The sequence below is a fragment of the Papaver somniferum genome, chromosome 4 (assembly GCF_003573695.1).
Source record: "Papaver somniferum cultivar HN1 chromosome 4, ASM357369v1, whole genome shotgun sequence".
NCBI lineage: Eukaryota > Viridiplantae > Streptophyta > Magnoliopsida > Ranunculales > Papaveraceae > Papaver > Papaver somniferum.
The window spans coordinates 143,924,310-143,996,398 of record NC_039361.1 but is presented as its reverse complement, the minus strand read 5'-3'; the positions used below and the strand labels follow the sequence as shown (position 1 = coordinate 143,996,398).

The following is a 72,089-nucleotide window of genomic DNA, read 5'->3' as shown; positions in this document are numbered from 1 at the left end:
ACAGCAACTGTTTATGATGCATCTCAGTATCCGTCTATCGAATTAAGCTGATATTTTAGTATGTTTCACAGCATAATAAGGGTGGGTTGCTGTTAAATTTTCAAGAAAAGATGATCATTATAGGTACCTAAAAATGTAACAGGATTGGCACTGAATTTAGTATGTTGATAGTGAAATCAGTCAACTTGTAATGATTGATTCTCTTCGATTAACCTTTAGAATGTGTTGAGTTTTTAGTATGTTGTTCTAACCTGGGTGATAATACCACTGTATAAATCTCATAAGAATCGGACCATGTTTGGTTGTTCTAAGTCTTGTTTGATGTATGTGTTAGCTTGAAGACGTTTGGGAGGTTGCATTCTAAATTGTTGTGCCTTTCCATAAAGGGATAATTTTGGCATGAGATGATTTTGTAGAATATGAAAATTAGATTTATATCTATAAAGAATTATGCCATTGTACAGTGTTCTTACTTTAGTTTATTAGTGGATACAAGTCAGTTGACATGCTTTACTGGATAGGATCACTTTCTTTTTGGTGTTTGGGTTGATAATGGATTTGTTAGTCAAAGTGGAAATCTTCTTGCAGCATAGCATTAATTTGCAACTGCTCTTCTTGTATCTCCACGATTGTCTCTTTTGATCATTTTAAACCCATGTTTGCAACTGTCTAAGTCCTTGGATCGTACTGATATGTTTTATTTTTTTATTCGGGATTCTTCGTTAGTTGTAAGATTTTGGTACATACGCGTCTCTTGAAAATTCTATCTACATGGCTATCTCTTCTAAACTACTAGCTATGGGTTTTTTTTTAGACCCAGTGAATAGCTATTGACTGGCGATAATACTAGTCGAAATATTGATATTAAGAACCTGCATTTTTATGCATCCACTTCGTTTGGTGTGAGCATGATTAAATGGAAATTTGATCATCACTTGATAAATGTTATGAAAGTTGAGCTATATTGCTCGTCTTCAATGTGATAATTGATGCGACGACCAATGGGTATCACTTGAAAACACTTCATTTTAGTTCAATAAATGGTTTGGTTAGAAATGGTATGGGTGACCAAGTGAGTTTGACTTGGTTACTTTAATTTTCTTGTCAAATAAATTAAAATTATCTTTGTGAGTTCAACTTCCTCTATAATCTGAACTATGGACGTTGTAGGTGCTGGTCACATTTATTAATTGGCAAGCAAGTGGCTTGTTAGAGTGAGATCTGTATTATAGAGTTGAGACGTGTATATGTTCTTTGAGGCACTTTTTGTTCTTTATACTCGCAAAATGATATGCGAGTTTGTGGATATTGATGGTATGGTTTCTTTGAAATAAGACCGTTGGCGGTGAAATAAGCTAGGGATAGTTGTTGCTATGCAGCTCATACTATCCATGCTATCTAATTCCAAAAATAGTAATTGCTGCAGTGGGGATAGTTACTGCTATGAATAGCAGTTCATACTATCCAAGCATGAGATGATTGCTACTAAAATAAAGTAGTTCATATCATCTAAGAGATAGTTGTTGCCACTGTGGACAATTCATACTATCTAAATGAATTGATGAACTACGGTCGTGCTTGATCCCTTCGAGCAACGGGGAGGGTACGTAGGCAGCCGCTATGCGGTCCAGCACAACTCCACAAGGTTGTTCATATCATCTGAAAGGGGTTGGTTGCTGCTTCGCAGTCCACACCATCTATTCGAAGATGATTGCAACTATGACATCGGCAATTGGCCGTTTAAAGTAATGGAAGTGGCAACTGGCCATGGAAATCTTAGAGGTGGAAACTGGCAATGGAAATCTTGGAAGTGGCAACTGGCCATGGAAACATTGGAGGTGGCAACTGGCCATGGAAACATTGGAGGTGGCAACTGGCCATGGAAATCTTGGAAGTGGCAACTGTCCATGGAAATCTTAGGAAGTATATATCATTGGCAATTGTCCAATGATGGCTGGTAACTAGAACTACCTTAATTTTGGCAACTGGCCGTTTGTGAATTTTGGGAAATTGGCCCTGCGGATTTTGGCAATTGGGCTGTGTTAAATTTGGCAACTGGCTGTCTTTAAGTTTGGCAATTAGCCATCCGTTACTTTGGCAACTGGCAGACCCCTATTTTTTGGAAACTCGAATCCTTATCGGATTTTTCTGAGTATTATGGTATGGGACATATTCTCAGGGAATCCGAGAAATTTCAAAGTTCGGTTCTCGAGTGGCGGCTCAGGGTTTGGCCTTGCTAAATGGGTTGAACCGGGGTTTGGCCTTGCTAAATGGGTTGAACCCCAATCCTTTTAGGAGGGAAATTTCCGATCTGTCACATTACAACTCTTGAACCTCATCTCAGAATCCTACATGCACCAAAATTATGTCAAACTTTGAATATACAAGTTGTTCCAATTGAGTAAAGAATCAAATGAATATTTACGAAGGCTAGTGAACAGATGAGGGAAACTCTACGTAGAAATTGGTAAGCTACCATAAGCATATGCGATACTTGGATTCAAAAATAACTTGGAGAAAATTGACCCCATCTTCGTAAGAATGTTGGAGAACATACTGATAGAGGACCCCTCCTTCATCAGTCTCACTTCATTTAATATCACTTCAGTATCACCCTCCTTATCTACTTGAGATCCAGAGGATCCCTCTACCAAGAGGTACACCTCTCCTCCATTATCTTTGTACAATGGAGTCTGTAACGCTCGTGAACGTGTCCCTCGGTTTCTCAATTCATTGGGAGAATGCGACTACAATCACGTGTTACGTATCAAAGAGTACTCAAAATCTCTCACATGAAGGGCGTATACTTGATATAACAACCTTGTTCTTAATAATATTGCTAACTGGTGCTAGATAGTTTGCGTTTTTTATAAGGATTTATTTGTCTCTGAAAAAATCACCCAGTCAGACCTAAGGAGAATATTTCATAACTCAATCTCTAGATTGTCACGACTCGAATGTGACCTCACCACAACTTGTATACCTCTGCATCAACCGGGTGTCACCAATATATCTGCCTAATTATATTTTTTTTCCGATTCTTTTGCACAAAGCTTCTTTTTACGGCCTCATAATAACCTCATTTTTTGTGTTGGCTTTGTATTTTAATTATCTTCAAGATAATGAGAAGAACTTATGCATTTTAACGAGTTGAACTTGGTATTTGGCTTTCCTTCACTTGTAAAACTTGACTTCCTATGTTTATTTCATGACGCAATCAACTCATTTCTTCTTTTAGTTGAATTAACTTTAAAAAAACTAATAAGAAAACATGAATTAGAATACCAAACGAGTGCAAATAATGCACCTATCATTGGTGATTAGTAATTCTAATGAAATATAAATATACTAATTCACTTAACATTTGGTAACCGCGAAGGATTTCAAATCATATTTTCTTCTTGTTGTCTTTTTTTATTATTTTCTTTATTAATCAACCAATCCCCTAAATATTTATTTTTATTCTTGCTTTTCTAATCCGAATGATATCTCAATTGCACAATTTTATGTGGGAAAGATGTTACTACCGTTATTACTAATTAGTATTAATGGGAAATATCTTGAGAGGAATCCTCTCCAGTTCAGTTTTCTTTGGAAGTTGAACTATGGGCTTGCACTTATTTTAACATTATTTCATACATAAGAAGGTGCAAACAAGTTTATGGGCATCCGGAAAAACCTTGTTTACTGTATTCATCAATGTAATATCCTTAATTGTTTTCATTAGATGCAAAGCTAGTTGTGGAGGCAGTCAATGGAAACTACTAGAAAGTAGCTTGGGAAAACCAAACATTAATTTTAGATATTACTACTAGATTAATAAATTAGTCTCTACGTACTTGCAAGCTCATTAAGAGAAACTGTAATAAGCCTACGAACAAACTAGCAAGGCATGTAAGAGTCTTTAAAATTTTGAAGGTTTGGAACAATCATCTTTTAAGTTTTATTGCTAGTACAATATCGTAGGATGTAAATATTGCCGGTATAAATTTTTGAGTAATAAAAATATATTAGTTTGAAACAAATTAAAAACTATGTTTTATTAGGTTTAAAAAATTTTAAAATTAAAAAAAGTTATTTTGCGAGAACAAATTCTCATAAAGCCTTTTTTTTTTCCTGTAAGGTATAGAGGCACCTTCCAGAAAATGCGGATGAAGAGTAACTTTAGGCCACAGTTTTTGACATGTGAATTTTCGTGTGAAGGTACATAAGACCTGACCTAAAAACTCACAATCTTTTAACTAAACATAAATAGGAGGTGTCTACATCGCATATAACTAACAGGTACAGCTGATATTGCAGTTGTGTACCCATTGCTATTTAGGTTATACTGAATGGTTGGAACGAGTCCTGTAGAATTTGGAAAAATTGACCATCTGGTAGACCACATGGATGGGCAGAGTCATTTTCTCACAGTAGGAGAATAACCTATTATTGATAATTAAACAGATCGTCCCAGTCATGGCCAATCTGTTCAATTATTACCGGTAACAACAATATTCCAATAGTAAAAAAAAATGACTATATTTTCACGCCTATGAATTGCACCCACTTTCAAACAATCAACGCACACCAAAATTCATTCTTCTCAAAAAATAAAATTATACTAAAATTTCTTGGTACTCAAGTTTTGTCCAATTTTTGAGTTTGGTCTAACATTTGTCCAGCTTGGTGTTTGGTACCTAGAAAAAACGTTGACTCGGGTTGACTTGGTTAGAATTTGACTTCCGCCTAATAATTATTATAAAAATTAAATTAATTCTAATTACTACTCTGATTTACTTGTTTACCCTTTCACTTTAGCAAAAACGTCTCCCCGACTCCCCAATTCATTTTCTACTTCACTTCTTTCGCCTCCAAAAGTTCCACAACTCTGCATAACCAGATATAGGATTAATTCACAACACAGATGGAATTCTTCTCCCCTCTCTTATCTATATCTCTTCTACTGCCATCTCGGTTCTTTAGAATATACTCTATTTTATTTTCAGAGACGAATTGGATTTAGTTAGCAGAATTTGCGTTGTCCTTAGTTAGGGTTTCGATGTTTTGAGAAATTGAGGTTTTGAATGAAAAATTAAATTAGGGTTTCGATTCATCTTTGGGTATCAGTTCTGGATCATGACGGAATCGTTCCAATCGGGGTTTCAAGTAAGGGTTTCAATTAGAAATTTTGATTAAATAATAAGAAATCAGAAATGTTGTTGCATGGATATAGATGTCGTTGTTGAATAATTTTATGGAATTGAATACTTCTCGGTTAGAACTTGAATACCCAACTTGAATGATTTTGTTAAAGTGTGTGTTGAGTTAATATGAAATCGGCAAGGATCGAAAATGGATGGACTAAATGAAGTTTTAGGACTAGATATGGATTTGACTAAAGTTGTTGTTGTTGAAGATATTGAAATCAAGGAAAGAAGATAACAGGTCTTGTGGGCGCTGGATTTGGAAGACGGAGTTACTTGAAGAGAATGGGGTTTTGCAGCTATTGCAGAAGGTTGGGGGCGGAGCTGCGGAGGAAGAAGAGTTAGGTTTTAGGTTAATTGGTATCTTACATCCAAGCCGTAGATTAAATGTTTTTCTTTTCATCCCTTGGATCTTAGACCCACTTCACGGGTACACTTGTGAATTTAGTATTTTACTATATTTTTATTTTATAAAATTAATTAAAGTCTGGTTATAAACAGTCAACTCCGGTCAACGTCATTTCCAAGTACCAAACACCAAGCTGGAAAAATGTTAGACCAAACTCAAAACCTGGACAAAACCTGAGTACCAAAAACAAAATAACCCTTTAACTAAAGATAAATAGGAGGTGTCTACATCGCATATAACTAACAGGTACCGCTAATATTGCAGTTGTGTACCCATTGCTATTTAGGTTATTACTGAATGGTTGGAACGAGTCCTGTAGAATTTGGAAAAATTGACCATCTGGTAGACCACATGGATGGGCAGAGTCATTTTCTCACACTAGGAGAATAACCTATCATTGATAATTAAACAGATCGTCCCAGTCATGGCCAATCTGTTCAATTATTACCGGTAACAACAATATTCCAATAGTAAAAAAAAATGACTATATTTTCACGCCTATGAATTACACCCACTTTCAAACAATCAACGCACACCAAAATTCATTCTTTTCAAAAAATAAAATTATACTAAAATTTATTTTAGTTCTTTAAATTCCTCAATTGAAATTTCTCAAATTTCTGAAGCCAAACTTGAAGTTTCCATGGATATAGTTTTTAAATTTTGAAAATAGTAAAAGGTAAGAAGAGTGCAAGTTTTAAAAGTTAACCCAAGAAATTTATTGCTACCAGGTAAAGAAGAGCTCAATTTTCGAAAGTTAATACCCAATGTTAGAAAAACCAAGAAAAGACTGTTCAAGAGCACATTGGATGAAAGTTAACTAGGAGGCCAAAGATTATCCGAGATTTTTTTGAAGTCTTTATTTAAGTTTTTAATGTCTAAGTTTATATCTTTTAAAAAATGAGGCAGTACTATTAATTTATTCGAAAATTTTAGAACTTAACGATTAGACTTTTATTTTTAATTAATCGGTACTTTTTACATTTAAACTTACATTTAATTAACTGGTTATATTTGATAACACCTATATTTTGAAAATTACCAACGATTATATAACGACTATGTTTTCTCTTATATAAAACTATGCAATGCTAAAAAGTGTTTTTTAAAACACAACCTATAAAAAGCATTCTCAACCCGCAACATCAAAATGTATTGAAAAACCAAAGGAAAAAAATAATGTGTATACAAGCAGAAGAGGTTTGCCTGTTATGTTATGTAGATAATCATATTCTGATGCAATGCCCTTGGATGTTTTTATAAGTGTCCGTAAGTAGGTTGTTCAGGCATCAAAATGGTTAATGAATTACAATTGGAAAAGATTGGGTATTTGCAACATCAATATAAGCAATTGTCTTGAAGAAGCACAACTGCTAGATGATGCTACGAAGGCTCTAGATGATGAAAAGGTAGTCATACTGTACAAAAACTTAAGACTTAAAGCTAAATTGAAGAAATTACAGTGTGGCCACTGTGGATAAGAAGATCACTAAAAACACATTGTCCGCAAAGAATTATTGGACGCTCAAACCCTTAATTTCAATGGTTATATGCAAATCCATACTTTTACGGAAAAGACGTATATGGAAAGAATTTCTCAAAATTTCCTATGTGTTTTATATTGGAGTGGAATGATTAAGTGTACATACTGATTAACTGTGATTTACGTTTCAGTTTAGTGTTATGTTGTGTTATGTTTAATCAGTGAAAATGTCCCTGTATTTGCACTATCAGATAGTATCATAACTTATTTAAACCTTTCATATTGCAAAGCAAAATATATTAATTAGAGCAACTATATTGGATTAAAGGAAACTAAAAATATATACGGTACTTTTTTAACATATGACTAATTTATCATTCAATTAAAACTTAATTATATAACTCGTTAATTAACTTCCTCCTTTAGTGCCCGAGTGGTGGAGCATCTGGTAAGCAAAAGTGAAAAGAATAGGGTACCATGTACTCCACTAACTTTTTCATTCGGCAACCTGTAGGGATAAAACCTAATAAAGTCACAATTAGATCAAAGCAAAGACCCTTGTAGAAGATTGTATATAAAGTTTTATTGTTTATCTTCCACAATCACCATGTTTAGCCCAAAGGTGGTGAACCTAATTGTGCAGAAGAGTTCTTAGACAATCTGGAAAAAAAAATGAATATCCAAGATCGATCTAGTCGTATCCAAATTCTAACAAGTATAAAACTTGTGATCTATCTTTCAAGATACAAATTCAACAAAAATAATTATTCTTTTTATACTCAAATAGTAAGGACTTAAATTATCTAGATTGATTACGTGTTACCTACGTTATTCATATTATAAAGATCAACAATACAATGCGGAAAAGGAAAAACTGAAAAAAAAAAGGGGGGGGGGGGTCTAACAACCACACCCAATATTTCGCTTAGCAATCTGTATGGAGAAACTCCAATATACTTTCAAGATAATCAACTAGACATTTAGACTCAATCTTAAGAAAAGTATATCAAAGAGTTATATCTCAATTTCTCAATTCAATCCGTAATCAAACAAATAGGAATTTGCGAGCCCGATTGAATATAAGAAATAACTTGGACGGTATCAAAAATCAATATCCAAGTGTCAATCATTTTAATCAACAACCAAAGGTTAGATTCACGATTGATTGAACTTACACACAACCTGTGATATTTCAATTATATAACCAAATATAATGCGAAAAAGAAATAACACAGACACCAGAAATTTTGTTAACGAGGAAACCGCAAATGCAAAAAAAACCCGGGACCTAGTCTAGATTTGAACGCCACACTGTATTAATCCGCCACAGACACTAGCATACTCCAAGTTAACTTCGGACTGGAATGTAGTTGATCCCTAACCAATCTCACACTGATCAAGGTACAATCGCGTTCCTTACGTCTCTAGAAACATGCCTGATTCTGCGAAATTGATTCCCTTAGATGATCTCACCCACAACTAAGAGTTGCTATGACCCAAAGTCGAAAACTTGATAAACCAATCTGTCTCACACAGAAAAGTCTATTGAATAGATAAATTTGTCTCCCACATATAAACCTATGAGTTTTCTTCCGTCATTTGATAAATCAAGGTGAACATGAACCAATTGATATACCGGACTTATATTCCCGAAGAACAGCCTAGAAATATCAATCACCTCACAATGATCTTAATCGTATGGTAGCGAAACAAAATATTGTGGAATCACAAACGATGAAACGAAGATGTTTGTGACTACTTTTTATCTTGCCTACCGGAGATTAAATCTCGAGCAAATCTTAGAGAAGATAGTACTCAATCACGATAGAAAACAACAAGATCAGAACAGGCAACTACAGAGAAAATAGTTGGGTCTGGATTCACAATTCCAATGAAGTCTTCAAGTCATTAACCTAGAGGATTTTGGAAAAAACCTAAGGTTAAAGGAGAATCGACTCTTGTCGCAACTAGTATCACACAGGAGGCGTGGGGATTATGTTTCCCAGTTGCTAGAGTTCTCCTTTATATAATCTTCAAATCAGGCTTTGCAATCAATGTTACATTGGTACCAAAGCATTCGATATTCATCATTAGATGAAAACCTGATTAGACTCAAGCTAATATCTTTCAACTGTTAGATCGAACTTAGCTTGTTACACACAAATCAAAAGTGACTTCATTTAGATATGAGTAACCGTACCTATAGGTGTACACCTTTGTTGGCTCAACAATAGTTAACCGAAGTTAGCCTTGTGAACACTTTCATATCAACCATATTCATCTTAACCATAACTAGTTCAAATGACTCAAATGAAACTAGTTATAGAGTTGTTCAATTGTTTATATTCTCATAGAAGTATACAAGACACAATTCAAGCAAAATCGATTTTGATTCACTCGAATCAAGTCATGAACATTATAGCCAGGGTTTGTAAAAGATTGCATTCCTTATTATATAAATGTATTAGTTCATGAACAAACTGATTTTAAAACTTAACTTACTCAGGTATGCAAACGGGTACGCACCCTAAGTACCCGGACTAAGTTTGGGTTCGCCAATATGAAAACGGGTACGAATACCACCAAACTATGCAGAAATTCCCGGATTTGAACCTCACGCCAGTACGCGTACTGGTATGCGTACAAAGGTCCCGGACTTTCACTAAACCAACCAGTACGCATACGGGTATGCATACCATGGTTCCCGGACTTGGACTACATATATGCAAGTACGCATACTATGCGTATATCCAGTTGATATAAACTCTCATTTCAACCATTGAAACATTCTCGGAAGACGACAATAGCTGTCTCACACAAACTATTAGCTTCAAAGCAAATTTCAAGTGATTGAGTGATCAATACGAAACATTCCGAGTCTACATGAAATTACTGTATCACACAAATCAAGTAAGATGTTACAAGGATATTTTCACATGATCACCTTTTGACTTTCGTCAAGAATATAAGATGAACTTGGTTAAAGAGAAAGCTTACCTACACATATTTCGAGAAATATGTAAGCGAGTTAAACTCAATTCGAAATATCAAATGTGCATAATTGAAGTCTATATAGCTATACGACTTTTGTCTCAAATAAGAGATAAAGTAGATAGACTTTTGAGTGATATATGAGTTCAAGTCTCCACATACCTTTTGTTTATGAAGTTTCACAAGCTCCCATTAGTAGTTCTTCGTCTTCAATCGATGAACGCCGTGAAGTCTAATGCTCAACTACACTTTCTATCATAATTCAAGACTTAGCTATAAGTAGACTAGAAATCAAGACTTATAGTTTTGGAAATTAAACTTAACAAACAAGCTTGAGATATCAACACTTGCGAGTTCGACCGAGCAGTGCTCTAACAATCTCCCCCTTTGTCAACTTTAATCACAAAACTATCAGTACGTATGAATTATAAAATAAATAAACGTTGTAGCTTCTCATCCAAATGCTTGACTTCCATGGTTCTTCAACATTACTCGAAATCTTCATCACTTCCAACTACTCCAGTGATTCTGAATGTGTTCAACTCAGCATCATAGTTGTTGAAGATCCGTAGATATAACAATGAGAAAATAATTGCTCTCAATCATTGTTATACAGTGTCATGGTATATCTTTGGAAATTAACAAATCACATGAAACATGAATTTGTATCCAAAATACTCAATTAAATTAACCACAATAGTACCCATGATTAATTTAATCGGGAATGCTCACATAAGAAAACTTATGGAGCCGCACAATACTTACACAAAGAAAGTTCGTTGTGTAAGAAAGTTCGATTAATTTAATCGGAAATGATCCCCGGCAACAACGCCAAAAAAATTGATGTAGTTTTGCATAGTGGTAAATAAAGTTCGTTCAAACGCTTGTAAAGATTTGATTTCAGACTTAATAATAAAAAAATATACAGAAAATGTCACAATATCGAGAGATACTGAGACTCAGGATTCCACCAAACTCATAATGTAAGGTTCAAATATTAATTATTTTAATAATTATAGCTCAATAAATAAAGACATGGACTCTTATTTTTGCCAAGGTAGATTCTCAAAATATTAGTTGTAAATCCTAAGTATGGGACATCAAAACATCTAAGCAAGCATGACCCATCAAATGAGATGACAACTAATTAATCAAAATCATAATTCAATTTTAATTAGTGCAAAAGTCATATATATAAGAATTAAATATAATTACCCATGTATGACATTAGGGTTCCTACGTCGTCCCAGTGATGGGTTAGCTCCTCATAGTTGTTAGAGCATAGCTCGGTTGAACCCACCAAGCGTTGGTATGTCAAGTTTGGTTGTCATATTTTAGTGAATCAAAACTCATGTTCAGAGTCGCTTGATTATGTACTAGATTCAACTTCGTATAGGTTAGCTTGAAAGTATTAGAATAATGAGACTTTACAAGTATTGCGAAGACTTGAAGATGTGAAGAAGCAAGGAGCTATAACGACAACATCATCCATCCACTTGAGGTTAGTGATATTTGACTTGAACTGTTTCATTCCTTAACGTATCTTTCAAGTCGTGCATATTGAAAACAAAACTGTGAAGCATGTTGAACTCTAGATAGACATAGTATTAAGGAATACAATACGAGGTTTATTGCTTAACCATTAAACTTTGTAGATAAGACATCGCCATAATCATTTGAATGCTATTGTGATTATGTATGGGTATGAGGTGAGGATTTCATCCTAGGGAACAATGTTTACATGTGTTCTAAGGAAGTAAGTTCATGAACTTGGTTTGTGAATCGAAAAGGAAATTTCCAGGTGTTATTGGTATTGTTATTCATTGCATATCTTTTGAACAACCAATATGTGTGATTAATATAACCGTTCATGACTTGATTGTGTTCTTGGTAAAACTATTCAAAAGGCCTGACTTATGTATTGGTATGACTTTTATTAGTGAAAGCGATCTTAAGTAATCACCTGAGATGGTATGATCGAGTTTATGTCTGACCAAATCTGGGTAAAGGGGAACCGATCCTAGTAAGAGGTGCAGTACATCACAAAGGGGAATAGATCCTTGTATGAGGTGCAGCAGGTTTATAGCAGAAAGGGGAACCGTTCCTATGGACATGTGCGACACGTTTTTAGGCAAAAGGGAACCGATCCTATGGACATGTGAAACACATATAAGTTAGATACCATATATATGTGGGGAACCGATCCTAGTACCTAGTCAACCGAATTTTGGAAAGCTAGTGTAACTATGCACAGTACCCACATGGAGGTAGAACCAAAACTTGTTTTGGTAGAACCGTTACATCCAAGATATGTGATTGAATGTTATTTGATCAATCACATAGTTCTTGAAAGTCAGATGAACCAATTCTAAACTTGTTTGGAAGTGTGGAAAATCGGTTTCAAGGTTGTAAGTATGAAAGAGGACTTACAAAGTAAGGATGTCGACATACTTTGAATACGTGTTGTGAATGTTTATATTTAATTATTCAAATTTATTCCTTAATATCTAAGGAAAGAGAATCCAAGGATCGAAACATAATTAAGTTAAGAGTCTTTTAATTAAGGTTATTAATTTCATTTGTAGGAAAATAAGAATTAGTAATGTGCATTTACTAATTAGAGATTTTCTGAAAGATTTCGATCATTATTTTTGGACAGAGCATTTCCAGGAATTGTGGAAACCGAATTTGTGCTTTAATGAATATCTTGAGAATATTTTCGGTTTTGGAAATTCCTTGGTGTCCAATCTTCCTAGTCTACAAATACTTGAAGTTTGCATTTCTAGCAAACTAATCCTTCGTAACAACAAACTACCTCTTGTTGTGCTGCTACTGGTTAAGCCGCCTATTCGGAGAGGAGAGTAACCTAATTAGGAGAAATCTCTTACGGCCGCTCGGTTTAAAATCTTCTTTGGGATTGAGAAGCTCTATTAGTACCGTTGGTGGGAAACTAGATAATTGCGGTTTATCTTTTGTTTTTCGATTGATTTGATTCACTAACGGTGGTTGAAATTTGATTGCACCTAGTTTGTTTATGCTTGAGGATCTTCTCTTATGATATAAGATTCACTCAAACTAGTTCATAGTTTCAACAGGGATCTTCAGAGTGTTTGTAGTTATAAAGATGATCTTGTGATAATCCATTGTTAACAGACTCCGTTCTGTGCGTTATTGATCACAAGAGATTCAAGTGATTGTGTGTAGGTGTTTATTGAAGATCTAAGAAGATTTGAAGACAAAGAAAATATTGAAGATTTCTGATTTGGGGTTCATAATCTTTGGTGTGCACAATACTTGTTTCGGTAAAAAGAGAATCCAATTAATAATCGGTTTTATCCTTGTGATAGAATTGGATTGATTAATTGAGTAGATCGACATCAACACAATTCTTTGGATTAAGAGTGTTGATCGCAAAATCTTAACGATTGCTTTGGTAATTGAACATAAGATAAATCTAAGGACTTGACGAAGGAGTTTTTGTTAAGATAAACAGGAGAGCTTTTGTCCGACTCATATCACTTGGTTGAAGAGAGTTGATACCATAATATGTTGTTCCTTTACTGTTTGGAATACGAACCAAAGGAATTGTTCCAAGTACGTGACTTATTTATAAGTTGGAGGCGTGGGAATACAGACGGAACTAGGTGAACTATAGGTTTAATTAGTAGCTTGGTCTCAACTATACGAATTTAGTTGTACTTTTGTGTAGACGCTTAATCCTGAGAGTATTCAATTATGGAAAAGGTCCCGGGGTTTTTCTGCATTTTCGGTTTCCTCGTTAACAAAATCTTGCTGTGTCATTTACTTTTATTTTCCGCATTATAATTGTTTTATTATAATTAAAGTAAATCACAAAAACGTTAATTCCTATTTACTTGATAAGTGAATCCTATTGTGTTTGGTTAAGTCCGAACCTTTTTATCAAGTAAACATACTTCGTTGTTGTATTGTATCGATCTCGTATCCATAGATGATCACACGAAGTGTAAACCGATTAGTTGCATTATCTCTGAAAAAGCGGGGGTCTAACAACACCACCCAATATTTTGCTTAGCAATTTGTATGGACAAACTCGAATATACTTTTAAGAGAATCAACAAGACTCAATCAATTAAAAGTACATCAGCGAGTTTATATCTCTCTCTTGATTTGATTTGATTTACTCAAGTAAGACTGCGAGTTCTAATCAAATACAAGGAATAACTTGGATGGTACCAAAGAGCAATATCCAAGGATCAATCAATGACAATCAACCAAAGGTTGGATTACTCTATTTGATGATCTAACGCACAACCTGTATTATTTCAATTATAAAGATAAAACAATATAATACGGAAATTGAAATAACACAGACACCAGAAATTTTGTTAACGAGGAAACCGCAAATGCAGAAAAACCCCGGGACCTAGTCCAGATTGAACACACATTGTATTTAGCGACTACAGACACTAGCCTACTCCAAGCTAACTTCGGACTGGACTGTAGTTCAACCCCAATAAATCTCCCACTGATCCAAGGTACAGTTATGCTCCTACGCCTCTGATCCCAGAAGGATACTGCGCACTTGATTCCCTTAGATGATCTCACGCACAACTAAGAGTTGCTACGATCCAAAATCGCAGGCTTTGACAATAAAAAAATCTGTCTCACACAGACAAGTCTATCAAAGGATCAATCTTTCTCCCACAGATAAACCCTAAAGGTTTTGTTCCGTCTTTTGATAATAATCAAGGTGAACAGGAACCAATTGATAATCTGGTCTTATATTCCCGAAGAACGGCCTAGATTAATCAATCACCTCACAACAACAATCTTAATTGTATGGTAGCGAAACAAGATGTTGTGGAATCACAAACGATGAGACGAAGACGTTTGTGATTAATTTTTATATCTTGCCTATCGGATATATAAATCTCAAGCCAATCAATCTGATTGTATTCGTACGATAGAATATGCAAGATCAGATCACACAACTACGATAAAAGTAGTATCGGTCTGGCTTCACAATCCCAATGAAGTCTTTAAGTCGTCAACCCGGTTTGAGAAAATAAAACCCGAGGTTAAAGGAGAATCGACTCTTGTATGAAAACTAGTATCACACGTAAGGTGTGGGGATTAATTTTGCACAATATTAGATGTCTCCTTTATATAGTCTTTCAAATCAAGGTTTTTCCTTGGTCACAAAGCAAACAATATCCACCGTTAGATGAAAACTTGATTTAGATTCAAGCTAATATTTCTCAACCGTTAGATCAAAAACTTAGCTTGTTACACATATTTGACAATGGACACTTCTAGGTTTTTTAACCGTACCCAAAGGTATGCACTTGTTGGTTCAACAATAGTTAACCAAAAGGTTACCCATATGAGCATTTCATATCAACCATGTTCTTCTTCACCATAACTAGTTCAAATGACTCAAATGAAATAGTTAGAGAGTTGTTCAATTGCAAGGAAATATTATGTACTACACAAGACACAATTGAAGCAAAGATGATTTGATTCACTCGAATCGGTTCATGAACTGTTATAGCCACGGTTTTCAAACTGCATTCCTTAGTCTTTATAAGTTTAAGTTCAGAAATTATCTTCAGATATATAACATTTCTCAAGTTCGCAGACTAGGTCCGCAGACTTAAGCAACCGGTAGAGTTTACAAACTCCAGCAGAAAATCTCGGCAAAGACCTTCCGCCGGTTCCCGGACTAGGTTCGCAGACTGTGTTCGTGGACGCAACTAGTTCGTCAACTCCAGCAGAATTTCTCGGGATGAGAAATTCGGCAGTTCGTGGACTTGGCTCACGCCATTTTACGGTTTCTCTTGGTCAACAAAGTTCGCAAACTTTGATTCGAGGAATATGACTTATACATAAATGCGTTTCCAAAATAATGTTTATGTACACCATTAGTTATGTAATCTAAACTCTCATTTCAATCATTGAAACATTCTTAGAGGACGTTATATAGTTGTTACACCATTTCTCGTCAAAGAAATTTTCAAAGTGATTGAAACATATCATGACTTTCGTCACTAGGTAAAGATAAACTTGATCGAAGCGAAAAGCTTACCAACACATATTTCGAGATATAGGTAGGCGAGGCATACTTGGCTCGAAATACAAAATGTGTATAATCCAAGTCTATATATATAGCATACGACTTCTTGTCTAAAAGAATAGGAGATAGAGTAGACATACTTTTGAGTGACAGATAAGTTCAAGTCTGCACATACTTTTTTGTCGAGAAGTTCCACCGGTTCCTTGAGTAGTTCTTCTTCTTATATGATGAATCGCCATGAAGTCCTTGAGCTAAACTACACTTTCTATCATATTCCGAGACTTATCTACAATAGACTAGAAATCAAGACTTATAGTTTTGATCACTAACATTGACAAACATGCTTGAGATAGCAACGCATGCGAGTTCGACCGAGCAATGCTCTAACATTCTCGACTCAGTCCATAGACAATCACTTTTGGAGAAAGGACTTATAGGTAGGAAAAGTTTTAGATTGAGGTATATTTGGGTACCCTCGTCTTTTCAATTGGTATCAGAGCAGGCAAACACGAAAAGATCTAACAATCTGTGTTTGGTGCAATCCAACGTATAAGAGTGAATCCAAAGGATGGTTCAATTAACGTATGTCAAGATAATGAGAACAAGATCTCAAGGAAAACCAATGGAAATTGGTCTCGCAAGTCTTTTCAAAAATCAAAGAAAAAGTCTATGACTAATAATTGGTTGCGAATCAGGATCCTGATCAAAAAAGGATGAGTCTGAAACTCAAGAAACATGTTTTGGATCCGAGTCCAATTCCTAGTGAAAAATCTTCTTTTACAGAATGTGAAAAGAGATTAGAATCACTAGCATACCCAAGCTCTGAATTTCGTAAAATATTGGTGAGGTTTTACAAACATATCGACACATATTCATAGAAAGGTAAAACCATTGACAACCTAGATGATGTCATAGAACTTATTGTTCGATTAAATGTAAGAGTCTGTGAAGGAATGCGAGAAACACTAAGTCTTCAAAATAATCTGACAGATTATATGGAAAAAAAAATTGTCCTTATGCAATGAAGTTCATCAAAAGACTACTAAGTGTGAAATTCTCAATCGATCGCTAGAACATTCACAGATAAGGAATAAGATCCTTATTGAACAACTTCTTACAGTAACATATCGAGAGGTATATCTAAATGGGTGTTTAGAAAAACATTTCCAACAAGGAATGGATACCTTAAGAGGAAATATAGAATCTCGTGAACAAGAAGGTATTTGATGAGGAAGTTCCTCATCCTAATGCTCAAATCGCATTAGAATGTGTATCCTTACAATGCCCAATCTTCGGATATAATGAAGCACATATACCTGGGCAATCAAAATCCTACAAATATCTCTTATTCAATATAGAGAGAATACACAATCTACCTTAAGTGTACTTTAATCATTCTTATGTGTAGAAAGGTTGTCTTACAACAACTTGTGTAAAAAGGATTTGTGTAGTTGTGTGAAGTATCTCTTGATACCGTTTTTGGAGATAATCTCTCTGGAGGATGCTGTGTTTCTGTAACACATTAGATGCGAAAATATTTTCAAATCTTGTTAGAATTATTTATTTAAGGCTGATATCTATGTTTGGAATGTGTTAAAGGTATTTCAAGTATATGTACTCAATGTGTTTGAGAACTTATACAAAAGGATGTATTCTCAAACCAGATCTCAAGCAAAAATTCTGAAAGCCTTGAGTGGAATGACTTCTAAGGAAATTGTTCATCTTGATAAGACCTTCAAGAAATCTGGTTGTGAAAATATCGAAAATGAAAAAGAAGATGTGACTTATCTACTTGTCCAAAATAACTTGGATGCTAAGGTTGATATTATCAATCTACGTCAAGTCCTCCTCAGTACCATTGAAACTCATCATAGACAGGCAGCATTACTAAGAACTGTTATCCGTAACCAAAAGAAACTGATTAAACTTGGAATCGGTAATAGGGAGTATGCTCGGAATATTAATCGAAAGGTTAATGGTTTAACATGTGAACATAACCAAGGTACTGTGTGCAGAATCCGAGATATCAGTCGAGATGCTGTTGATGAAGATCCTGAAAAATTTGAGGAAATTGAAGATGATCTTTGGAAACACCTCTCTAGAGGATGCAAAAGAGAAATATACATCAATTATTGATTTCTTTCAATGATTGTATTGATCTATTATGAATAAAAACTATTATGAATAAAATTATTTGATTTATAATTTTTCTTGTGATAGTTTTTGGTTTACATAGCCTGTGCTTGAATGATTTTATATCATTGCTATGTATGTTTATGGGATGTTTGATTTCAGTTTTATTACCTTGATATTCGATCTCATAATGTTGTGAACCCTTGTGGTTTGGGTGACTTTTTGATTTAGCAGGATTAAGTTCTAGCCCATGTTGGTAGGCTTTATCAAAGAATCATGAGGGGTTCTGGTAGAAACAATATGTGAAAAGTCACAATATGTTGAATCAGTTTTGGTTTAGCATAAAAGCATATGTGTTTCGACAGTTTTCAACTTTTGCTTGCAATTGTTAAAACAGATTTTCAACCTTTCTCTGGTGAAGGTTGATTGTTGTTATTCTTTTGTTTTTGCATAAGGATGGAAACATAATGATATTTCGATATCAATTCTCCCTGGACGAAGATGCAAACTTATTGGATAAGTGGATGCGAAATTTAAGGTAACGAGTTTGTTAGTTAATTGTTTTCCTGTTTAAGAAAATCCTGAGTTTATTTCATATATATTTATTGTTTTTGCTTAACAAAATTTCGGTACAATTGATGTTTATTCCATTATGTGTGTATGGATGTATGTGTATTCAATTTGTTTCGGTTAAGAAAAACTATTGTTATCTTGCTTTATTGTGTGCTATCAATTGTTTAGGCTTACAAAATTTCGGTGCAACTCTATGTTGTTTCAATTGCTTCCAGTTGAGGTGAATAATTATGCAAGTTGATTTATTTGGTTTGTATGAATTATTTATGGCTTAACAAAAGAAAATGTTTAGGGATGAGTTGTTTAGTCCAATTCGATTCTGGATAAGAGAAACTAAGTTAATTCTGATCTTAGTTAGACTTATCGAAGTGAGGTTTCGGTTATTCAAGTCTAATCGAATGCCTTAACAAGAAATGCTAGTTAACTTATTAACGTAGTACTTGTCTTGTTTAAAATTGAAAGGTCTAAGTTTATGGATAATTAGAACCTGATGAGAAAATAGAGTTATCTTTATTTTGGTCTTATCGAATGAGCGATTGTTTTTGTACAATCAGTTTAGCAAAGAACTAAGGTTCTTGGTTGATTTTTGGTTTTCTAAACTAAAATGGAAAAATTGTTTCGGACAATTGTTTCCTTGGTAACATATCAAAATAAAACTACTTGTAGTTTCGGTTTGATATTGGTTATCAGAACATGGTATGTGGAACCCTCGTGCTTAACTCTACAGGTTGCAAGTCTATTGATATTTGTAAGATTCTTTTCGTGTTGTCCTTTATTTTTTCGTTTCTTTGTCATTTTGTGACAAAAAGGGGGAGAAATATATGGAGTAAACCAGTGATACTGGCATTGATTTTATATTGATTGGTATCACTAAGGAAAAGAACATTGGTGCTTAAACGTTTATCTAAATAAAAAAGTGAAAGCACAGACTAAGGGGGAGTAACATATCATATTAAGTGGTATAACAAAGACGCGCGGATTGAAAATCTACCTATCTTTCTTAGGGGGGGTATTAGCTTTGTTATCATAATGTCAACAACGGCATTTTTGAGGATTAAACGTATGCAAATTACTATGTTGTTGAATTCGGGAATCAAGCGTATGTGTAATGAATTCTTGTAATTTGTTTATCCATATGATGTAAGAGTTTTTTTCATTAAAATTGACAAAGGGGGAGATTGTTAGAGCATAGCTCGGTTGAACCCACCAAGCGTTGGTATGTCAAGTTTAGTTGTCATATTTTAGTGAATCAAAACTCATGTTAAGAGTCGCTTGATTATGTCCTAGAGTCAACTTCGTATAGGTTAGCTTGAAAGTATTAGGATAATGAGACTTTACAAGTATTGCGAAGACTTGAATATGTGAGGAAGCAAGGAGCTACAACGACAACATCATCCTTCCACTTGAGGTTAGTGATATTTGACTTGAACTGTTTCATTCCCTAACTTATCTTTCAAGTCGTGCTTATTGAAAACAAAACTGCGAAGCATGTTTGAACTCTAGATAGACATAGTATTAAGGAATACAATACAAGGTTTATTACTTAACCATTAAACTTTGTAGATAAGACATCACCATAATAATTTGAATGCTCTTGTGATTATGTATGGGTATGAGGTGAGGATTTCATCCTAGGGAACAATATTTACATATGTTCCAAGGAATTAAATTCATGAACTTGGTTTGTGAATCGAAAAAGAAATCGCCAGGTGTTATTGGTATTGTTATTCATTGCATATCTTTTGAATAACCAATACGTGTGATTAGTATAAATGTTCATGACTTGTTTGTGTTCTTGTAAAACTATTCACAAAGGCGTGACTTATGTATTGGTATGACTTTTATTAGTGTAACCGATCTTAAGTAATCATCTGAGATGATATGATCGAGTTTGTGATTTTATGTCTGACCAAATCTGGGTAAAGGGGAACCGATCCTAGTAAGAGGTGCAGTACATCACAAAGGGGAATGGATCCTTGTATGAGGTGCAGCAGGTTTATATCAGAAAGGGGAACCGATCCTATGGACATGTGCAACATGTTTTTAGGCAAAAGGGAACCGATCCTATGAACATGTGCAACACATATAAGTTAGATAACATATATATGTGGGGAGCCGATCCTAGTACCTAGTCAACCGAATTTTGGGAATCTAGTGTGATTATGCACAATACTCACATGGAGGTAGAACCAAAACTTGTTTTGGTAGAACCGTTACACCCATGATTTGTGATTGAATGTTATTTGATCAATCACATAGTTCTTGAAAGTCGAAGGATGACGACATACTTTAAACACGTGCTGTGAATGTTTATATTTAATTGTTCAAAGTTATTCCTTAATAGCTAAGGGAAGAGAATATCAGGATCAAAACATAAATAAGTTAAGAATCTTTTAATTAAGGTTACTAATTTCATTTTTAGGAAAATAAGAATTAGTAATGTGCATTTATTAATTAGATATTTTCTGAGATAATTCGATCATTATTTTTGGACAGAGCATTTCCAGGAATTATGGAAACCGAATTTGTGGTCTAATGAATATCTTGAGAATATTTTCGGTTTTGGAAATTCCTTGGTGTCCAAACTTCCTAGTCTATAAATACTTGAAGTTTGCATTTCTAGCAAACTAATCCTTCATAACAGCAAACTACCTCTTGTTGTGCTGTTACTGATGAAGCCGCCTATTTGAATAGGAGAGTAACCTAATTAGGCGAAATCTCTTACGGCCGCTTGGGTTGAAGTCTTCTTTGGGATTGAGAAGCTCTATTAGTACCATTGGTGGGAAACTAGATAATTGCGGTTTATCTTTTGTTCGATTGATTTGATTGACTAACAGTGGTTGAACTTTGATTGCACCTAGTTTATTTATGCTTGATGATCTTCTCTTCTGATTTAAGATTCACTCAAACTAGTTCAGATTTTCGACATGGATCTTTAGACTGTTTGTAGTTATAAAGACGATCTTGTGATAATCCAATGTTAACGGACTCCGTTCTGTGCGTGATTGATCACAAGAGATTCAAGTGATTGTGTGCAGGTGATTATTGAAGATCTAAAAAGATTTGAAGACAAATAAGATATTGAAGATTTCTGATTTTGGGTTCATAATCTTTGGTGTGCACAATATTTGTTTCAGTAAAAAGAGGATCCAATTAATAATCGGTTTTATCCTTGTGATAGAATTGGATTGATTAATTGAGGAAAATATTCATAAGGTCCTGGAGTTTTTTTGCATTTGCGGTTTCCTCGTTAACAAAATCTTGTTGTGTCGTTTACTTTTATTTTCCGCATTATAATTGTTTTATTATAATTAAAGTAAATCACACAAACGTTAATTCCTATTTACTTGATAAGTGAATCCTATTGTGTTTGGTTAACTCCGAACCTTTTTATTAAGTAAACATACTTCGTTGTTGTATTGTATGGATCTCTTATCCATAGACGATCACACGAAGTGTGAACCGATTAGTTGCATTGTATCGACTTAGTCCATAGACAATCACTTTCGGAAAAAGGACTTATAGGTAGGAATTTTTTTAGATTGAGGTATATTTGGGTACCCTCGTCTTTTCAATAGTGACAACACACTCAAAATAATAACTCATGGATGAATAGGTGTTTTATTGAAGAAAAATAATATTACAGCGAATCTGTAACAGATATAATTGTTACAGAATCCACTGTTACAGAAATTGTTGCAAACTGAATATAATTGTTACTAGTGGACTGTTATAGGATTTGAAATTTAAGACTCTAAGAACGGCTGTCCTACACAGCTTTATGTTCTTCAGATTCGTCTTCTTCCTGCTGCTGCTGCAACTCCTCCTGCAACTTGAATTTCGGCTCTGCAGCGTCACAGAAACTTCCCCAAACTCTCGATTACCTTTTCTGCTCAAACCACATGCTATATATACCTCACAGGCCGGCTTAATATCCACGAAATCTCTGCTTTATTTTTGTTCTTTTTCTTTTGGCGGAAGTTATGAATATTTTCCTCTTTTATCTTCACGCGTTCAATTTATTCAAAGATTTCCTATCAAGTCTAACAAGGAGATATCCTTAACGTTTTTACGCATGCTTTCCATTTTTGAACAGAGATAAACCCGACAAAATCTTTCCCTTTTCTATCGAGATATAAGTGGAAATCTCCTTTAATTATTTGAAACAAAATACTCTACTATCTTTGTTTGTTGGTAAACCAAATCTCACAGAATCTGTTTGCCCCCAACTTCCCAGTTTTAATCTCCAAAAATCCCAAGACTTTGTCACTCCATGTTTCATCGTATTTATGTGATATCTTTCCTTTTCCTACGAAACTAAACATGTACCAACCCTGTTATGTCACACAAGATTTATCTGACTTTATTTCCTGCACAACTCTGAGAAAATCTCTCCCAAATCCGTTTCGCTACTGAAATTTTGAATCACATTTTCCCCCCCAAAATGACTTGAAGATGAAGAGGGTGTTGTTATCAATATGACGGGTGCCAATAGCAACCAGTGTAACCCTTATCAATTGGAGTGCCCCTTATCCAGAATGGCGTCCCTTTAGCAACTTTTCTAGGTGCCTTCACAATTTTCTCCCATGGGCGCAAACACCACTTTTCCAGCCAATTTTTGCCGCAAAAACTTATTTCTCCATAAACACCTACAAAAATATAAAATAATCAAATAAGTACAAAATCGAGCACTAACAATACACATAATTGAGATCAAAATAGACACATAAATGCGTCTATCATACATTAACAAATCACATGAAACATGAATTTGTATCCAAAATACTCAATTAAATTAACCACAAGAGAACTCATGATTAATTTAATCGGAAATGCTCACATAAGAGAACTTATGGAGCCGCACAGTACTTACACAAAGATGTGGATCGGGAAAAGACCAATACTGCGGAATACTCAAAGATTCATTCTATTTTGCATCAATATTTGCATAGAGACATGTAATAGACTTAATCTTTGTAGACAAAAGTTCATCCTATCTTTCATCAATATTTGCATAATGACATAATAGGCTTAACTTTTGTTGTCATAAATTCATTTTATCTTTTATCGATATTTGCATAAAGACATATGATAGACTTAACTTTTGAGCAAATATGGGACAATCATAGTTCACGGACGCCAACACACATATCCCATAACAAGTTGCAATATATAAAACCATAAAGATTAATACTGCGAAACATCTTCCAAATAAACTTTAGAATTTAAATAAATAAATCTAAAAACATTGCAAGATGAAAGTCGTTGGACATAGCTATGTGTATGTCATGAACCTTAGTCTCATGATAATTAGACCAGCTGGTTATTTTAGTAGTTCCTTATTAGTTGAGGGGTAGGTTGGGTATTTCTGTTTGAGAGTTGAACTGCAACAATATAAGCTGTGTTTGTTGTATGGAACGGGTATCAATGAATTAATCAAATGAAATGTTCTTTCTCCCAAATATCGTCTGTTTTCTCATCCCCTCCTCTACTTCGTCTCATTCTTCTTCTAACACTCCAATTTATATCTTCTTGTTCAATAATCCCTATCCTTAGAGATCTAGAACTGTTTCTGTGCTAATTTGTAACGTAGATCGTTACAACTGGTATCAGAGCAGGCGATCCCGCCGCGCTCAATAACATGGAATTTGTAGATCTTAAAGCCGATTATCTCCCATAATTCACAGAAGCTGAGTTGTTCTTCATGAGGATGGATTCCTTAGTAGACATTCAGTCTAGAATAGCAGAGATGATGGAGACCAAATGACCTCCTAATATTGTGGATGGATGGATGAGAATCTTATCTTTTGAAATCAAAATAATACTAGCGATGGAACGAAGACTACGTGCTGAAAATTCGGTAGAGAGTCTTGAACTACTCCGATCGGTGGTTAAACAATTGAAGACGATGAAGAAGTATATCATCGACAAAAATGAACCAACTCCTGTTGATTCAGATTCAGTTTGCCCTAATTCTGAATCGCAAGAAGTTGAAACAGTTTCTGCTAGAGTTGAAGACAAGGATGATTCGACCAAGGGTGTGAGTTCACAACTTGAATATGTTTAGAATTGACAGTATAATGGAAATTTCGCAGGAGCTAGTTACTCACATCAAGCCGAACTCTAAGAACTATCTTTATCTTCACCTTGATTTTACTTGTTCTGTAATTGATCGTGGAAAGTGGTTTGATGGGTCAGTTTTGATTGATGATTACAAAGAGAAATTTTTTTATGAGTTGGATTTTAAACATGGGTTTCGAATAGGATTGTTGTTTATGAATTCAATCGCTCTTATATTGTTTCAAAATGGTGTTATTGCTGATGGGGTTAAGATGTTTGGTAAACTGATTCAAATGGATGTTGTGAATTTCAAGAGCAAAATAGTTATCAGTTTTCAGTTGTTAGTAAGAAATCGTCTTACCCTGATTTTAACCTGACTAGTAAAGTAATTGATCGCGAGAAAATATTTGAACTCATTAAAAGACATGGGTACCAGCTCAAATTTCAGTTCATATGTTCATTTGCATTTGTGTTATTCAAGGATAGTGGTAGTCCCCGGCAACGGCGCCAAAAACTTGGTAGGCTTCTAAAAGGTCCTACAAATTATAACCGCAAGTGCACGGTGTCGAAAGTGGCAAATGTGCAAGTACGGGTCGATCCACAGAGATCGGGTGTGTTTCGGAAATGTGTTTTAGCTAATTGGGTTCCTAGATTTGCTTTGGGCTTAGAAGCCCTTTGGAAGTGTTGGGCTTAATGTACTACTGGGTTTGAATACCCTTTGAATGGATTGGGCTTGGTTGGTTTGTTAAACATAAAATGAACTGAGCTTGGGCTCAGTTATATTTAAAATGCAAATGGGCTTGGCTATTTGAACTAGGCCTTTGGTCTTAACTATGGAATGGGCCTTAGTGAATTTGGGCTTTGGTCTTTAACAAATGGGCTTTGGTTAAGCCCACAGATGACTGAATTGGGCTTCAGTTTGAACTTGGGCTCAGTTGGATGGGATCTGAGCTTGGCTGCAGGAACTGGTCTTGGCTTGGCAGGAGAAGTGGAGTGGCAGCACCAGGTAGTAGCTTGGCAGCAGCAACAGCAGGGAAGGCAGCAGCACAAGTGCTGCACAGCAGCTGCAGATGAGTTGCAGCAGCAGCTGCACAAGCAGTGCACAGGAAAGCAATACAGTAGCACTAGAAAGGAATGCAGCAGCAAACAAAGTTGCAGCAGCAGCTGCAGCTGCTCAAGCAGTCAAGAAAATGAAGTAGCAATGCAGCAGCAGAAGCAAGAGCTGCACAGCAAAATGGAGGCAGCAGCAATACTGCACAGCAGAGGCAAGTGCACAGCAAGGCCAAGGAAGGCAGCAGAGGAGCAAATACAACACAGGGCATAAACAAGAAACAAAACAAATGAAAACTAAACAGCAACAAAACAATGAACAAAAGCAAAACAAAACAAGAATGAACCAAGGCCTAAGGCCAAGGGCAGGGATGAATAAGAAACTGAAATGAAGCAAAGCTAAGGCAGGATACAGGCAAACTAAAAGAATGGGAGGAAAATTAGCTTGCTCATTGTTACTAGTGAGCACTAATTTCCCCCAGTGCACAATCAACACTACAACCTAAGCATACAAGGAGAATGGCAAGAACATCAGCTTGCTATGAGCACTGATTTCTTGCCATTGCACAATCAGCACATTGCTTCACAGATACCTAGCCTAGCATTCCTTCAAATGTAACAATACATTAAACACAACAGGAACATTTAACTGACAGTGAACATTTAACAGTAAACAACACTAACAGGAATTGAAAACAAGAAATGATACAGGTTAACACATTAACAGAACTTGGGCATAAGCATAACAGGAATATGAACATAAGCATAACACATTAACAGGAAAATTAACAAACAAAGATTTAAAACATGGAACAATGAACAAGAACAACACAACTGTGAACTGAAATTAAGCAGTGACTGAAAATTGAAAATTGAACTAAAGTTAACAGTTAACAGGACATGAGAGTCCTGGATGTGGGCTAATCCCAACATGAGTCTTTACATCACACCCACAGTCCCAATTTATAGTTACAAGCACAATTAGGGTTCTACACAAAAAATCCCAAATTAACAGTAGACTAGGGTTTGATTTTTTTACCTAATTTGATGTAGCAACATCAAATTAACCTCGACCCATTCTTCTCCTTGGTCTGCTGCACCTTTCCCATGCTCCTATTTCTACTCGAGACTCACCTATTTGACTGATTTCTCACCTAGGGTTTCAGAGAAAAGAGTGGTGAGAAATCAGTGAAATAGAGGGCTAGAGAGAGGGGTATTAGGTGGTTTAGGTAATATGGGTGGTTGTGATGATGGTATGGTTGTGACAGGGGAAGACAGTGGAGGTGGTGGCGATGGCAGTGGAGAAGGTGGCTCTGCACACAGGGTATGGTGGTGAAGCAGGGTGAGGGTGATGGAAGAGTGGCTCGAGAGAATAGGAGAAGGATCTGTTTGGTTGGGTGTAGGTTCTCGGTCGCTAGGGTGTTAGGCGGCTTCATCTAATCTTGATGTTCTGTGACGCTGAGTCATTGGATGCGAAGCTGGTAGGTAGATCGGACGGTGATGCGGAGGCAAGCGATGAGAGACCGTTGGATTATATGATACAACAAAATGAACGGTACTTGATGGAGTTAGGTACTGTAGTGTTAGGCGGGTATATCAAACTTCGATGCGCAGCAAGGGAGCGACCGTTGGATTCTTCTGAGAAATGATCTGATGGCTGAGAACGGAGGCGCTTTTGTGTGTAAAAAATGAGGTTGTGCGCACCATTCTTCGCGGCTTCCTTGCGTAATTTCTCCCGGCTTTTCACTACTTTTCTGCTCTTTTCGCTCCGCGACTCATCCGAACTTTATTTACTACCTAAAAATGCAAAATTAATTAATAAAAATATTTATTCTTGAAAACACTGAAAATACAGAATATGGGATAATATGTAGAATTAATGCACAAAAGATGAGTTAAATGCCAACAAAAAAGGATAAATATATACAATATTTGGCACTCATCAGATAGTCTCAGTGATCATAGGGTTAATATGAGTGCAAAACTATCATAAAGAGGTAGTACAATCAGAATTACTGTTATGCTTCTGTACCTGAGAATAGCTGCAAGTGAGAAGACTCGTGGTGCAGATGAAAATATATTTCATATTCAACTTGGTTTATCTGCTGCTACAAGGGTCCTTTATGATGAATGTTCTCGAAGGTTATTTGATAGTGGTAAAGAATTTGACGTATTTAGAAGTGGGTGTTCAGTATATAGGCTAACTCTGGAGCTTGGGTTCTGTTTTGATTTCTTATTCAAGTATCTGAATGTGTTTTTGTTTGTTAAAAGTGGTGATTGTCGTGATGCTAGCAAGCTGAATTATGAAAGGTCGCAACATGGCAGCATTATCTGGACTGTCTTGAACCGTTTGATACTTCAAGTGACAAGGGTACATGAGGACGGAAATGCACCAGAAAGGTTCAGTCAAGTGCTTGTTAAGGATGAAAATCTTTCTACACAAATGGAAGAGGCTTGTTATGAGTTCATGGGGTAGGAAATACTCTCGGCCAACAACACTATGCTACTAGTGAATATGTTAAACCTTGTATAGCGGAATCTCTGAGTTTTCCTATCAGATATTGAACTATCCTTACTTTGGAGACTTGCAAATGGATTACCTACTGGTATTAATCTCCTCAATGTTAGTTTAATGAAGACAAATATTATCTCGTGAGAGAAAACTGATGTATCGAAAATTCTTATGCGGAGATTAGATGACAACATTGGAATTCTTTCACTAAAAACCGTAGTTATGTTATGTGATGAGTTCTCTACAGGGTGGCCTAGAATTATTCTTCATTGTGAAATGTTATTAACTGCCTCAAATGTGCCAGTAGGTAAATTGTTGAGGCAAAAGTGCCTGAGAGTGCTAATTTCAGAAGAGGATTTGGTTAGACTCCATGACCATTGTCTTAAGGTGACTCTGTTAGTTGTAGAGAGTTTTTGTCTGCTCTTGAAGGTGAGTTTCTTCTTTCCCAATCTCTTTCATACATTTACTATGAATGATAACCATAATACTCAAAAGAAACATATGAAGGAAACTATTGTCCCTGGCTTGTTTGTTTTCAACACCTTTGAGGATGCTAGGAGAACTTTTTGGCTCAAGAGGGGTTATAGAGGAGTGGAATGTTTTGAAAGAAGAAGGGAAATCAAGGGAATGCTTGCAAGTGCTAGTGAAATCAATGGACATGAATGGTTGGAAGAAATGAAATTATTCATCTCACATAATGGCCTGGTGGAATGCTTCTTTGTCATGGTTTTGTCAGACGCCTACAAGAGTGACTATGGGAAGTTGATTTTGAAGCCAAAGTCCTCATCAGTTCAGTTAATTGGAACCAACATGGAACTGACTTATTATACCAATTCTGAATGTGTTGCTGTCTCTAAGAAGATGAAAGTGTGTTATATGTATGCTTATGACCAGGAGGCTATTAAGTCTGCAGTCTTTTATGGAATTATTCGAATGTTTGATTTGGTCTACACAAGTTCAGTGGTGACTCAGGAAAAGAATCCATATCAGTTTTCTCATGACCAATGTTTTGCTAGAAAGGGTTACAAGCAGCTGAAGACTGACAAGGAAGAACTTATCTTCCCAAGAGCAGAGTCACAAGTGACCGTTTTTGTGTTAGTGGAGAAGGCAGGTTTAAGGTTACGTCTTCGCAAACAAGTTCATTGCAGAGAAGTTAACATAAATATGCCTATTTATGCCTCAACAGGGGGTAGAGAAAGTCCTCTTGCGTTGAAGGGTATTCATACATTAATTTGCAATGCAATTTGGAAATCATTATCCATAACTGCGAACAGTGTCGTTACCAGTATCTACCCAACCGTCAGTTTTGAAGATACAGCGCATGTTCAATTTGGAGAAACGATTCCAAGAGGCTCAAGTTTTTCAAGTAATTCTGCAGGGGACTTGGATCAAGTTTATTGCTACAGTTACACGAAGGAATTCATCTTGACACGGGCCTTGTTGTCGAAGCATGCGAGACCATGTTCACATATGTCAGTGCACTGGAGAAAGAGCTGCAGCAGCTGCGCCCTGGGGTTGAACTCACTTCATATCCATGAGGACAAGGATAATTTGAAGGGGTGAACCTTAGTCTCATGAAAATTAGACCAGCTGGTTATTTTAGTAGTTCCTTATTAGTTGAGGGGTAAGTTAGGTATTTCTGTTTGAGAGTTGAACTGCAGCAATTAAGCTGTGTTTGTTGTATGGAACAGGTATCAATGAATTAATCAAATGAAATGTTTTTTCTCCCAAATATTGTCTGTTTTCTCATCCCCTCATCTACTTCGTATCATTTTTCTTCTAACCCTCCAATTTCCTCTCTTCTTCTTCAATAATCTCTATCCTTAGAGATCTAGAACTATTTTTATGCTAATTTGTAACGTAGATCGTTACAGTGTACTCACAATAATTTCAATTCCAAACCCTAGTTATCCTTCTTAAAACACAAGAATAAATTCTCATACGAAGTTTCCTAGACAAAATAAAGACAAGAGCAATTAATCATCATCTTCATTATCGGAGATCATAAAAGTGGCTTAAATCTTATTCATATCTTCCTTGATTTCGGGAAACTTGGTAGCAATCACACAAAGTTGTTCTTGCACACATTTTACCTTAGAATTGATCTTGCACACACCCTTGTGAATTTGATGAAGAAGATTCAAGGTGGTGGGATCGGAAGAACCATCAAGGGTATCTCATCTCTGTCTCTTGCTTGCATTACCCTTCATACGTTTGAAGGTACAAGGACGAACAAGCTTGGGAATTCCAATTGAGTTGCCAATAGGAGCAATGGAATGAGTGTGAAAAATTCGCTCAATCAAACAAGGATTGCCTAACTTCTTGTTGGAAGATGTCATCGAAAGCATTTGAAGAATGATGAATCCACCAATGTCGAGACTTGGAGTACCCAATTCAAGGAAATAGAGTAACTCTGCAAACTCACGACTCCACCGAGAATTCTAAATTGTGGAGGGGAAAAGATTAGATATACCAAGTTTTCCAAACGACATCAAGGCGAAGCTAAGATAATTTGTAGGAAATTTTCTTCAATCCACTCAACACTCTTACCACGAAGACCATTAGAAATGGTTTCATAGGATGGTCTTTCTCCACTTGGTATTGGAAGGCGAAAATTTCCCAAAGGGATTTTAGTAATCTTTGAAATCAACTCTCTATTAACAAGAATCCTTTATCTATTTATCATGGTCTTGAATTCCATATCCTCAGGATCAACATCATGGATGTTAGCATAGAAGATTCTTGTAAGAGTATCAAAACCTTCACCAAGACCATTAAAGATGTTTCCAAGATTAATTTTTTTTAAAACAAACCAAATATTCTTTATGACCACTAACTAAATCCAATTTCTTTTCTAGAATAAAACAACTAGAAGAAATCCTTTCAAATATCTTACTACTAGAATCATTGACAAACCTAATTCTAATAGAATCTTAATTTTGAGGTATAGTCATGCCAGAGGATGAAGAATCCAAAGTTTTTGAAGCTTTCTTTGAGCTCTTGAAATTTCCCATGAGACCGAGAAATTGAGAGTACAAGAAGAAGAAAGAACTTACTTGATTTTCTCCTTGAAAAAGAATAAAACCCTTAGTCACTTTTGAGTCTCCAGAGATGAACTTTCGTGGAGATGATACATGAACCCTAGAAAAGTTCATGCACGCGGACAAGAGAAAGAAGAAGAAAGGTACGCATACCATGCTTCTTATAAACCCAAATATGGGATTGGACCCGTTCATGAACCGCGACCCACAAAAGGAAAGTAGGATTTCTTAAAGCGTTCAACAGCTAAAGTTCGCACACTAACATGATATGTACCGTGCAGTAAGGGAATAGTAGAAAAAACTACACCTCTTTAAATAACATTGGGTAGAAAGAGGAAAAAAAAACTTGTCAAGGAATTTTTCTCAAAGAAAAGAAAAGATTAAAAATAAATTAACCCAAACACACAAAATAATCAAACCGTTACTTGCCCCATCTCAAGTTATATACAAATGAGATAGAGCCAAGCTTGTTACCAAGTGGCAAGATATGCAGAGAGATTCTCATGCAACTTTACGGGATGATATTTGTGAAATGTACCAGAAGTATAATCATAGTAATGATGATATTCAGGGTTAATATAATTTTTTGGAATTTTTTTTTATGACCAAGGAATGAATTTTTCCGACAATTAGAACTTACGCCGAACTCACCAGAAATATTTTTATCAATTTCATATGAGTTGGTAGTAAGCATTGTTCGTACATCACGAATACATGATTTGACAGGTACATAACTTTTATCAGAACGATTCTTTTCCTCAATCGAATAAAATTTTTCTAAGAATTTAAAAACGCTTTCAAAAGCTCTAAATAGATCTTTGTCAATTGATCAATCACGATAGTATTCCTCAAAAAGATTAAGAGATAATCTAGTGAGATTCCATATCTTTGAGCGTTGACCACGTTTCCTCGAACGATTTTTCTTAGAAGAACTTATAATTTTTCCTTTAGATTGTTCCTCATCATCTAAGTTTTCCAAAGTCTTATATGGAGCGATATTATCATGAGAAACCATAGGTCTAATAAATAATAAGCTCTGAACAATCTGTAAGGAATTCTGGCGTGCGTTACAGATGCATAGAGCAAGTTTTCCAAAGAAATTTCCCATAGGGTCAGACTTTAGAGATCATTCAAACACAAACTTATTAGGTTTATAGTGTTTGTCTGCTCTGATACCAATTGAAAAAGCGGGGGTCTAACAACCACACCCAATATTTCGCTTAGCAATTTGTATGGACAAACTCCAATATACTTTCAATAGAATCAACTAGACAGTCAGACTCAATCTTAAGAAAAGTATATCAAAGAGTTATATCTCAATTTCTCAATTCAATTCGCAATCAAACAAATAGGAATTTACGAGCCCGATTGAATATAAGAAATAACTTGGACGGTATCAAAAACCAATATCCAAGTGTCAATCAATTTAATCAACAACCAAAGGTTGGATTCACAATTGATTAAACTTACGCACAACCTGTGATATTTCAATTATATAACCAAATATAATGCGAAAAAGAAATAACACAGACACCATAAATTTTATTAACGAGGAAACCACAAATGCAGAAAAACCCATGGACCTAGTCCAGATTTGAACACCACACCGTATTAAGCCGCTACAGATACTAGCCTACTCCAAGTTAACTTTGGACTAGAATGTAGTTGAGCCCTAACCAATCTCATATTGATCAAGGTACAGTCGCGTTCCTTGCGTGGGCCAAAACTTTGGTTTAGCAACGGTCAAGTGCGGTTTCTCCATAGAGTACAAACCCCCTCTCGAACCTGTTTATCAAACTTCCAAATGAGATTTTTGGGTATGAAGTCATGTAACTGTTTTCCTTGTACCAATAAAACGTCTTAGTACATCACAATTTTTTATTGATGTATTTAAATTTAGGTATGTGAAACAGTCTGGATTATTGCCTTCTCATCAACAATAACCATATCAACGCTGGTAACATCTTTGGTCGAGATGAAGTCAAAACCTTCCCATTTTCTTATAGCACGAACGGTAATGATGCTTGGTTTAGCAGTGGGTTTCTTTATAGAGTACATACCCTCCTCTCGAATTTGCATCAAACTTTCAAATGAGATTTTCGGGTATACCGTCATGTAACTTTTCTCCCTGTACCAATCAACATGTTAGTACATCACAATTTGATCTTGATGTATTTAAATTTAGGTGTATGAAACAATCTGGATTGTTACCTGCTCGTCAACAATAACCATATCGACGCTAGTAAGGTTGTTGGACAACATTAAGTACAACTCTTCCCATTTCCTGGTAACACGAAATGATGCTTGTTTTTCCTTCGTCAAGCGATCATAATCTCTTGAGTGTGTCCTTTGTGACTGAGGATCCTACCTTTTGGATTTTGAAGGTCACATGTGATGCCATTTCTCTATTTGTTTGGGTATCTACGAGTATTAAAAAAACACAGATAACGTATCAAATATTATGATTGATCAAAACAGCATGATATGGAACATTAGCATGTAACAACATGCAAAGATAAGTGGTAAATGAACTTTTCAATTGAGTTTCTTTATTAATATTAATCAAATTTGCAATGAACATGTAGTCCTAAAAATACAAAATTAACTTGATGACTGTGATATTGAGAACCATAATTGAGCGAAACTCAAAAACAACTTGAACCCTTTTTTTTTTCGAAGAAGAAAAAGAACCAACTGATTTTGTTAACGAAACTTGAATTAATTGATAACACTAAAAAAGGGAAATCGAAAAACTGAAACTAAACAGATAAATTGAGAGGTATTTTCATATGTAGAACATGTAGCTAATAGAGAAACCGAAAGTGAAAATCCAATAAAAGAAGGAAAAACGGTTTTTGTTATTCAACTTTGCATGAATCAATATGCAACCACCATAGACAGAAAATATAAACGGAAGTAAAAAAAAATTACATGTTGAATTGGTGAGACTGATGCTATTTTGGGATGTTCAGAGACATTTTATACAGGCAGAAGGAAATTAAAGCCATGACGAACGTTTCTTCTGGTGTAAATTTCAAAAATAAATCAACCTGACTGGAAATATCATAAAGAGTGGAAACCTTAAACCCTTACTGAATTAGAAATTAAAAAATTGATTGACGGAGAATTTCTAGCTATGCTGGTATATGAATGAAAACAATGAATCAATGGATACCAAATTGGAAATATTCGATTTAAAATTTCTTCTGCCGCTAAAAAGATAATGGAAAGATTGAATCGAACATAATAGATTGGAATTTTACTTGGGCGTTACAAAAGCGAATGGGGATCCTTTAATCATTCCTAGGATTTGTGGTCCACAATAATGATGGATTCCTAACTTTTACTATTGATATACAAATTTAAGTCGGGATGAAATGGGCACACAACGGCCATAGCCACTTGATCAACTAAATTTAGATTGAATTGGGAGGGGAAGGCGAGATCACAACCACGAGTTGAGTAAAACAGATGTATCCTGGCTGCTGGGTGACTCAGCAAACATAAATTTAGATTGTCTTGTAAGCATAGATAAATAAAATGACCAACTAGAAATCCCTAAAATTTCGGTGAGCTAAACAGACTTGGGAGCACTTAAAATAAGACTAAACCATAATTTCCGATCAACCAAAAAACCCGATAGTTAACTTTGAGATCACTAATTTTTCTTTTCTAAAACTCCAGCAACAAATATTTGCAGGGATTCAAGATTCTAAGTGTATTTAACGTACATAATTACCTTACAAACATAATATCATATTTTGTCGTCTAAAGCTGGCATAAGATCTTAAAAGATCTGGGTACATTTAAATAAGAATTCATATTTAATATGAATGGACTTGGAATAAGTTGTCCTGTTTAGGGTTTTCTTCGGTTTATCCGAGATATTCATGGCATTGGTTATTTTGAATGGTGTTTGTTCCTTAATATGAGTTAGCCCACATAGTACGTTTATCAAAGACTTGATATCCCAACCAAATTAATTAGCTAAAAATTCTATTTTTTTCATGGTTTTAAATGTAATATTAAAATAAATAAATAAATTAGTTATCAAATTTAGGAAATGTAATTGTTAAACCCAGGAAAGGATTATAAGAAAACTCCGCCCTTTTAAACCTCATAAAACTTAGGTAGAATATACACTTGTCTTTAGATGGAATAAGATTCCACACAAACACGATTATTTAAGGAATAACCCAACCTGCCAAACATGACCTAAGTACCTAGTTAGCTGAGCCTTGAGAAGTCTTAGATTTGTTTCTTAAATTAGATTTAGCAGGAATGCTAAGCAAATGTAAATGGCACAATAAAAATGAGGGTAAACGTAACTTTGAACGTGGAGGGGAGTGAGAGATGAACCATAGCAGGGTGTCGATGATGATTTCGTACTCCAAACGTGTAACATTATTACTGTGGCTGTGGGTACCCCTTGTTATTACCGAATGGTTACTGCATCGATTTACAATATACATGAATCCATCCAAATGAAAAAAAGCAGCAGCAGTGGATTACCAATCTTCATCTTCTTCGTCGTCATCTTATAAAAGTGGAATCGCCTGAAGCTTCTCTCAGTTATCCTTTCACCTTCACCCTTCCTACAGAATATTTTCATTTCCGTCCATCTCTTAATAAAACATACAATCACAATAAAACATAACTGGTAATATATACATATATATAATATAATCTTGGTTGTTCTCACCACGTTCTCAATCCTCAGAATCAAGAACAATAAGATAATCAGCAAAGCTGGATTGCTTACATTGAGGCATTGACTTATTAAACAACGTTTTTTCTTCTTCTTCTTTTTTTAACTGTTTATCTACAGTCTGTAAGTTATATACTATATATGAGTCACATGGCCCAATCTTCTTGTTATTTATATGGATCCTCCTCCTCTATCTTCTCATCATCTTCAAAGTCCAAATATAATATTTTCCAATCTATAAACAATAACACCTCATCACCACCGCATCAACTACCCGGTTTCTTTCCTATTTCTTCTTCAAACTCATCCAAATCATTCATTCCGTTTTCTTTTTCTTCCTCCTCTTTTGGTTCTGGATCAAAACGAAGAAGAAGAAGAAGGAAGGAAATATTGCCACCGATAAATATGGCTGGTTCACCAGGGAAGAACCAGTTCGCGTCATCAGATCATCTCCGGCACGTCGAATCTCTGTCTACTCTTCCATCAGGTGCTGGAAAAATCCCACACTTGAACGCCATCATTCTCAGGGAAGCTCTTGCTTCTGAAGAGAATGATTTGGTTTTCCCTAGTCAGAAATTCTCCAGTCAAGCCCTCGTTTCTTCTCCCGCCCAGGTATAACTAACTCACTGATTTATCAAAATTCAATCACTATGATGAATCATATTAGGGCTTCATGCATTTATCCTGAATTTACTTTGTTGTTTGTTATTAGTATTTGGAGATGTATAGAAAGTCAATTCTGGATCCTTCTGGATTCTGGTCAGAAATTGCTTCTGAATTTTACTGGGAAAAGAAGTGGCCACAACAGCAACAAGTCTACACTGAGAATCTAGATGTCAGGAAAGGTGATATCAAGATCGAGGTAAAGTAACCGTAGACTAATATATATATATGTATATATATATATATATTGTTTTTTTTAATAATTTTTGAAAACTAATGATAGATAAAAGCTCATACTGAATTTGGTGGTCTGTTGCCTGCAAATTGAGCAGTGGTTTAAAGGTGGTATGACCAACATATGCTACAATGCACTAGATCGAAACATAGATGCAGGGAATGGTGATAAAATTGCTATGTACTGGGAGGGTAATGAATTGAATCACGATGGGAGTTTAACCTACACTCAGTTGCTTCACAAAGTTTGCCAAGTAATCATTTATTGCTTTTCTAAAGCAAACCTTTTTTTTTTTGTTAGTTCTTTTGGTTTAGATTCATGGTTGAGTTTTGCTAATTATTTATGTAGCTTGCAAATTATTTGAAAGATATCGGTGTTAGTAAGGGAGATGCAGTTGTCATTTATTTACCAATGCTCATGGAATTGCCTATAGCAATGCTGGCTTGTGCTCGAATTGGTGCCATTCACTCGGTAGCACTCCATATTCACCTTTTCTTTTTGGGTAGTTTCATATCTTTCTTTTCATTTCTGAAGTTAATGAGTAGCTGTTTTCTCTTGTGTTAGGTTGTATTTGCTGGGTTCTCTGCAGACTCGCTGTCCCAAAGAATTGTGGACTGTAAACCAAAAGCTGTGATAACTTGCAATGCTGTTCGAAGGGGGTCTAAGGTCATACAACTCAAAGATATTGTAGATGCTGCACTTGTTGACTCAGCCAAAAACGGCTTCTCTGTAGGTTAGTAATTGCTCAAACCCTATAACTTATAAAGCTTATTGGCATCCCCCTTCTAGTGCTTAAGGTAGTTTTGAATTCTTCAGATAAATGTTTGTCCTAAACTCGTTTTTGCTATTACTATAGTTGAATGATTGAATGAAACATATGTTGTTCTTTGGGGTCTCTGATGTACCCTTCTATTGTTTTTTCTTATACATGATTAGTTTCTTCTATGATGTTCAGGTGTCGTTTTGAATTACGAAAATGAATCAGCCATGAAGAGGGAATGTACAAAATGGACGGAAGGTAGAGATATCTGGTGGCAGGTCAGTTTGTTAATTGGTGAAATAGAATCTAGGTTTTGAGATCTATTTTGGGATATCATCTGGTAAACACACTTGTAAAATTGCATCTAGTCCAATCATATATGGAGTTTTTTCTTCTTCATGTATATGCTTAATGACGGGCTTTCTTGCAGGATACGGTCCCAAAGTATCCGACAACATGCGATGTGGTGTGGGTCGACGCTGAAGACCCAGTTTTCCTGTTGTATACCAGTGGAAGCACAGGAAAGCCCAAGGTGATCTAAGGGGTTGGTAATTTGAAAGTTCTTAATCTTCCATCTGTGTTTAAAACTAACATTGTTACATGCAGGGTGTTTTGCATACAACTGGGGGTTACATGATATACACGGCAACTACCTTCAAGTACGCCTTTGACTACAAGTCATCGGATATATACTGGTATGCAAATATTTGGCAAAAAGTAGTTGATTTTCCTTATTTCAGAACCTAACATTAGAACTTTGAGGTGAGGTATCTCCTACTATTCATCGAGACCTAATAAAATTTCTTGTCCTGATTTCAGGTGTACTGCTGATTGTGGTTGGATTACGGGACACAGCTATGTAACTTATGGTCCTCTGCTAAATGGAGCAACTGTTGTAGTTTTTGAAGGGGTAACTAGCTTAAAAAAATTTCTGCTATTAGTCAAATTACGGAATGATGAACAGTTTTTTGTCATCAATAGTTAATTGACCATAATGAGATAAATGGAAGAACTCAATGCTATGCGTCATGTATATTGGGGTACAAAGTGATGTTCAGTTTCTCAGCCGTAAATATGTCAAATACTGGCTAACCATTGCTTCTGGTCTACGGTCCTTTCAAACTTATTTGAGATTACGATATTTATTTGCTGAGCGAAACAGTTCCAGATGTTGGTGTCTATGTTCTAACTGATTTTTGTGTAAAATCTGCAGGCACCAAATTATCCTAACGCTAGCCGTTGTTGGGACATCGTTGATAAATATAAAGTATCATTATTCTACACTGCACCAACTCTGGTGCGATCCCTCATGCGGGATGGTGATGAGGCAAGTTTCTTTGTTTTTTTACATGCAATTACATGCAATATCAGTGCCAACTTAAATCTTTTCACAAGTGGGTATAAGCATAATTATGGCTTGCTTGGAAATTAATCTTTCAATTTTCCCTCTTGTTCAAAATTCTTGCTGGGGACGTGTTACTTTTACGATTTTACCTCTAACTCTAGGTGAGTTTTTTAGGAGACGTTTTTTTATTTCACTTTATAATATCTATTATCCAATTTTGTTAAAATCTTAGGGTTGGGATAGGGGGATGGGGCTGTCAACTGCCATCTAATTAGTTTCTTATATTCTAGAACATAAATCACATATTTTTTTTAGTTTATATTGTTGATCGTTTACTGATTACAGACATTTTGCATTTGCAGTTTGTTACTCGTTATTCTCGCAAATCGTTGCGAGTCCTTGGAAGCGTTGGAGAGCCTATTAACCCAAGTGCTTGGAGGTATCTAATTTTGATTGCTATCTGATTTGGAACATATCATGTTCTCATAATGTGAAGGATTTAAGTCATTGCTTTGTTTATTAGGTGGTTCTTCAATGTGGTTGGAGATTCAAGATGCCCTATCTCAGATACCTGGTGGCAAACTGAGACTGGGGGCTTCATGGTATCTCTTTTTTTGTTTTGTTTTGTTTATTATACCTCAGTCTTTCACATTTTCCTTCTTACCAACTCATCTACATGATTTTAATGTGCATGCTTCATCCTTTCTGTTCTATGCAGATTACACCCCTACCTGGTGCTTGGCCTCAAAAGCCTGGTTCTGCTACTTTTCCTTTTTTTGGAGTTCTGGTATGTACCAATAACTAACACACTGACTAGCCCTCCTCTATAAAAATTTACTTCGAACTGTAATATAATGGAATGAAAATTGCAGCCTGTAATTGTTGATGAGAAGGGAACTGAGATTGATGGTGAGTGTAGTGGATATCTTTGTGTGAAAAACTCATGGCCAGGGGCATTTCGTACTCTTTATGGGGATCATGATAGATACGAAACAACATACTTTAAGCCATTTCCAGGTTATTATTTTACTGGTGATGGTTGCAGCAGGTAAATATGGGAAATGGTTGAACTGCTTTTTGGTAACTTACACAACATCTGAATAGTTTTAAATTTATATGGACTTGTTTGGTCCTCATTTATAGGGACAAAGATGGCTATCACTGGCTCACTGGAAGAGTTGATGATGTTATCAATGTCAGGTACATTCTGCACTTTTGACTCTTTCTGTAGCGTTCATTGGTATTAGGCCTCGTAAGTAGGATGTGGGTTACGGAGAAGATTACTCTTAGGTGTCTAATTAGGGTGTGGATAAAGTAATTTGATTACCGTCTCTATGGTAATTTACCCGTTTGTTTTGTTCTGATGGTATATCAGTGGGCACCGGATTGGTACAGCGGAAGTTGAATCTGCTTTGGTCTCACACCCCCAATGTGCTGAAGCTGCTGTAGTTGGTGTTGAACATGAGGTTCTCTCTCTCTCTCTCTCTCTCTCTCTCACACACACACAAACACACAATATTTTGTTTTTGTTTTTGCCTCCTACAATTTGTAAAAATGTTGTGTGCATCTAGTGCTGTTCACTACAAATCTAGACTTCAGGGTTTGTGTTTGAAAATTGAGGCCTATACGCTTCTTCTTTGTTGAAAAAGCTTCGAAGCGCACCTTGATTTGTCATAAATATTGCTCCTGATCAACTTTCTGTTGCTATTTGCTAGGTCAAAGGACAGGGTATATACGCCTTCGTCACACTAGTGGAGGGTGTCCCTTACAGTGAGGAACTCAAGAAAAGCCTCACACTAGCAGTTAGAAAACAGGTATGATCCCGTTGAAGAAAGATATATCAGCGCATTGTCCTAAAAAACATGATATTGTTTTGTTGTATGCTTGTGCTTGCTCATGGATGACTGTAACCCATTTTAAGCGCTCTGTATTAGATTGGTGCATTTGCTGCCCCCGATAAGATTCATTGGGCACCTGGACTCCCAAAAACAAGAAGTGGAAAAATTATGAGAAGGATCCTTAGAAAAATTGCTTCGAGGCAGTTGGATGAACTTGGGGATACAAGCACTCTTGCGGATCCATGTGTAGTCGAACAACTTATAGCACTCAGTGATCAGTAATGAATATGAAACACTCAGTTTGATTTTAGGCAGATCGATAGGCACTCTCTTTGATCTTTACTCTGATACTCAGTCCAACCTCAGAAAATCTGTAAGGTTTTATTTTTTCAATGAGCTACGTCAAGTAATTTATTTATAAGGGAAATCTATGTTCTTGTATTTTTGTATCTATAGTTTTTCACAGAATGATGCTCTTATTATTATCTAAACAATTGTCAGAGGATGAAACTTAAAGAAATTAAATTAAGCAGTTGAATTCCGTCGTTGGAGGACTGGTTTTGAATTTTGTATTTGGTTATAAACTTAAAATTATTCTTCATTTGCTTGCCTCCTGTTTCCAGTACTTGATATTACCTTGGGCAGGAGATTCTCAGTTCAAGTGTCCTTACTACTGCAGAGTGCCAGTTGAAGGAAATGTGTGCACAGATAATCTGTCATTATACTCACTGGTGGTATATTAACTATATTATTGGTAAATATTGAATGTTAAGCGTAAATCTGTTCTCTGCAGAACAAGAAGATTAGGATCTCCTGGTCTAGTCTGAGCAATAATGGTTGAGCAAGAGTTCTGTCTCCTTTTTATTTTATTTTATTGCTTTGTCATAGATACCAGTGCAAGCAAGGAATCATCAAGCAGGTATTTTACTCGATTTGCACTCAGTATACAAACATCAAATACAATTGCTGCCATCTTTGTTTTCTTCTTTCTTCTCGAAGTTAGAGATCAATAGCATTGTTTAATATTTTCACGATGAACGCAGATTAAACCAAGAAACCATGGTCAAGTAGTGTAACCAGAGAACTCCAACTGACAGAACCTAACAGGGAGGAAGAGCATTGGAAGGAGGAGTGCGTATTCGAATTGCCCATCTTCGTTAAAGATAGGAATGTGAAAGCCTATGAGCCTCAAGCGGTGTCCATCGGTCCTTACCACTTCTCTAAGCCTCGTTTGAAGCCAATGGAAGTCCACAAAAGAAAAGCACTTTGTCATTTTGTAAAAGAGGGGGAGAGCCCGTTCAGTCCTATAAGCTGGCACTATTAAAAGAGTAAGATATTAATAGAGTCCTTCGTAAGTAAATATTCAAGATTTCCTGCTTTTCTTATCTTTTATTAATTCGATTTTGAATTTTCCATGTGAAGATTTGAGTTCGATTTGAATAAGATAGTGTTTGATTAAATAGTTACTGCTCCTCAGGGAGTCATATGCTCGGCAGCTGCAGAAGGAGTGGGTAGAGGATAATTGATTCGCTGAGCTAATGATCCAGGACAGACTTCATTCTTGAATTTTTGGCTGCTGTGGCAAACTACCATGAAATAAATAGTTATGCTCTTAATAACCCCATGTTTAGCTACCACGGTACGATAGTTAACAATAATTCTGTAATGCATGACTTGTTGCTGGTGGAGAATCAACTGCCTTATGTGGTGAATGGTGACTGATTAGGAAGAATTATAAGTCCTAGTTATTGTTTCTAACCTTCATTGTAAATATGTTTTAGCTCCAATATATATCGCTGCCCAACTATAATGTTATACTTGGCATGTAATTTCTTTTGGCTGTGCACCAGGTAAATCGCGTTTTATCCTGGATGATGTTTGCTCCTAATGAAGGTCCAGGGCTTCACCTGCTAGACATGTATATGAAAGGACTACTTAGAGGAGGCAAACAATTTGAGGAGGAGATGATCGTAAAACGATGTGCATCAGAGCTTTATCACCAGTCTGCTGTCCAATTTAAAAAGGCCTGGAGTTACCAGGGCATCAAATTCGACAAAAACATTGCAACTCCGCAATTTCCCTCCATAATCATCAACGACTACAATGCGTCTACACTTCTGAATTTGTTAGCGTATGAGCTTCGGGTGGGAATCGGAAGAGATATGAACTCGTATAATTACCTCATAGACACTCTTGTAGACTCAGCTGAGGATGTCAGGTTGCTCCAATCCCAAGGCATCACAGTTAGTTCCCTGGGCAGCGACGAGGTTGTGGTAAAGGTGTTGAAGGAGCTTGCCGGGGAAGCTGTTAGTCTTATGTGGTGGTAGGAGAGTATGAAAGTCGCACGCACCAGCACTAAACTTCACATTCAGCATCTAAATCTGTCTTTTAAATTGGATATTTCATGAGAGCATCTCCAACCGATGGTGCAACATCCTACATGGACCCTTTATGTATAGGGTCTGCGCATACAGCAAATATATAGGATTTTAAAAGAATTTCATATGTGGATATATTTTAAAAGAATTTAAAATCTAAAAAAAAAAAGAAAAATTATAATTAAAATCTTAAATATGAAAGCTAAAATCATGGACGTCCGCCAAAATAAAATTCCCTGTTAAAATTCCTAACCAACAAATACACGATAAGATTAAGATTGGATTTTTATCTCCTATAAAAACCCTGGGGTTCTAGAGAGAAACACAAAAATGAAATTGTTTCTTTTAGAAAAAAAAACACAAATAAGTTTGTATGCTTCACTTTCTTGTTTTCTCTCCTGTTCACGTTTAGATTTTGTTTCCTGTTATAAATGTCACCTTCTAATTGGCTGACCACCTCACGCCAAATACTGCGGCACACACTACTAATAGGGATGGAAAATGTGGGTAATGGTTATCATTCCATTAGAGGATAAGAATGTAATTTACATGTTATTTATAGTTTGCCACCTGTTGTGTTAAGTGGCAAAGTCTTGTACTCGGTACTCCTACGCATGTATAGGACTACTATAAATAGGGCTGTACAAGAACCGGTTGGGAGGACCTGGACCGGAGTGGAACCGGAAATACCGAACCGGTACCGGACCGGAACCGGTCTAGCCGGTACAGACACTGGTACTGGAAGTTGAGAACCGGTCTAGACCGGTACAGACACCGGTTTTAGGGGGAGTACCGGTAGGAACCGGCCCATATGTACCGTTTAATTTCAGCCGTTAAGATCCTAACTAGTTTTAATCCTATCCGTCCAATATAGATAACCCTAATACTAATCGCTAACTCTGGTAACTCTCTCACTCTCAGTTTTCTTTCTTCTTCGTTTTTTTTCTCTCTGAAGCAGTGAAGCTATGAAGAGCAGCCTCTTCATCTCTGAGTAACTACGGCTACCCTCACCAATCAATCAGGAAATCACCAATTCACGATCATCATCAAGTGATTCAAGTCTTACTAGTTAGTAGCTATCAATCAATCAGGTAATCTTTTCGATTTCCTTTCTGTTTCAACAAAAGGAAACCCTAGGAATTGTAAACGATTTTAAGTAGCTATCGCTTGACTAATCAACTAACCCTAGTGTTTATACTCACGCAGGTTAAGTGGTGACTGCCAAGGATACCAATTTTTTCTTCGTCTATCAGATTCAATCTAAACCTTTTTGTTTCCAAGGTACTTTACAGTCTTTACTTATTCTTGTTCTTCTAATTGAGCAATCTATCTTATGAGATTAACCTTGTTGATGTAAATGATTTAGGGTTTGACATTGATTGAGAGTTTGAGATCAATTTAGGGTTTGAGAATTCAGATTGATTGAGCAATACATGTTAATATGTTATAATGAATACATAGATTGATTGTACTCTGTACTACTGTGTGAGAAGTGATAACTGATTAACTGTGATTCTATGAATGGTTTTGCAATTAGTTGTATCTTTCTTGTATGAGTATGTATGACAGTATCACTATGTGTATGTCTCACTGGAGGTATTTCCTAACTTGGATTTGTTGATAATATTGAGTCTGTATACTGTATGTTTGCCAAGTACAATAAGTATTGGGGTGTGTATGAGAATATGTAATGTATGGAAATGAATGGACTGAAAATATTCAATCTGCACAAATTCAACTGTAGTTATGAACTTCTTATGTATTTGCTTGCTATTTGTTTTGAACTGGTTGTAAACTTGTAATACACACAGGTTGAGGTTGTCCTATCCAATCAATGGCCTTATTGGAGGGGAAAGTGCAGATTTGTGGCCTAGGATTGCAACTTGCAAGTGCAGGCTGTGCAACCATCCATTATTTCTTGTCGACTTGTCGTAGACAGACTTATATGGTAGTGGAAATGTTGTTTTTACTTTTTGGCAAACTGAACTTATGAACTTATTTTGGATTGTTGTTTTGAAGTTATACAAAATGTTGAACTTAAATATGTATGCAACCTGAACTTATTTTGGATTGTTGAACATTGAACTTATGGAAATGTTGTATTATATTTTGTAATATTTTTCAGGTAAAAAACCCGGTACCGGTCTTGTACCGGACCGGTACCGGAGGACCGGTATAACTCTAGGTACAAGTACAGGTACCGGTCCTCAAAATGAGGTACCGGTCAACACCAAGTACAGGGACCGGTTCCATAAGAAAACCGGACCGTACCGGAGTATGTGCAACCCTAACTATAAATAGTCCTCTAGTGTCTTGTTATTACACCGAGTAAAAAAAATAGTGTCTTATTATTACTCCGGTTTTGGAGCATCAGTTTTATGACTCCTAGAGAAATGAAATTCTCTTTTCTTCCTCTCATTTATTTGATTGCAGTAATAGGGCATACATTTATCTTAACACACCATTAATTAGTGATCCATATTACGTTCAAGTATGGATGCTCAAAGTTGTTGATAATACAAAACGTTATCAGCATGAATTGCTCTACGGGAATCGGCAATGGCTGACGATACGGAAAAGGATAATTCTCTTCAGTCTTTACATATTAAATTCAACTATTATTAAGTAGTTATGTATACGCAATTCTTATTATGTCTAACTTGTTTTCTGTTTTAATTAGAATTTATTAAAGGAGAAGTTAGACATCTTATCATATGCCTCTGTGCTATTGATAGCATAAATAATTATTGTTGGAAAGGAAGAAATATTCAAAATAGGTACGTATTAGCAATGACTCATATTTGTGATATTATTCGGTTTCCGAATTTAACCAAGTATTTGAGTTTTGTACCGTCATTGTTATTTTCTTCTTTAGCCAACCAACGGAAGGTTTCTCCGCGTCCTTTTGAATAGCGTAAAGAATAAAATTACCTTTGTTGGTACAACAATGATTTTTTGGTGTTAACGGTTTTAATATCGGCAGAGCAAGGAATTTTGCATCCTGGGGGATAGCGAAATCTTAATATTCCTTTGCTATAATAATCTCCAGAATTCAAAGTCGTTCCACCTAAAGGGTCGGAATGCGATGAAAAATGGACACTGGGTTAACTTGGTTAGCCAGTCTCTATCAATGGTCCCTGAAGCGGCCTACGATTGATATCGAGACATATTCTTTTAAGGTATAAAGAATGTGTTCATATTTCAACTTTGATAAATTAATATTTCGTCGACCTTAATAGAAGAAATTGGAGATTTGCCGATATTATGCTGGAACCGTATATATTGCATTTTGAATGTTTTCTTACTTGTTTCACCATTGATTTTTGTGGAAAAATAGTTCGGCTTGATTTTATAGAAGATATATGCACTGTATATAATATTGTGGGAGCAATAAGGAGAGTCACACATTTTGCGCCCTTATGTCCCTGCTAGTTTGGCGGCGTGCATAATATGCGCCTATTATATGCATCGACGAGCTTTAAAAAGCTAGTGCTTGATTTGCACTTTGTATATGTTGTTACGACAACAACGAGATGCATATTTTAAATTGCTTTCTTAGATATACAAAAGTCGAGTGATAATGAGTGTCGCATTTATTTAAATGATATTTAGAGTTAATATCATGTCTTCTCGTAGCCTGAGCTATTACCTAAAATCATGAATTTGGTGAATTAAATTTGCAGCAGTGTTATGCAAATAAGCCTATCTTTGGAAAAAAAGGAAAATACACTTGTGGTAGGCATATTTGAATATGGGAACCACAATAGTTCTCGGGTTTAAGAACCTGATGAGCATCGTACCACCAGAAGTGGAACAATACAGGACGGTAGCATAATGATTGGGTGAATAACCATCTTTGATCCTAGAAGAGCTCTGCTATCGATGTGACATAAAATACACGATACGTGCATTTGAAATGTCGTTTATTGTTGTTGATTTCTATCGGTCGTCTTGGCAGGACTGGTACTGATATTGAGATAATGTCTATGGTCACAGAATTCGTTTACAGTTTACTGTTGATTTTACATGACAATGTAAATTCTTAAAATTATCCCAGCTGGACTGTAAACGAGAGAGGAAACCTGATCAGTTACCTCTCCTGGATTGCGTGTTATTATTGTTTTCCGCACCCAGTTACTCCCTTGATAGGTAGAGTAACGCGGAACTGGATATTCTGTTGATGGCACATCCCGCCTAAGGATCAGGGGAAAAATCGTCGACGACATTGGTTAAATCCAATTGTGTCTCATCTAAATTCTCACACCGAGAAATGCCCGAGGTGTTGGAGATCACTCTGTTGCTAGATTTAGCAAGAGTACGCTTTCTTGATTCGGTACAAAATAAAGTCCTTGCAAGGCATGCCATGGAATCGCAACGACTATTTCGTCCAAATGCTTAGAAGCATAGACGAAAAACCTCTTGTACGAGGTATGCCAATCTAATCAGATAACGTCCATATTCTATTTGAGTTGTGAGTTGATATCTCTCCTGATGAGGATCACATCCATGAAAGTTTGCGTCGATATCTCAAGGAGAAGGATATCCGCATGTTCAGATTTGGTACCAATGGATTAGAGTATCCTCTTACTCGAGAGAATGATGTGAGATCGTTATTAACTGATTGTTAACTGGTTGTCGATAATATTCAGAGTAGCTACTGAAATCGTTGTGGATAGATATCCCCTTTGCAAAGGAATTATCGACAAAGTTTATATGATTGGCAGACATGGACATATTGAAGTGTTTTCTCCCTTGTGTACGCTCTTGAAACTTAGTCTTAGCATCAATCACAAATTTGATGCTTATGTGAAAGCGTAGTGAGAAAACTAATTGAGGTCGCTTGTTATGCAGCGCCACCCCTTGAAGTGAGTTTCCGCAGACACTAACCAGGTTGATGGAAGTATAGTCTGGTAGTCATAAATGACTCGACATCTCACCTGGTGGTAACTGTGTATCTATACTCATATAGATTTTAAATGAAACTCTTGTTTGTCATCCGTTGATCTCTATCATCCTAGTAATGCTTTGGGCATTGATGGTGAGCACATTTGATGTTCTTGTGCACTTTGAACTTATTACTCATGTAACCATTGTCATGTTTTTCTGTTTGAGACGTGCTATATTCCACTGCTATTACTACTCTATTACAAGATTTGCAAATTTGATGAGAAAGTTTTCCCACCATTTGGGGGAGGAAAGGCTATCGCCTGAAAAACGGCGTGAAGTATCCCGGTTTGCACAAAGATAAACCAGGATGTATCTCATCTTGATGTTTTCATCACTGTAAGACATGTCGAAGATTTGACATCTTTAGAGATTGCAAATCAAATTGCTTCCTTGAGAGGCTGTAAATGTAGTAGCAAGTGTGTCACTTAGAACACACCTTGAGCGTGGATGACTAGGTAACTTGAAATATTCTGCACCTCTTAAAGAAAGAGTCAGTCACAATCATTGAAAGATAGTGCTCTCAAAGAGACTATCAGTGGAAGATCTAATTTCTCTAAGTATAGTTCTCCTTATAAGAGAATGTCTCTGCAAAGGCTGTGAAACCTCAAAATGAGAGGATTTCCATAAGGCATGCATGCAATAGAGAAATTTGCGATCGTAATCCAATGATTGTTGATGACATAGTCAAAGTATCCACTGATACTACCTTAGGTGTTGTTGGTTTAAACCACTCTCTATGGGAATGTCATTAAAGGTATGATTGGTTAAACCATAAGAGATCAAAGCAGAAGAACAGTTTCTCGCAAAAAATGCATAAATTTGGTATTACAGCCCGAAAACTCGATAATGTGAGCTACTCTTGGCCACAAACGGGTGTTTGCAGTTCCGACATCCGATAATGTAACCCCTAGTGGCTACAGGTGGATGCACGTGCATAGTGAGAAAAGTAAAGTCAACTAATGGCACAAAGTCTTTTACAAGAACCTAAGATGGATTTCTTTGTAACATATTCCATATTATGGATGCAGCTACCTTTATGGTATTTGTCTGGCAGTCTTTAAGGACTCGATGTGCATCTAGTTGATGTGGTTACTGCGGATCTGTATGAAAGACTAGATACAGAAAACTGCATGTAAATTCCTGAAGTTTTTTTCAGTAGAATTACCATGTTATAGCATTTACTCAATAAGGAAGAAAGTGATCAATCGTCTAAGTGAATGCTCATATTACCCATGGATATGTAAACCATTTTATATGCTCATAAACTGTGCATTTACTAGATTTGATATATACAACATCTACTTTATTGGAACTTCTGAAGAGTCCTCCAAAGCACAAAAATGCTTAAAGCAGAAGTTCGAGATGATATTCTCGGTAAAATAATCTGTAGGTTGATTGTAGATGGAAGTCCTTTAAGAATGATCGGTTTACATCTCAACAAAGGAGATGTATCACTCTATGGTTTGTATTACACAATGGATGTGTAAATTAAGGGTACATTAACTGAGGTATGTTATAGGTACCTGATATTGAGTTTGTAGTAACATGTAAGACTGGTTTTACCCAGCACCAATATCGAGACATAGGTCCGAAGAAAATTCCTTCATCTTCGTGGTACCATTAAGCTTGATCTTTCGTATAAAAGATCGCTAGATATCTCCCACAGAGAAAAGCTAATCAGGTTGTTTAAGTTTTGATTTTTGGCAGGTTTGATAAAACAGCTAAACATTTTCCTAGCTAATAGTCTGGTAGTAGAGGATACTTGTTCATCCTCCCATCGATTATGATTGTTCAGACAAAGCTAGTGGAGAATAAAAATTTGATACAACCAGATGATCATTAGAAATTGTACTGAAGAAGATCAGACCGAGTTTCTCAATTAAAGGAAGTCGTTGAAGACATTACAAGATGGTTCGTGATCTCTATGCAGTATGACACAATGATCAACTGAGAAGGCTACTCATCAGGGGAATAAAACCACATAAGACTATGGATATTATGAATGTTGGACATTACGTCGTGTACTCTTTTTCCTTAGTCAAGGTTTTGTCCCACTGGGTTTTCCTTGCCAAGGTTTTAATGAGGCATACAAGTCCACTAATATCCGCAATTCGTCATGTTGTACTCTTTTTCCTTCGTCCTGGTTTTTGTCCCTATGGGTTTTTCCGGGCAAGGTTTTAACGAGGCAACATTGCGGGTATATCATTGTTCTGAGAACTCATGTTTTCTTACGCTCAGGTTTTGTCTCACTGGATTTTCCTGACGAGGTTTTTAATGAGATATCAACTTAGAACAGTGATCACCATCTAAAGAGGTGTATATCCATAGAGTTTCTTGAGATGTGGTATTGGATAATGGCGTTATTATTTTTGGTTCGAGTATTTACCATACACGGTTTCTCCTAACAACATTTTATCAAGGCAACATACGCATGTCCAGCACTATTACCAGGCGACGTTCATCGTACTCTTTTCCCCCAGCTCTCAGGTTTTGCCGCACGCAGTTTTCTTGACATAGACGTTTAGATTTTGTCGCAAATAATTTTACTGATGCAAGGTACCTTAATCGGTGGTCATCCAAGGGAAAGTATTATAAATGTCACCTTCTAATTGGCTGACCACCTCACGCCAAATACTGCCGCACACACTACTAATAAAGGGATGGAAATGTGGATATTGGTTATCATCCCATTAGAGGATAAGAATATAATTTACATGTTATTTATAGTTTGCCACCTGTTGTGTTAAGTGGCAAAACCTTGTACTCCTACGCATGTATAGGACTACTATAAATAGTCCTCTAGTGTCTTGTTATTACTCCGGTTTTGGAGCATCAGTTTTATGACTCCTAGAGAAATGAAATTCTCTTTTTTTCCTCCCATTTATTTGATTGCAGTAATAGGGCATACATTTATCTTAAGACACCATTAATTAGTGATCCATATTACGTTCAAGTATGGATGCACAAAGTTGTTGATAATACAAAATTTTCGTATTTTATTTTATTTTTCCTTTTAATCATTCTCGCTAGCATTATGATAGGGTTTACTATCACTATTGCGCCACGTCAATTGGTTTTTGCTTCACTGTTTGACGATAGAAATGGTGTACCCTACAACTGAGCAAGCCATCTAGAGAGAAAGAAAAGGTAAACTGATAAGAGCGCGGTTGTTGCTCTAACTAACGAAGAGTGAAAATATCATGTTGGTTATTTTGGAACTGATGACGACAACGACCGTCCACTGGAAGAACGTCCAGCAAAGAAAATAAGAAACGAAAATTCGTTTCTTATTTTCTTTGCTGGACTTTTTTCACATTGGACAGTCACGTCGTTGTCGTATTCAGTTCCAAAATCACCAACATGATTTTTTCCCTCTTCATTAGCTAGAGCATCAACAGACCTCTTATAAGTTTCCCTTGCTTTCTTTGAAGATGGCTTGCTTAGTAGTAGGGAACACCATTTCAGACTCGCTTTGATTATCTCCCAATAGCGCTCGAACTTGAACGCCGATCCTTCTATTCTCTCATACAAAGCTTTGCTTTTCTTTTCTGCACACATATACACTGAGATTAATAACAAAAAAGTATTCACGTTTGTACAGAAAGCAAGTAAACTTTTTGAAACACTAGATACTAAAAGAAACACACCACATCTCTGGACCTTTGTTAAGTCCATTAAAATCTGAAACGGAACTTGTATGGTTTTCCATGACACTTTAAGCTGTTCGATCCCCGGTTATCATAATCAGTAACATTCTTCTTGTTTTTTTAAAAAAAGCTGCCACACGGTTCCACTTGATTATTCATATCCTACTCCTACTATTGGAACCATAGTTACATACAGAAATGCCCTCGTTAGAGTAATATCCTCTTAGGTAGACCAATTGCAACGGTTAGCTTGTTGGCTAGAAGGCTTTTTCTGGTTTGACAGCTTGTCTTTCTTTTCTATCAGGCTTCCAGGCTACTTGGAAGTAGTGGGTGCAGTAGTGAAACCTTGGAAGAAGAAGTGGACTGATCCTCCTTCATCCCAACCTCCTCGTCCACCCCCGCCTCCGTCACTAACCAAATTCATACAAAAGTCAATTACTTCCGGAGGGGCTTAGATAGTTGCATAGCTTCTTGATTGATATTTTCATTAAAAGGTAAACGTTTTAGTTGCTAATTTATGATTTGCTTGAATTATATACTCCTTCCGTTTTTGATACCATCACTTTTTCAATTTGACCTAATGAAAAGATTGGAATTCATGTTCCAAAATAATTTGTCTTTCTTTGAGGTTCACCCATAACGATATTAGGAGCAAAAACATGGTCGCTCAGTTGAGGTCAGGTTCACCAGGTCTGTAGTTCAATGTTTCTAAAAGAGTAAGCTCCCTAACATAACTAATTTCTCTCTATATATATGATGACGAGAAAAATATGGCAGTCTCCTTGTAGATTCAGCTTTATACAAACCCTCTTGAGAAAAGAGGGTGAATGAATTCCACCAAGTGGAGGGGAGGGAAATATGTAAAGGAAAAATTCTATAAATATTGCCTCTACATGTACCAAAAATTCCTGGATCAGGCTTCTGTATGTTGTTTCTTTTTCCTCCCAGTAGTAGGACAATGACCGGATGTGCCAATGTTGTTCCATTAAGTTATGGTAGTTACGAGGGAGAGATGAAATATGCCTTTTCCCAACGGTCGCAAGAAGTATGAGCCAAACAACCATCATCTGTCCTATACTCCACAAGTCGACTATGATCGTCCAATGCCAATTAATCTCAACTGTTGGAACACAAAATGAGCAAAATGATCAATTAAAAGGACTATTACTGATTAACTCGACTGTACTGCAAGAGGTTTGGATGTATAATACGTGGAAAAGAATCAGAGAACAGGAAAACAAAGATCACTTACAATGTTGTTTTCGGGTTTCTTCCAATAGAAGCCCTGTAGAAGGACAGGCAAAACATTGCAGGCTGCAAAGATATAGATCACCAGGGCATGCATCCCCATCCATTCGAAAACTAGAGTCGGTTTTCTAAACCCAAACACATCAACCTGCAGGAGAACACAAATAATTTCGTTAACATGGATGAGTGATTCAAGTATCATTCGCTTTTCATTTAATAAAATATACACAATCCTCTTGCGTAATAAGAAATTGTGAAAGCAAAAAATTAGATGGCCTTTTTCATTGAAAGTAACCAATGCTTTTAGGATAACTGATCTCATGGAAATCAAAAGTAAGATCCCAAGCGAGATGGTAAACTTTAAGAAGATGTCTCACCATCACATAAATTCCAACAAAAAGAATGCCCGCGGCACCAGCGGTAACACATGTGTAGCTCAAAGAATAGAGGGCTTTGTTAACATGCATCCCTACAAACGAGTTGGAACATTTATACATTAAACAACACAGTTTTACCACAATCATACGTCAATAATTCCAATTCAGGATGAAAACTTTTACTTCATTGCACTGAAAGTACAGCTAAAAAAACATGTACATTCTCTTACCACAGAAGTCCAGAATGAAACCCACAACAACTAGACCAGCAGCAGGGACCATCCAAGACATCATCCTATCCTTGTGATCCTGTGGGAAATCAGATACAGATAATTTTATATAGTGAAATAAGTACAACCTGTCTCTTTTTACTCGTCCTAACTGAGAGCTCCACGAGATGTGGATAGATTACTTACATTGAAGTGTACAATTATATGCCCAAAATGCAGGCCAATCATGCAAGTAACAATTGCCATTACAGAACTGCAAGATGCAACACGTGATTAGAGTTCTTCCCGAGAAAGTAAGCAGAGCATATTTATGTAATTATGAGAACCTCACAAAAACCAAATGGATAAAAGAGAGATGCAGAATGCAGTAAACCTTAGGATTCCTTCAGGATCAAATGGAGCTTGACACCAAGTAGGCGCATTAGGTGGAAGTGGGCCATAATCTGGTGAATTAATGCTGCATTCCTGACAAAATAAACACCGTACATTAACATAATGTGATATCAGAATACATCTGGCAAAAACGAAACTCAGATATTGATGTTAGTATTTAAATAATACGAACCGTTGTCCGTGCATAGGTTGGTCTCTTATATAGGTGTTGAATACCTAACAATTTACGGTCAATCATCCCAACGGCATTACAAGCAGGTCCAGTGTCTCCACGAACGCCACATTTCACCTTCAGAAGGAAAGGATAAAAAAGCATTACTCATTGGAGCATGTTCAAACAAAAAGGTTATCACAACATAGAAGCCGTAGACTTGTGTTCACAACCATTTGTACGAGGAAACAGAGAAAGTTAACACTCACAGAGAAAGAAAAGTTTTCACTTGGACTTTGATACTCCCAATCAGGAACATATAACCCATACATCAGTGCAGTATATGTAACAGTGAGCACGAATACAAATATCCTAAAGAGAAGAATAACACAATGGAAACGGTTAATTATGCTAACTTGTATAATACATAAAGCAGATCGCAAAGAAGAGGAGACACTATAAACTCAACAACTACAATAAACGTAGATTAGAAAGCTTAAAATCTCTAGCGTGTTAAATCCATCACTTACCACTGGAACTGATACTTCTTAAGCAAGGATCGTTCTGATTTCACAACATCATCACCCTTGAGCCAAATCTCACAAACTGCTGTCAATAAATATGCTATTGCAATTCTCTGAATGCAACAAAAAAAGAATTTCAATAATCCAATGACTTCAATAGAGGACAAGCATTTATAACTAGGTCCAAATGAGGATCGGATGCATATCAATAATTGCTATTTAAATAATAGAATTTCCCTAAGCTGACTAAGCTAAGTATCAGAAAATTTAATACCTGTAAGGTACCCGTCCATCTAATGCGTTGTATATCAACACCATAGGTTAGATTGTTGATGCCATGTAAGTAGCCACCTAAACAATAAAATGAAGCAAATCAAGACGATTCTTAGATATTACAAGAAAAAATATGTCAATTAGTTGTAACATATCACAATCTATAACATGTTCTTATGTTCTGCAGTAGGGGGGGTATACCTTGAAGCACAAGGCCAAATATTAAGAGTTTAAGTGCCCGAAGAATAGCCTTTTTAGTTGCATCAACTCTGCAAGGAACTTTCTACAATAAGCGGTGAAAAAAAAATGTGAGCAAAACCACACTTGCATATTAATCTTGAACAGAAGTACTAGTATCACTGTTCAAAAGAGGTAGGGTCAGGGGAGTTGAGTTAGATAAGTACCTTATAAGTGAGTCCCAGTGCAACTCCAACGATGAACAAGAAAAAAGGCATGACAAAATCAGCAAGAGTAACACCATTCCATGGCGAATGATTAATTGCAGGAAAGATACCACCCGCATCATCTACAAGTACCATAAGCTGCAATATATTTAAATTAAAAACATAACCAGTATTAGTCTACATTGACAAAAAGTACACTGTGCAAGTGCCACGGAGTTAAGAAGGATACAATTCGCAAGAAAGAAAAAAAGTAAAATAAAACTCCAGACGTTAAAACCATGACTTACTGGCTTCTAAAGACCAATTGTGAATTCTAAAAAGAACATATGTTCAACTGTAACATAAGTTACATAACCCTTTCAAGAGTCAAGTCCAGATCCCGAATTAGGTGTGGAATTTTCTAGGCATGAGGTAGGTATTAGTATAGAGTTAATAATGCTCCTGACACTACACTTCCTTCCCCCTTGCTAAAAGATTAAAAGTCAAAATCTAGGACCACCACCCAGAAATATCTGGTGCAAAAGTCAACTGATCAAATTCTCAGCCTACAAAGATCCAGACCCACATCCGAAAACCCAGACCCAGAAATGTGGTTCTAACTAGTATTTGATTTAGAAATATAATACCCATCCCATGCCTTATCTTTAAAGGTCGGTCGAGACTATTGTCACTACTATCTGTCATGACTGTTTAAATCAGCTCCAGATTAATACATAAATAACAAATAATAATAATAATAATAAAAGTCAGAACGATTTCCATCTGAGTGGTGTTTTGAGACTCAACAAATGCAAGCATGCAACATATGACACGGAGCCCAATATAAAACAATAATCAGAAAGATAATAGTGCACTATAATTTTGTCTATAATTATATGCAACGAAAGTTCTAGAATAACTTGGTGCGGCAGGAATCAATCTAATAGAGAAAAAAGGATGGCACTGTCACTAGGCAAAAACAACAGCATAAACTTAGCTGAAGTTAGTGCTGTTGATTATTTTACTTTCAACGAGACCTGGTATATGCATGTGAAGTCCCACACTTTGATAAGACAAAGTTTAAACAAAGTGAGTGGTGGTTGAAATAATAAGGTTGTTTGTTTTGCTTATCAAATAAAACTATAAAAAGAAAGATTAACAATCATTTTGTTTCTTTGTTTAATTTTCTTTCAAAAGAAGGCTCGGTGGTAGAAACCTTAACCAAATTCCCAACTTCTCAAGCCAGACCAAACTATGGATAATAAGTTAGCTAAACCTAAAACTAAGCTACCTGATCAAGAGGGTTGACAGGTTGCTTATCTACGAAAACTTAGATAATCATCAATCAGCACATATGAAATCAGTCAGGTGGTATGGGACTTCAGGTAAATGTTCTCTTTTTCTCAAACTTTAAAACAAGAGAGCTGACATTTCACACCCATATACACGCATGCGGAGAATCTAAGTCCTGGAAGTTGCATTATAGTTAGGTATGTGGTGTTTATTAAGCAAGACAATAGGGTTGACAAGAAACAAACAAAAATCCAGAAAATGGTAATTACTTGTTACTTTTCCAAAAAGGCAAACTGACTAAGTTGGCCAACTCGGCCAAACAGATACAGATAGCTTTGGCAATCTTTGTTAAAGAGACAAAAAGAGTTAATCTCTAAAGAACAAATGATTAACAATGCTTGGTCTAGTGGAATCCGTCTTTCTCCATAGATATCTCCCTAATTACAAAATGACCTCAGATTTTAATGGATGTCCATACAACAATCCTTTTGAACCATTAGGCAGTAACTGAGAAATCTAAGATTGAGATTCACACAAAATAAAATCTACCTACCTATCTATTTATTTTGGGCCGTACAAGATACCAAGGAAAAGTGGTGGTGATCATTTCAAGAAGAAAAGCATTGTTTCTTCTATCTTTTAATCAAAATAATAATGGAAAAAATAAATAAAAATAACACTTTTATCACGCCGTCCGTGAACGGTAAGCTTTATTCTGTTTTGTCATTTTTCTCAACTAAATCTTCTGAACTTACTACTACTTAACATCTGGTAAAATACTTTGAAACAGAAGAAGAAGATGAAGAAAGAAGTGCCAAATTAAAGAACCTAATTTGAAATTTAAGATTTTTTTTTTGTCAGATGTAGTTTCCAGAACAGAAAGGAGAAAAGAAAAAAAAAACTCTTTTTTGTTCTTTTGTTGATTTTGTTTGTTTCCAAAGGAACTGGATGAATGAAGGGAGGGGACTGATTTTATTTCCGTGGGGAAATCAGAAATTGATACCTGTCTACACTAAAATGCCAGTGCCTAAGAATTTACTACGGCGAACAAGAGGAAGAATTTGATCACCAAATCTTAAGAACAATAAAAATAAAAAATAAAACGATCTTTCAATGCAAAGACAGTAATACAAATTAGAAGAGCGCAAATACAAAATAATCGAATAAATTTCAGATCTTACCGCAACCGTGAGTCCTCTAAATACATCAAGAGAAACAAGGCGCCGCGATTTCAGAGCACCACCACCAATATTATCATTATTATTGATTACTGTATTTTTGAGAATCTGTATGGGTGGTGTAGAAGAAGACATTACTGATAATTCCTTATCAGTAGTATTCAATCCTTCCTCCATCTCCACATATTTCTGATTCTTACTGTCTGTTTTCATAAGATCTCCTCCTTCCATTCTAGTGTTCTTCTTAATGTTGTCGTCTTGTTGATTGATAAGTTCATACATTCCCATCCCCAAACTCCCCACTTTCTGAACAGTGTGGGAGAAAGAGTGAGAATGAGATTATTAACAAGACCCCCTTTACTCCCCAGAAGAAGATGAATAAAAATGTGCAGTGCTACTATCACTTGTTCTTCCTCTTCTTCAGATTATGATTTTCTTTGCTTGTTTATATAGAAGAGAAAAGTATTTCTGATTTTGTCTTCCACCTTCGCTCCTCTTTTCAAGGAAGGATTTGGAAAACAAAAACAGGAGTTTTGGTTACAGGAAGAGGAAATAAAAGAGATTTATGACAACAGCCTCTCTTCCCCCCTTGGGCCTTTATTGTTCTCTCCCACCCACACGCACCTTTCAGTTTCCTGACCCGTTCTCGGTCTCTAATAACCGCACCCTCTTTCATAATATGCTATGGCATGGATACTCCAGTGTACATGACGTGTTTGTGTTGTGCGCTAATCAGGTATCGACATGCACCATATGCATATGGGGATATGTATGTATGTGCTTATGCACCCATGTGACTTTGTTTTTTAGTAATTTTCTTTTTCTTTTTAAATAATTTGAGTGTCCAATTCTTTTCGAATTGAAACCATGAGATACTTTCACAACTGGGGATACTCAAAAAAAAAAAAAAAAAAAAAAAAAAAAAAAAAAAAAAACATAACAAAACAAAACAAAACAAAACAACGTGGCAATTTGAAAAAATACTTATCCAAATAACTAAGATAATAGCTAAATTATTTTTGATTAATTTGTGTTAACTAAAATTAGTTTATTAAGCTTAAATAGATAATAGATTTTTCTTTTTGAACAAGAGGATCGAATTTATTAGCTCAAATAGTTGTTGATAATAGATTTGGGTGTTAAGATTAAGCTTTAAATTTTGATTTTATCTTTTAGAGCATCTCCAATAAAAGTGAAAATTTCATGTTTTTATAACACGCAGAATTTTAGACCCTCATTAAATCAAATCCATATCTAACCGTAGGTCCTCTAAAGTAGGAGTGGTGTTAAAATAAATATAAGGGTCTTAGAGAAAGTTTTGTCTATATTTTTGGAATGATCTTCATATCATCTTTTTAACTGCTTTTTTAATTATTGTATCTTTTCCCATATATATAAAACCCCATAAATAAGGGTCTAAATAATAACTTCACTTAGAGGATCTCCAATAGAGGGTGGATTTTTTTTTTTTGAGTAACACATAGGATTTTAGACCCCCATTTAGTGTAAAAACATCTCAAATAGTTAGGTCTTACAAATTAAGAGGGATGAAATACTAATTATGAAGGTGTTAAAGAAAGTCTTAACTACACCTTCGAAAGTCATCAAATTTATTTAAGAAATTAATTTTTAATACAAAATCATTCTAAAGAAAATCTTTTTTATATTTATCCAAATTTAAAATATATAGCACAACCTTGACTATTGGAGATGAGTTGGAAAAAGGTTCTATTTAGGCTTATGTTTGAAAACCCCAACAAATGGAGGTCTAAATATATACTCCATGTAGGATTTTTTTGACCTACTGTTGGAGATGCTCTTAGCATTTTTAGCACTCACTATTGGAGATGCTCCTAAAGTCGAAGTAGACAAAAAAAAAAGGATTTTTTGAGATTCTAGTGAGGGATTTGATGTTAGGGAATCCTCGTCTCACCAAGAATAAAAAGGTGCTTACATTGATGTATGTGTGTTGATTCGTCAAATATCAGACAACACTTAGCTATACCGAATTTTGGAATTCCCCCGATATCCAGGTACAGTCGGCATATCCGACATTTTCTTACAATGTTGACTGCTTCACAGTCGTCATTGATTACATTCTAACGAACATGCCGACTAGTACGAGTATTGACCACGATAATACTGACAAGGACCAATTCAATACAGGGATAAGATTCAATATTAGGCAGCACTGTCAATATTGCGTTCATAACCAAAGCAATGCCGGCTGCTGAAGTCGGCATTGATTTTGTATATCGAGCAACGCCGACTGCAAAAGTCGGTATTGCAATCATACTTCGAGTAATATCGACTTTTACAATCGATGTTGCATTCAACAATCGAGCAATGTCGACTGTTTATTTGTAACTTCAATTTGATTGTCCTCGTTGATTTGCAATTGCATGTAATATATCTTGCAAAACTTATTTAGGTTTCTTTTGAGCCGTAATTCCGACTCCAGTATCAATTAATGATGAAATAAAGAAGTTATGGAAGAAGAGAAGAAGAAGAAGAAGAAGAAGAAGAAGAAGAAGAAGAAAAGGAGGAAGAAAACTTGAGTTAGGTTTTTAGTGTTTTTTATAGGATAAAGGGCATTGTAGTCATTCCATCACTAACAAAAATACCCCCTTGGCACATAGTATGCCTCATGTCACCATTAGAATCCCAAAACTAGCGGAGGTATCCCAAAATATGGGTTCTTCTTTTAATTATTTTTAAATTTCTTTTACGCTCTCAGTTTGTGGAAAAGAGTTACTATCAATTTGGCTTATTTTTCAGAAACGGGGTGGTAATCGATAAGAAAACCTAAAAAATAACATTATAATTAAACACTTCTAAGGCTAGGGAATCAGAGATACATGAGGGAGGTGCCAACAACGGTCGGTTTTCTATATGGTTGAGGAGAGAATCGATCACATCAGACATCAAGCAAGTACAAACGAAAAATTATAGCACACGTCGAGCTCACTTGTGTAGAAGATATCTTTATTTTTATTGCAGTAAGAAAACTTAAAAAACCCTAGGCTTCTTCTGAGCTAACCATCTCAAATCCTTCATTCTTCCTTTCCTATTTGGGTTTTTCTCAATCATAGTGTTCATCGGGATTTATTTTTCATGTTTCCGGTTAAGTTCTTCAAGAAGATTAGGTCCGATAGTTTTCCTGATTTTGTTTTTTGGATTTGATTCATGGGGATATTAGATCTTATTTGTTTACAAGGAAAATTTATCATGTTTTTACAATTCATCCATACTTCAACTTCTTTTGCTTCATCTACAAACCCAATTTTTTCGGTTTTAAATTTCTTTCCTATTACAGCATCCACTACAAGATCAGTGGAAACAACAACAACATCACTAATCTTGAATATGGCAGAGCCAATAATTAGAACAATATTCATTATAACAAAAACAACAATTACAGAAGTAGAAAAAACAATCAAAGAAACAACAACAACAATCACATATTCAATTCCAAGATCAACAAACATAACATCTGATTAAAAGTGAAAAGGCAACAAGACTATATCACCAATTACTAGTCATGTTTTGGAGTTTTTTTCCAGTTATTTTATAATAAGAAATAAATCATTGTATGATCCTGCCTCCTGTGTTATGAAGGTGCATTAGTATATTTTGAAGAGGTCGATTTTCTAAAATTGTTGTCATCTACCCCTCCTGATCATGAACGGTGTGCTAGGTGTCGAAGAAATTAGATTTTTGTCATACCAAAAAGATCCTAAGAGATTGATGAATCAATTTCTAATCGTATGTAATCCTAAGAAATTAGTATTGTTGTAGGATCACCAGCTTTTAAGGTAGTATCTAATTTAAAACTAGTTAAGAAACAACTCACTAGGTGGAACAAATAGTTTTTGGGGTTATCCAATATAACATCTTGAGCAAATTAGAAATTAACATCAGAAATCTACATACACCAAAAAAATTAGGAACCCATAATACCGAATTAAAGGAGATTATTAAGGAGTTAGAGATACTTTATGATCAGAAAGAAAATTTATGGATACAAAAAACCAAGGATAATCAACTTAGATTTGGATATAAGAACACAATCTTTTTTAGTACCTCAATTTTGTTAGAAGAAAAAACATAATCTTATCTTTTGTTGACAAGGATACAAGGATATCATAAGGAAATATAAAAAAATATCACTGATCATTTCAAAGACATTGCCACATAAACAGGTCTTGGAGATATCCGAGCATTTTAAACTTCTTCAATATGAAAGTAGACCAAGAGGAAAATGTTAGGCTTATTGATATCCCAGATGAGGAGATTACAAAAATAGTCAAAGCTATGGCTGGTGAGACCAGCTAGTTTCAACTTAAGTTTTGGCTGAGAGCTCTTCTAAGACACTGACATTATAGCCATGGTTCAATAATTCTTCAGAACCGATCATCCGCTTAAGGAAATAAATGATACTTTCCTAGCTCTTACACCTAAAGTATAAAATCCACAGACACCTAGGGGATTTAATCCCCTAGCTTGTGAAATTACACCTATAAGATTATCTCTAGAAATCCTCACAAATAGACTAAGGCCCATGCTATCAAAAATTATTTCTCTTGTTCAATTATCTTTCATTCCAAATAGGTAAATAATAGACAACATTGGCCGAACAAGTCATACACACTATAATAAGGACAAAAAATAAATATAAGAACAATGGGCATAAAGCTAGATATGATCAAAGCTTTTGATGAATTTATTGGGATACTTGATACAGATAACAAACAAAATATGTTTCTCTTATTATTGATGTCAGATAATAATTATCCAAAGCATTGATACTCCAAATATTGATGTTTTATGGAATGAGGTGCCAACGGAATTTTATTTCATAACTAGAGGATTGAGACAATGAGACCTATTATCCCATATTTATTCCTTGTATGTATGAGAGGACTCTTTAGACTTTTTAGAAACCCGAGGTTCTGAAAAAGGTTAGTGGCATTAAAGTAATCAAAAACACCTTAGCTGTAACTCACCCCTTTTTTTTTTGATGATTACTACCTCTTATCCAAAGCCATTTTGTTTGATGCTAGAAATTTCCTAGATACCATCAAGACATTTATGGTTGGCGCTGGACAAATGATCAATCTCCAGAAATCAAGAATATTATTCAACAATGCAATGCCTAATAAATTTGGAAAAATGATAATCAAGATCTTCAAAATCCAGAAATCTCAATATCTGATAACTACCTAGGTACCCCTGTTTTTATTGGAAGATCTATAATCCACTGCTTTGACTCAGCGGTCAATAAATATAAGAACAAATTGCAAAATTAGGTAGGAAGGATGCTCCTTACTGCTTCATGAACAATAACTGTTAAAACCATTACGAAATCTATTCCCATATACGAGATGTGATGCTATGAGATTCCAAAAACTATAAATAACCAACTAATTACTTCCCACCAAAGAAATTTATTATGTGTCTGTGTGTGGTGTTGGCGGTGGTGACGGGGTGGGTGGGGTGGGGTGGGGTGATGAAGAATACAAAGTGGATACTGTAGAGCTTGGAAAGCTTTATTGGAAACCAATATATACCCCCACCCCCCAACTCAAACAGGACTAGGTTTTTGGAACCGACATACCAACATGCTGGCCTAGTTAGGTAGATTTTCCTGGAATTTACATGCAAAACCCACATATATATATATATGGGTTGTGGATTTAAAATCCATATACTATAACATAAGTAAGCATCATATGGACTCTAAGATCACTAAAGCAGGATCTTGGATATGGAAATGCATCCAAAAAGGGTTGCACCAAATAAGACCCCCCTGCGTGCGGGAAATAGGCGGTGAGGAGATGATCCACATATGAGAGGACAAGTGGTTCTCATTTACGCCACAGACCCCTACTGATTCTTTTCGTGAATTCACTAGAGTGCTAGTAAATGACCTAATTGTATATGGTGAGCTAACATCTGATCAATGAAAGGTAAAATAAAGTGATCCTTTCGGGTTGCGGTATTGAGCTTTATTTAGTCTACACACACTCTCCATCATGTTTGAACTCTTGCGGAACAAGTTCGTCATCTTGATTTCTAACAACAATGACACCTGATTTCTTAGGTACAACTTGTACAAGGCTAACCCATTTGCTGTCAGAAATTGGGTAAATTGCCCCCACACTTAGCAATTTAAGGATTTCTTTCTTCATGACCTCCATCATTGGGGGGTTAAACCTACGCTGAGTATCACGTATTGGCTTAAAATCATATTCCATTAGAATTTTATGCATACATATGGATGGACTAGTTCCTTTGATATCGACAATTGTCCAGACAATAGCCGTTTTGTGCTCTTTTAGAACCCTAAGTAGACATTCTTCTCGTATTGGGGGTGAGATTCTTTGCAATAATCACCGAAGTTTCTTCTTTATCATCCAAGTAAGCATACTTTTAGTGGTCCGGAAGCGGCTTCAATTCTAGTTTCGGTACTTGCACAATAGAAGGTAACAGAACCTCATTAGTTATGGGTAAATAAATATAAGAAATATTACTCGGTTTAGCTTCTTGTAATGTCATTAAAGCATCACACATATCCACCAGTTCTTTGGATAATTCAACATCCAGGTTCTGCTGTCCATGAACGTCCAAATCAATGCAACACAACTCCAAGTTCATCCTCGTTGCTCAAATCAATCATTTGCTGCGCTAATGAACCAATAACATCGTTAGAGAAAGCGGAGTGAACATCACTAGGATAACGTATGGCTTCAAATATGTTGAAGCGAATAATCTCCTTATCAAATTCCATAGTGAGTGTACCATTGTCAACATCAATCATCATTTTTGCAGTTTACATTAACGGTCTCCTAAGTAATAACGAAGTAGATGAACAATTATCTCCATTTTGCATATGTACATGTAGAAATCAACCAGGAATATTGATTCATTCACTTGAACTAACACGTCCTCCACGAGTCCCTTAGGATATATATTTGACTTGTTTATTAGTTAATAGTAACCCTTGTCTATTTTAAAGGTCCGAGATTCAAAGAATCATAAATATCGGCTGACATCACACTTATGGATGTTTCCAAATCAAGTAAAGCACGCTCAAATCATCGAATACCACGTAATTGGTACTGTGAATCCCCTAGGATATTCATACTTTGAGGGTGTTTTCTTCAGTGATATCGCGGAAGCACTTTCTCCCAATTGAGTAATCTCGTTGGCAATCAACTTATCCTTCCTTGTACATAAATCCTTTAAAACCTTAGCATACCTGGGTATTGTTTTGATGACCTCGTTAAACGGAATTTTGATTTGTATTTTTCTAAAAATATACATGATTTCCTTGTCTTGAGCCTCTTTCTTGGATTCGGCAAAACGACTAGGAAAATGAGGTGGTATGGTAAAGGTGGGAAACGTGTCCTTAGGTTGGACGGTTGAGGTTGGTTTTTCCTTTGGTATGGTTTATGCCTCTACTTCCTTTTCGATGTTGTTTCTAACCTTTTCTTGTTGTTGTGGCTCTTCAATTTGTCCCCCACTTCTTAGAGTTACGGAATTGACGTGCTCTCTTGGATTCACAAAAGGTTGTGATGGCAACTTTGTTGATGCTTGTTCCTTCAGTTGATTCACATCAGTAGCCAATTGTCTCATCTGATTATGCAAATATTTAATGGCGGAGTCGGCTTCCTGCTGATTTTATTGAACAACGAGGTAATACCTTGCATCATAGCGTTAAGCTTATCATCAATGGAAGAATCATGCTCTTAATCTTGTTGTGGTTGTTGGAAAGCATTTTGTCGCCCATAAGTTGGCACATGAGCTGCAACTTGCTTGTTTGCATAGATAAAATTTGGATGATCTCTCCAAACAGGATTATATATGTTTGAATATGGGGCATACCTCTGCCTCTGATTAGGAAATACCGCCTTCACCTCAACATCTTCTTCGTATGTAGGAACAACTGCATAAGTTATCCGTCGGACCATCTTTTCCACATTACCTATTCATTGCTCCATATGTGATGAGTCTCCCATCTCACTAATTCTTATAAATGTTGAGGAATCTCAAGTATAAAATTGTTGAGTGTTTGCAGCCATGCTCTCAATCAAACTAGTAGCTTCCTCGATAGTTTTATTAGCCAATGCACCATTGTTAGCCGCATCAATCAAGTGTTTCTCATTAGGTAGTAACCCATCATAGAAGTGCGTGATGATAAATTATGATGGAATTTTTTGGTGAGGAAAGATAGCCAATAATCTTTTGTACCTCTCCAATATTCATACAAAGATTCTCCCTAATTTGCACAATACCACTAATCTTCTTACGAATAGCTGCATCCTTAGAAGCTGGGAAATACTTCTCTAAAAATAGATTTTTCATTCTGGTCCATGTGGTAATACTTCCGGAAGGAAGAGAATATAGCCATGATTCTGCTTGGTCCGCCAATGAGAATGGAAAAGCTTGTAGGAAAGATGTATCAACATCTTCATCGCTCTTTCTCAAGCTTCTTACTGTATTCTGAAACTGTTGCAGATGTCGATTAGGATCTTCATCCGGTAGTCCGTTGAACTTCAGAAGCCGATGAAAGAGGTTCGATTTTCCACTGTGTCAGTCAGAGTAATACGCAATGGTTGATAATACAAAATGAGGATGTTAGATCTCTCAACGTCCTCCTCTCTGGAGGTGGAGGTGGTGGTGGATTTGCGCCGTTCAGGATCTATGATGTAGACGGTTCTTCTTGCAACTGCTGACGTACTTGCAATACCGTTCCCTTACGAGTTTGAATTCTGCACCTCGGATAATCCCAATCCTTCGATGCCAGAGATTAAGTACCTGAAACCAAAAATTTAGAAAACTAAAATCAAAAACTAAAAATAAAATCTAAAATAAAACTAAAAGAAACAACTAAAGCTACCGATTGCTCCCCGAAAGCGGCGCCAACATTTGATGCATGTCGTAGGCACAATAAATTAGTGATTTTATTTCCACTCAATTATAAATAATATAATGGAAATAAAATTCGTTCCCACAAAGAGAAGTGAGTTTTAGTTGTCAAAGTGTCACAAAGTGGTTTTTGTTTTAGATTTTAAACAGGATAAAATAAAGCAATTGAAAAGATTAAGGTGTAAGAAATAAAGAGAGAGATGATTGAGGAATCCTTCTTCGTTACTAAACTGGCAATGATTTAATATATTAATCTATTCATCAATAATCATGGATTATCACAAAACGTAGGAAAGCAGCTAGAAAAGTGTTATCCTCTAAAGTCCTTTGGCCACTGGATACCGAAGCGCTCAAATACCAGATTCTATTCGTCCAAACCACCAAGTAGTAGCGCACTCAAGGTGTAGCTTGGTCGAATGCTTTATATTTTGTGACTTAGGTCAATCCTAGTAGTTAAACTCTTAGCGCAACATCCACTTTATAGTGTTGTTTCTACACGCGATTGCTCCACAGAATCCCTCTGCAAGATTTCACGTTTTCTACTTGTGTAAGGGTTATTCAACAATTATAAGGATATCTTAACCCTTTAATAGCTTTAGATTAATCAAAAAACTGTTTTTAGTTGGCCACCTAGAGAAACCAATCAATCAATCATAAAAATTCATTATAGTAGAAAAAACGATAATCATATGAAGAAATCAAGTTGAGAACTTAAATTTAATCCTCAATCAATATATGTTTAGCTACTCATGGATGTAGAAACATCCGTGGTATACAAATCAAGTTTAGAAATTAGAATATATTAATTCAACTAAAGTTTAGAACTTAGAATTAATCTTCAATCAATAGATGTTTAGCTACTCATAGATGTAGAAACATCCATGGTATACATACAAGAAAGTAAAGAGATAACATTATGAAAGAGGAACCGCTCCAAAACCCTAGCTTTCACTCTGTGTGCTATTTCATCTATCTAAGACTTACAAATTTTTGATCTCTCTCTACATGGCCTAATACCTATTTATATAGGTTTACATTAGTTGGCCTTCACTAAGTCGGTTAAGGAACCTGACCCTAAGCTATGAAAGAAAGACCTAAAAAAATAGTTCGTGAGTTTCGGCCTTCATGGTACACATACTAGAGTCCTGGAACTTTTTAATACGTGTACCAGGTACGCGTACCCTTCCAGTCACGAAATTCCTGTTTCCGATGGTACACATACCCGATACGCGTACCTCTCCAATCTTCGGTATTTGATAAACTTTTTTTGCCCGTAACTTCTTCGTCTGAAGTCGGAATGACCTCATTTATTTTTAATTCTCTTTATAATTGAATTTTCTTCAAGATGGTGATAAGAAATCATGAATTTGGATGAGTTAAGCTTTGTCTTTGGCCCGTCTATTGATTTTGAGCACTTTTACTCTATTTTTCGCACTTCTTCAACTTGTACCCGACTTGGGCACTTGGATACTTGGAATACGTCTTTTCTTAGCTATTTTTAGCACCTTTTTACTCTTCTTGAGATGAATCACCTAATAGAAACAAATACAAGAAAACAAGAGTAATAATACAAAAATATGCAAGAATAATAGCTAAAACAAGTATGGAATGGACACTAAAATCATATGAATTATGCACTTATAATCAGCAACCTGGACAACTCGGCTATCCCAGTTGATTAGACGTTTTTTCATCTTTGTACAAAACATAAGCTCCGCTCCCCCTTTGAGCAAACAAACACGTTGAAATTTGAAAAATATCCTAAAAGTAAATGTAATTTTTTTCCCTTTATACGTATGGTTTGTCGTGTATACCAGTATGGGCCCTATATGCGGTACATATTTGTGTTTATCTTTAGTTTATATGTATTCCCGTTTATCAGTTTTGTATCAGGCGATACATGCTGCATTTATGCCTTATCGACCTGTATTGGCCGATATGTATGAATACAACTCGATATAGACTGAAATGGAATACAAAAGATGTTAGAGCATTTGCTTGGTTGGACCCACAAGTTTTGTTATCCCAAGGTTGTTGTCAATGTTAGATGATCAAAACTATATCTTGATTTGTAGTCTACCAAGTCAAGTCTCGGACTAGGTTAGAATTTGGTAGTTGAGTATCAGACATCACCCTTGAAGACTGGAGATCGACGAAGACATTTGGAGAACTTCTAAATCAGGTGTGTGAAGAATGAACCATTCTGTTTTACTAAAGTAACTTACCATTCAATCTTTTTGAGAAGATGTCGTACGACTTCTAGTAGATTTACAAAGAAGAAGTTTCGAGTCATGCTTGTCTTGTTGAAAATCTCAAAATATGATTCTAAGCAAAGATGTTGAACGATCCTTATTTATTGTGTGAATTAATTTGTGGATCAATTAAAATTTGCCCACATAAATGATTTTATCATGCGGGAATGTTTCAAACATCATAAAAGAGAAATATTGAACTTACTGAGATTTCTACCCATGATAGGTTGACGAACCAATTCGCAAGTCATAGATATTTGAGTTTCAAAAATACAAGAGGGTTGGCGAACCTGTTCGCAAACCGAAAGTTCAGTAGAGGATTGTTCACAAACCAGTGTGAATTGAAATTTGAAAGTTGATTTTAAAGGCTAGCATTGGCGAACCCTGTTCACAAACCATGATCAACTGAGCTCGGTAGTCTAGTAGGGTTCACGAACCGGTTCACTGATGCTATAATTTGCTTGAATTAGAATATTTTCCGAATTTAATGACTTAATTAGCTTCATTTAATTAATTTGTTCTGCCTGAAACTATTTAAACTTATAATATATGAAAGCCTATATGATGATGATAATGCCTTAATCAAACAGAAACCTATCTTATCATGATCAATATTGGTCAGTTTGGATCAGTATCACTCATACCACCGTATCGTATTTTTATCAATAAAGACCGGTGACTGTATCCGTACCGGTATGGTGAACCATATTTCTATAGGATATAAAATTACGGTAGGCTAAACAAGCCATGGAGGGGGTCAAAAGGTTTCGGCTCGCTAGTCATCACATGAATTTATTACTATCATGGGTCATCCTGGTGAATAACCAATACGACGGGAAAAAATTACTATCCTAGGTTAAAGTCATCATGGTGAGTAAATATGACGGGGGAAAGTTACTATTGGAGAAAGGTTACTATCATAGGCTAAAGTCATCCGGGTGAGTTACCAATATGATGAGAAATAGTTATTATCCTGGGATAAAGTCGTCCAGGAGAGTGAATATGATGGGGAAAAGTTACTATACTAGATTAAAGTATCATTCGGTCACGAATAGACAGTGATTTGGGCGACACCTCCCATATGTAAGGATTCTAGTTATGTGATATACCGTGTTAAAATTTACGAGCATCCGCTTCAAAATTAAATAGAAATGAATGGAATAATACTTCTATAATATATTCAAATTTTTTATGAGATATTAGCGATGTGGGACTATTATCTTTCCATGGGATTGCAGGTGAGGTTAGTAATATCGATGACTTCGTGGTACCACAAGACTTGGTCAAAGTAAATAAGAACGCGAAAAAACAGTCTTTACGCTCCAACCCTTGCCTTTTCTTGAAAAAGTGGGCTAACATGAGACGCGCTATGAAGAAAAATTGGGATTAGATTTAGTGTTTATTATGGGTAACCGCTGTCAAATCAAAAAAGGAGGACGCCTAAAATCCTACAACCCCTTGACAGCTGATATGGTCTTCCAAGAACTTCTCCAGTGTTAACGTGTCATTCCGGTCATTACCAACCCGTTTTACAAAAATCAAAACATGCCAACTCACATATATATAATCCTATCCTAATCTTTTTTGAGAAGGAAATTCGCCTGGCTTGGTTCGACATCGCCAAAATTAGAAATAATGGCTGAGAACTCGCAACAAAGGGAAAGCAAGTAGAGCGTAATTTCTAACCTTTTTCCTTTTTGTAAATAAGTAAAAATCAGAACCTCAATCGTAATCTAAGTTGATAAGTTTTTACTAGGACGGGTGTTTCTTCTTTCAAAATGAGAACTTAGGGATGAGTCGTACAGTGCAGGATCAAGTCAAGTGGGGGATGTACATGTAGACCAGACTCCAGAGTAGAGGGGTAGATCTCGAGAGAAATATCTTTCTTTTTCTTCTTCTTCTTCGGAATATATCTTTGACTCAGACTATGCTTCGTTCAGTGTGTTCCTTACCTCAACTCAATTTTCAAGTAGTACAAAAGTGTACTAATATTACAGGAATTCAGCACTGTTGATTGAAATTGACGATGGTACCCTATGTTATATTATAGGAGTATTATTCTACATTCCAGTACAGTAATCATTAGATTAGACTCGACTTGTTTTGATTTGAGCGGGTCTATATTCGCCGTGTGATTATCCTGTGGTGGGCCCCATTCTAGTAGGAAGTTATTTTAGGGATGGAGCTCATACGAATGATTCCACACCCACCATGAGCTGGGCATCAGGATAATCCCACTGGACCGGCACCGTCACCCCTTGGAGTCAAGGGCGGGCTGCTAGGGTTGAGTGGATGTTATGTACCTGGGTGCCCCTTCATGAGTGCCTTAGTAATAAGACAGTAAGTAGGAGTAATTAGTGTGATAGCCGTTATCAATCATGGGATGTATTAATGAGTTGTTAAACACCGGTCAGTTGAGGACAGGTGTACTGTCTAGATTAGTCAATCTTTAGCAAATAGGGTTTGTTGCTTTAAAAGCTGTAAGAGAGGTGGCTCTTCTTCACTAATGAAATTATCAACTATTTTGAGTATCACCTGTTCTTCATCAATTCCATCGTTTTATCCAGGCTCTTATCCTTGTAATTTGAGAATAAACCCCTATCATCTGTTGTGATTTGTTGTGGTAACACAACAATTGGCATCAGAGTCGTTCAATCCTTGTTTCACTATAGGAGGAAGCGGTAATTGATAGACGCATTTATGTGTCTAATATAGCTCATTTGTATATATTGTTAGTACTCGATATTGTACTTATTCGGTTATTTTATGTATTTGTAGGTGTTTTTGGAAGAATAAGGCTTTGTGGCGAAATTGGCTAAAAATGCGGCATTTGGACCTC

At 35.9% G+C, this 72,089-nt stretch overlaps 3 protein-coding genes and 1 long non-coding RNA gene across 4 annotated transcripts; 3 read left to right on the top strand and 1 right to left on the bottom strand.

Annotated features, from left to right (window-relative positions):
- The first annotated feature begins 35,820 nt into the window (after window positions 1-35,820).
- LOC113271453 (acetyl-coenzyme A synthetase, chloroplastic/glyoxysomal-like) lies at window positions 35,821-41,646 on the top strand. Its single transcript, XM_026521316.1, has 18 exons — window positions 35,821-36,816; window positions 36,917-37,066; window positions 37,200-37,355; window positions 37,451-37,573; window positions 37,667-37,835; window positions 38,058-38,140; window positions 38,293-38,394; window positions 38,469-38,557; window positions 38,682-38,772; window positions 39,076-39,189; window positions 39,570-39,646; window positions 39,731-39,809; window positions 39,926-39,994; window positions 40,080-40,255; window positions 40,351-40,407; window positions 40,583-40,673; window positions 40,923-41,021; window positions 41,142-41,646. The coding sequence occupies exons 1-18, from the start codon at window positions 36,346-36,348 to the stop codon at window positions 41,325-41,327; spliced, it is 2,382 nt and encodes a 793-aa protein (XP_026377101.1). The 5' UTR covers window positions 35,821-36,345; the 3' UTR covers window positions 41,328-41,646.
- Window positions 41,647-41,973: 327 nt separating this feature from the next.
- Window positions 41,974-43,668, top strand: LOC113271454 (putative UPF0481 protein At3g02645). The gene is made up of 3 exons (XM_026521317.1): window positions 41,974-42,373; window positions 42,523-42,684; window positions 42,896-43,668. Exons 2-3 carry the CDS (start codon window positions 42,652-42,654, stop codon window positions 43,370-43,372), a joined length of 510 nt encoding a protein of 169 aa, XP_026377102.1. The 5' UTR covers window positions 41,974-42,373; window positions 42,523-42,651; the 3' UTR covers window positions 43,373-43,668.
- Window positions 43,669-44,159: 491 nt separating this feature from the next.
- LOC113274333 lies at window positions 44,160-45,330 on the top strand. The gene is made up of 3 exons (XR_003322958.1): window positions 44,160-44,514; window positions 44,630-44,704; window positions 45,235-45,330. It is a non-coding gene; the product is annotated as an uncharacterized LOC113274333 (long non-coding RNA).
- A 7,413-nt stretch (window positions 45,331-52,743) lies between these two features.
- On the bottom strand, window positions 52,744-58,661 carry LOC113271452 (heparan-alpha-glucosaminide N-acetyltransferase-like). Its single transcript, XM_026521314.1, has 13 exons — window positions 58,071-58,661; window positions 55,618-55,755; window positions 55,415-55,496; window positions 55,215-55,291; window positions 54,947-55,053; window positions 54,686-54,788; window positions 54,438-54,554; window positions 54,246-54,337; window positions 54,059-54,125; window positions 53,873-53,951; window positions 53,643-53,734; window positions 53,270-53,413; window positions 52,744-53,137 (listed from the first exon to the last, which is right to left on the bottom strand). Exons 1-13 carry the CDS (start codon window positions 58,353-58,355, stop codon window positions 53,108-53,110), a joined length of 1,413 nt encoding a protein of 470 aa, XP_026377099.1. The 5' UTR covers window positions 58,356-58,661; the 3' UTR covers window positions 52,744-53,107.
- Between the last annotated feature and the right edge of the window lie 13,428 nt (window positions 58,662-72,089).

Coding starts and splice junctions, on each gene's coding strand:
- LOC113271453 (XM_026521316.1), top strand. CDS start 36,346: ATGAGTCACATGGCCCAATCTTCTTGTTATTTATATGGATCCTCCTCC. Junction 37,067..37,199: donor AAGGTGATATCAAGATCGAG/GTAAAGTAACCG, acceptor CAAATTGAGCAG/TGGTTTAAAGGTGGTATGAC. Junction 39,190..39,569: donor TCATGCGGGATGGTGATGAG/GCAAGTTTCTTT, acceptor TTGCATTTGCAG/TTTGTTACTCGTTATTCTCG.
- LOC113271454 (XM_026521317.1), top strand. CDS start 42,652: ATGCTCTTAATAACCCCATGTTTAGCTACCACG. Junction 42,685..42,895: donor CCCCATGTTTAGCTACCACG/GTACGATAGTTA, acceptor GCTGTGCACCAG/GTAAATCGCGTTTTATCCTG.
- LOC113271452 (XM_026521314.1), bottom strand. CDS start 58,355: ATGGGAATGTATGAACTTATCAATCAACAAGACGACAACATTAAGAAG. Junction 55,497..55,617: donor CACTGGGACTCACTTATAAG/GTACTTATCTAA, acceptor CGCTTATTGTAG/AAAGTTCCTTGCAGAGTTGA. Junction 54,789..54,946: donor AAGAAGTATCAGTTCCAGTG/GTAAGTGATGGA, acceptor TCTTCTCTTTAG/GATATTTGTATTCGTGCTCA.